Source organism: Solanum dulcamara, chromosome 9, assembly GCF_947179165.1.
Source record: "Solanum dulcamara chromosome 9, daSolDulc1.2, whole genome shotgun sequence".
NCBI classification, from domain to species: Eukaryota; Viridiplantae; Streptophyta; class Magnoliopsida; order Solanales; family Solanaceae; genus Solanum; species Solanum dulcamara.
In genome coordinates this window covers 6,042,118-6,114,206 of record NC_077245.1, presented here as the reverse complement: position 1 = coordinate 6,114,206, position 72,089 = coordinate 6,042,118, and the positions used below count along the sequence as shown (strand labels likewise).

The window sequence follows — 72,089 nt, the reverse complement described above, 5'->3', positions numbered from 1 at the left end:
CAGTAACTAAAAATGCATTTTTACCTCAAACGAAGCTTCTCCTCGCATTTCTGAGATTACGACAAGATGTTTTACGAAATTCTCTTGAATTTAGACCCTTGAATCACCAAAATCGGATTTATATAGGTCAAGAAACAATTACTCAAACTTCTTCAAAAACTCAATCCGAAAATAAACACAGCTGCAATTAAAATCGCGATTTTTACCTGAATCAAATGCTCCAAATCAGTTTTCAATCTCTCTAATGCGTTCTCCACGAAAAACTCAGAATTTTGCCTTTTGAATCACCCAATTTGGAGCCCTAATGCTCAAGTTATGGGATTTTAAAGTTGAAGAAAAATCCAAAAAATGAGACTGCTGCTTGCTGTCATTTTCAGATTTTGGATTTTTCAAAATCTCCGATGGGGTGCTCGGAATTCGTTCGGAATCCGATAAAGATAAACCAAATATGCTACCCCACTAAATTTGATGTTCCAGACTCAAGGGCGCATTCAGAATTCTCATACGAGATCATTTTAATAAAAAGTGTATCTCACACCCAAGAGCCATTTTAAGCCATATTCCACAACGGGCCTCGATATTAGTCCGGAAGCCTTGAAAAGCGAACGAAGAGTCGTTCTAGACCAAAATCAACATCCCAAAACTAACCGCGCTGTCAGAATTTTCATTCGTGCTCATTTTCCAAGAATGTTGACCAAAGTCAACCATAGACTAAGTTTCAAAGTTAAAAGCGTCAAATGGTCCCAAACTCGTATCGATTGCCTCGATAGTCATTCCAACAATGCTACTAGCCTAATTTGGTCATTCCGGAGCTGATGGAACCATCATAATTTAATTTCGAAATTTCGTTGATCCAAAACTCAAAAAGTCGCAACTAAATCAATTTAGGCCTTCAAAATACCAAAACGGACTCGGGACCTCTAAAAATTCAACCAACACTTCTTCTAGACCAAAAACCATCTCCCGAATCCAACAGAGTCATCGGAATTCCATTACGAGTATCGAAACTCCAAAAGTTGACCAAAGTCAAATCTTGACTTAAAGTTCCTCAAATTCTCAACTCAAGACCTCAAATCTTCGTTACAACTCCAAAACTGATTCCGTAAAGTCTCCTAAGACAGTTTCGATGTTTCGGAGCTGTTGGAATTGACAAAATTCCGTTCCAAGACCTGTAGCTTTGATTGACCCCAAATACCACTTTTTAATACTTAAAGCTTATGAAAACTTAAAATTTTCAAAGACTTAACTTTTCATAGGATTTTCTAAAAATCAACACTCGGTAACCATCAGAAACGACTCGGGACATCTAAAAGGAGGGGCAAAATGGTCATTTTACAAAAATTCCAAAAATGACCTTGAGGGTCATTACAATTAGATTCTCCTAAAGATAAACAATTCATGTTAATTACTATTTAAATTATTTTCTACCTTTACTTAGTCATTTGATAAACTTTTACTTTTTTTTTTTATATATATGTATATTATTTTCAATGTTTAAGTTTGATCATTTTTAAAAAAAAAATTGAAGTCTTTATTTCCTTTTAAATTAATATTTTCAAAAGTTAGTCAAATAATTTTTCAAATCTTCGGATAAACGCGCGTTAGCGGCCACTTTGAATGCTCGCACCTTCTCAAAGTGGAAATAAGAACCTCTTACCCATTTTCTCTAATTTTAAGACTTAAATCTGTTAGAGTCTTTAAAATTAAGGTTTTTTGATTTTCGTTAAAAATTAAGTAGCGTCTCTCTTTTATAAAATTGAATTTTTTTCCTCTAAAAAGTTTAAATTAATTTTAAACCGTCTTTTTCCGACATGATATTATCTTTTTTCATACTTTCATATCACCGCTTTCACATAAATAAATGAAAACATCTATAATATGAAGATAAAAAGATCATATTATAATTACAAAATGTATACTTGCCATATAAAAATATATAATATGAAGAAAAATCGATCATAGCAAGAATGTTCTTCAATTTAATTGCAGGTTAATAAATACATTAAAGATATTTAGTAGATTATTTATTATGTAAAAAATGAAGCAAAAAATTGAGAAAACATTATTTATGCCTATCATAATACTAACACGTGGCAAGCAAGTGGTCTCAGGAGACAAGAGGAAGAAAGTAGACCCACAAATGATTTTACATTATGGGCGGTTTGATTCTAATTGTGAAGTTTAAAAGAGTATGATTAATATTGAACGGATTGATGTTGGAGAAATGATGGGTAGATTTTTGTTTTGATTTGGGGGAATTTGTTGGAGATAAGGTTTCAGATGTGCCTCCGGATTTTAAGGCCCAACCCGACCAATCTTAGTGCATTTTTGTGCGCCTTGTTTGCTTTTCTCCCAACCTTTCTTTAAAGACAAGTTTTGCAGAACAGTGATTGGACTATTTGGTTATCAATGGCTTCCAGAAAAGTAAAGTTAACTTAAAGAGGTATTTGAGTGTCTTAATGCAATTTCAGTTTATCGAAGACACACAATTTAGGTTAGGATGTTAGTTAGATAGTTAACTGTTGTCTCGCTTATTCTTCTATATTGCTTAGTCATGGTACCTTTGTAGTTTCTCGTCCTTTGAGTTTGGCGATTATCTATAATTTCTTTTAGAGAAAAGATATAGAGCCCGTTTGGATTGGCTTAAAAAAGTAACTAGAACTTTGAAGTGCTTTTAGAACTTTGAAGTGCTGAAAGTTATTTTTATAAATAAGCAGTTGAGTGTTTTGATAAAAGTGCTTATGATGTGAATTTTAGGGTTAAAAGAATAAAAAAAGGTAGTTTGAGAATTTAGTTAAAATATAAGGGATATAAAAGTAATTTCCATGGTCAAAGAAAATGACTTTAAGCACTTTGGAAAAAAAAGTTAGGAATCCTAACTTTTCATTTTTAACTGACTTTAAGAACTTTATAGCTTAAAGTCAGCATTAGGCAAACACGTCCAAAAACTAAAAAGGGGCTTTAAGTTGGTTTTGACCAACTTAAAGCCAATCCAAACGGGCTCATAGAGTGAAGTTGTTCCGTTTTTTCAAAAACACGTGTTAATTTTGCGGGCGTTCTATTACCCTATAAAATAATTTAATAACTTTATAAATATATCATTTTGACCCATTTTCTCATCTATGAACACATCTGTGATGCTCACTCTCTTTAATTGATTAATTTAATTTAAAACATGGACTAACCCAGCTCGATCGTTTTTCAAAAATAAAAATTCTTGGTAATGTTTAAAATACAAACACACACAAAATTCTCCTTCAAAATTTCAATCATGAATCAACAACCCACAAAATTCTAACTTCAAATTCATCAACCCAAAAGTTCTAACTCAAATTAATCAATCCACTTCACAATTTTACTCGTTAGATCGATTAAATTGATCAGAAATCTCCAACTACTGCTCCTGTGATAAACAACAATGGCGACTCTTTCCCTTTCTATCTCCGTGCAAACAACTTTTCATTGTCTTCATTGTTACCCAACTGGTTTTTCTTCTCCCATTACTGCTTCTCCAACTTAAAAAAAATTACAAGATGAGGAATTAATTTCTTCGAATTTCTCAAATTAAAAGAAATTAAATCTTGAACGACTTCAAATTAACTTTTTGGATTGAAATTAAATCGAATTCTTATCTTTTGGGGTTAATTTCATAAGAGAGAGTGATGAATTTTTTTTAAAACCTTCTACCAAAGAGTCGGTAGACTTTTTCCTTAAACAAAACAAAAAAAGAGAGCTCAACTTCTCCTTAAAACCGTAGGAAATATCTCCTTTGTTCCTTCTAAATGACTTTTTCTGGAAAGGAAAGGTCGGAGCAATAAAATTATTTGTGTAATCTATAGATTAATAATACTGTTAAATGTAGCCCCCAATGAAGCGGATTACCTTAATTAAAGGTTAATACTTTTTAGAATAAGATATGGAGATCATCATGTTTGTTACATTAATCTATCTAATGTTCTATATAGTACTCTAGTTAGACGCGTTGAAAAAGATATATAAATATTCACAAATCGCTCATTAAATATTGCAAGTCAAAATTTTGGTTCAAATATTTTGAATTCTGAATAAATTGTGATCAAAATTAACCAAAATTGACTTTTGAAAAAAAGTAAAATAACAAGTATTTTAGGGATACAATGAGTACAATATACTCTTTCAAAGTATTTGTAGGCAACAAAAGTTTGAAGTTGCATTATAATTTATACCATACGTAAGCAAAAAGAAGTGTTCCAAGTAGAATTTAAGGGCTTGTAAACACGTTGACAAGTTGAGATTCTTTTAATTAACTTTATAATTATCTCATCTGATTTTCAACAAGTTATAATATGCTTTCACTGGGGAAATAAAGATCCTTTTCAACTTGCATCGTATTTAGAATCTCATGAGATAAAAAATAAAATTATGTGGAATGAAAAGAATAACAAGAATAGACAAGTGTCGTCCCCATTTAGTTTCAAAATTGGTATCAGCAGGTGAGGCATTTATGCCCTTTGAAAAAATGAATTAAGAAAAGTTTGGTGGTGTTATTCTCCATATATAATAATGGACATGTTGAATATGTCAACGCCTAAAAAACAATAAAAAGGGATGGGAATAAATTCCCTTTGGACAAAGAAAAAGGTCTACTAATATATTGTCTCTCATCAACATGAATCTGATATTTACATACTCAAATTCTTTCATTTAATTATTTGTAATAAGAGCATCTATTAGCAGCTCACAAAAAGCAAAACATTGTTAATAATTAATAGCCCACTTGGATTTTCTTTCTCTATTTTCCCCGTTGTTGAGCCAACTTAATAATTATATGATGTCTAATTATATGCCAATTTTAAGGTAGTAGTTACACTAAGGGACCGTTTGGTTGGTTGTAGCAGAAGTAATACCCATATAAAAATCAACATATGTTTATAGGAAGAATATCTAGAGGATCCCTCTAAATTTAGTGCGTTTTGTTTAGATTCCTCTGGGGTAATTAGGATCGGGTATGGAAGTCTAATAAAACAACGTTAAATTTAGCGGGTCTTTAAATATTCTACCTAAATTTATAAGTATTATGTTTGGTTGGGATTTAAAGAAATTGAATTTCCATATGGAAAGCAACATTAATTAATGCAATGATTGTTTGTTCTTTTTTGTTTTTGATCCCACTTAAAGTAGTTGTTAAAATCAGTTATGTCGTATGGGATAGAGTGTTGACCGGTTAAAACTCACATGTTTATAAGATCAAAATAGCAAAAATGAGTATATATGTTGAGATGGATGTGTGGCACAATAAATGGAGAGATAGGATTAGCTATGTATGAAGATATTCAGAATAAGGTGGAAGTGACCTCCGTGTTGAACAAGATGGGAAAAACTAGTCTGATATGATTCGAATATGTGAAGAGGAGATGCGCAAATGTCCCAATGAGAATGTGTGAGAGGTTAACTACGGAGGGTCTGAGAAGAGGTAGAAATGGGCCGAAAAAGTATTGAAGAGAAGTGATTAAACATGACAGCTGCGAGGACATAAATGACCCTAGCTATATGGAAGTTAAAAATTAGGATAGAAGGTTAGTATCTAGATAGTCGAGTCTAAGTTTACTGAGTTTGGAGCCAAAAGGATCACTTTTTTCCTTCAAAATGCATAAAGGGACACTTAATTTTGGAGTTAACCAAAACAGACACATCGCTCAGTGTTGAGCAATATATATTTTGTTTTAACTGTCATTTAATGGCGCCTATTCTTTTATATCTCGCTCACTGCTGAGCAATTTCGGTGAAAATTCTTTTTTAATTGTAGCTCGACTTAGCTATCTTTTCTTCTTCTTTTTTTTACTAAGTTTCTCGCTCGGCTGAGCGATTTTGCTTATGTTATTTAATGTTTAGAATCCTACACAGAATGTGCACCATGTTCTTTATTGCAGGGCAAAAACATTCGCAATGTATTTTTCTTATGTTAGTTAATGGGTTTATTTATTTTTACTGTTTGAAAGAATTTAATAATTATAGAAGTGGACAAGAAAGAAAGTATATATATGTATTTATTTTTTTCATTTCTCGCTCTACGTTGAGCGATTTCTTTTTCTTTTTTTCCCTTTTTTCGTTTCTTGCTCAACATTGAGCAATCCTCCTCTTTATTTTTTATTTTTTGTTTCTCGTTCAACATCTCTTTACTATCAATACAAATCAGTTAATCAATTTATCATTAAAAAAAAAATATTGACATAGCAAAATAATTTATTTTTTTTATAATGAACCCCACAAATAAATAAAATTAAAAAAATCTCATTAAAAAAATAACGAACAAACTTAATTAGTGAAATAAATACTTTATAACATTATTGTATATTATATATCTTGATTTAATAAATAAAAAAAGGGCAGCCCGGTGCACTAAAGCTCCCGCTATGTGCGGGGTCCGGGGAAGGGCCTGACCACAAGGGTCTATTGTACGCAGCCTTGCCTTGCATTTCTGCCAGAGGCTGTTTCCAAGGCTTATTTTTGCCCTATTTTTACTCTTTTTTTTTGCCCAGCAATAAAGAACATGGTGCATATCCATTAAATAACACAAGAAAAATCGCTCAGCCAAGAGCGAGAAACCTTAAAAAAAAAAATTAAAAAAAGAAAGAAAGAAAGAAAGAAATCGCTCAGCCAAGAGCGACAATTAAAAAAAAAATCACTGAAATCGCTTAGTAGTGAGTGAGATGTAAAAGAGTAGACGTCGTTAACGACAGTTGAAAAATATATATTGCTCAACACTGAGCGATGTGTCTTTTTTGTTAACTCCAAAAATAAGTGTCCCTTTGTGCATTTTGCAGGAAAAAAGTGACCATTTTAGCTCCGGACTCTAGGTTTCCTTATAAGTTGCATTATTCTTACTCTCTCACTATCCAATTCTTAAATTTTATTAATTACATATTATTTTCTTTGATTCAATTATCATATTATTTATTTTTGCTACTGTTCTTTTCTCCATTTTATATTATGTTTTCATAGTTGATTTGATATGTTTTACTTGAGTCGAGGGTCTCTCTATCTTCACAAGATAGAGGATAATGTTGTGTACGCATAACCCTCCTCAAAATCTACTTATAAGATTATACTGAATATGATGTTATCAATATATAATACTTCAAACTAAATATTCAACCAAAAATAATTTCAGCATTATATAATCTCAAGATAACTAATCTCTACTTATAATTTATCTCCAAATCAAAAGACCCCCAACTTTATCACCTTTAAAAATGAAAAAAAAAAAAGATAAAAGGTAATTGAAAGTATATGTAGGGATTTTAAGAAGACGAAATCCACATGCAAGGGGCCTAGCTAGGTAGCTCCATAACTAGGAAGAGTGGGAAGAAACATCGACCTCATATGGGCTGTTGGTGACACAGCTAGCTAGCATGGCTCTTTAATTTCTTTGACTAAAAATTAATGAATGAAAGAGATTTTAAAGAATTAATTAAAAGCAACTTTAGTTGTCACCACATGCTTTTAAGTATGGCTCTTCAAATTCATGTCCCCTTACACCATACCATATATATGCATGAACAAAAAAAAGGTGGAATTAATTATTCAAAATTGTGAAAATAATGCTTACTTAAATTAAGAAGAAGAAATAATGGATACATGTGTATCATACTTTGTTGTTCTTGACCATTCGTGTATTAATTTAAACTAATAATAAATGACTCCTCCTATAATTAATTTGATTTAACTTTTTTTCTTCGTAAGATAAATTAGTACTAATGAATATTATTTTTTGAGGAATCACTCATCATTTTCTAGACGGAATGACCTTTTCTTACGATAATAATAATTAAGTGGACTTCCTAGTCACCAATTTCTTTTCATTTTGTTAATTTTAGAATCACAACTTATATATATATATATATATATATGCTTTTATGCGTGGAAGTCAACGTGTTTACGGTATAAATGCATGCACCTTTCCAATCATGCAGCATAAGATAAGAGACAATACCACGAATTTCCCGGGGTAAAGAATATTTGGTTAATTAACTTATATATAATGATAATGTGAAAATAAATAAATAATATATTATCATTGTATTGGTTAAAGCTGGCCGACAAAAGAGAATTACCTAGCTTAATTATGATTTAAGTAGGCTCATAATAGGAAATTAAATTTCCTAATCCTCAGAGAGGGAAGGGGCAATCTTTCATTTGGGTCGAACGTTCAACGTTATTCGTTGATACAAATGTTTTGATATGTTTCAATTCATAATCGCCTATGCATATTATATCCCGTAGGCTTTAGCAAACGTTCCTTAATAGTCTTTCCAAATCAATCTAACCGGTTATATTTGGAAAAGCACTAAAAGGGGAAAATTAAATTTAATGTAGCAATTTATCTATTTTATTTTCAGATTCCTAATCTCATTTGCTGTGGACAATTTTCTGTTATTATCTTATAAATGATTTGACAAAGTAGAAGTTTCTCTACGGAAGTTAAATTTAGAAAATGTTTCATCTATTTAGAAATGAAGTCATTTTGAGTTTCATATATTAGATATCAGATAATAACACACCCACTAATGTCTAGGAACGAAAATAATTAGGTGTTATGCGGAGCTAGCAACGTAAGTCTCGAAAGATCATAAATAAGAAGATAAAAACGAGAAATATATTAAAAGAGACACAAACATTTAATGTGGTTCGGTCAACCGACCTACATCCACAAGAGGAGATAACCAATCCACTATAAATATGAGAGTACAAATAATCGAGATAAATAACCTCACACAATTCACTCGGAATAAAAAGAGGTTCACACAAGTGCTAACGTAACATTTGTGTCTTACCGTTTCTTCCCCCCCCCTCCCTACACAAAACTCTCAAAGCCCTTAGGACTACATTGTTGAATGCTATCAAGTTAGAAGGAATAAGCCTCTATTTATAAAGTCATAAATATTTTCCTACAAGAAAAAAGTCTAGCAAAATATGGAGACATTGTGTTTTCCTTTTAGGAAAAGAAAAACCTAATTATATGCAAACACCCGACACTAATCACTATTACTGTAGACAAAAGTATCTACACGTAAAGTATAAAAGATAAACATTGATGCGACTCAATTTAAATGATGTGATCACTTTGTTGAACAATGGCAAACAGCTAATTAAAGATTAAAGAATATTGTTTCCTTCAAAAAAAATAAAAATACGGCATATATAGTCGATTGGTTTCAGACCAATCTCATAAAATCTAATAAAGTATTTTTAATTCAAATAAAGTGGGATATTTTGAGATTATATTTAGAATTAAATTTATATTTTATTTGATTAAAAATATAATTTATTTTAAAGTAAATTTACACCTCAAATTTGATGTTACTTAATCCCACTTAAAAAGGTGAAATAATTTAGTTTTTAAAACTGTAGTCTAAGAATAATGATTATTGAATAACTTTATTGAGGTAACAAACGATAGATGCCAAGAATATTCATATTTATATGAGCATATATACATCATGAAAAACCAATTTGACGGCTTTAAAACGTAACTACTTATCTTTCCTTCTGGAAGGGAGAATCAATTGATCTTGGCTATAAGTTGAAGAATACAATGAATTATTTACATATATATATTCTTTGGTACATAGTATTATTAGTATCATTAGATTCTTATTAGAAGACCAAATAATTGTGATGTAATAATATTCTTTGGTACATAGTATTATTAGTAAGTCTTGTGAATCTCTTAGCTAAATTGCTTTACCAATGTTCTTATTCGGTTCACATCTGGCCATATTAGTACATCATACTTATGCTCAGTGGCGGAATCAGGAGTTTTAATAAGAGAATTCAAAATCTAAAAAAATAGACATCCGAACTAGCCGAAGGGGGTTCGACATCTACTATTTATACATAAAAAAATATTTTAACCATGTATAAATAGTATAATTTTTCGCCGAAGGGGGTTCGAATGAACCCCTAGACACATGCTGGGTCCGCCACTGCTTATGTCCATTTATTGCAGAAAAAAATAATAAAAACGTGCAATTTTCCTATGTTGGATTGCGTAGAATGGAGGGAAATTAGAAATGAAATAAATAATTAATAAGAATTTTCAAGGCAAAAGCTAATATAATGGTCATTTTAGAAACTGAGCATGGTTGAAATTTTTACTAGCGGTAAATATTGAAAAAAAATTATTGCATTATTTTGAGAGGTGATCTATACAAAATATTATTTTTGGTACATCGAAAAATACTACATAGTAGAAAATTTTAAAATCAATCATAAGCTACATGACTTAAATCTGTCACGAGAAGAAACTTCATATTCTTGTTTGCATCTTCTCAGATTAACAAATCTTTTTTTATGTTTGTGCCGTTCGTTCCCCAGAAAGTCAATATATTGGTTTGTCTCTCCTCATATATGTTTAATGATGGTCTTGCGAGATCCCAAAAAGTATCTGCAATCTTCAATAATACTCCTCGGAGAGTGACATTGTATGTCCTCTTCATTAATAATCTCAGACGGCAAAGCAGTCTGTTTGCACTTCTAAATCTTTGTATCCCATTTCCTAATTAATTTCACTTTCCTTAATAATTTCAAAAAAGTCCTTCAATCATCATTGCTAATTTGAGTTGGAGTTAGCCCAAATGGCTTAGGCCCATTTACAATTGAGGCCCGGTTTAGCTAACATACCAGAGGCCCATTCTCCTCGCTTATTTTAGGAATTATTCTCCTCGCTTATTTTTAGGAATTTTAACTTTTTTCGTGTGAACATAAATAGAAACTAAGAAGCCTACAACTTCAAGTTCACCACTTAATTGATTCCTAAACAATACAATCCATGATCTTTCACATATATATATATATATATATATATATATATATATATATATATATATATATATATATATATATATATATATATATATATATATATATATATATATATATATATATATTTGTAACGACCCGAAATTCTCAATTCAAGACTAATATATATTATACTTATTGAATTCAAATTACAAATGAGAATTGAAAGAACAAGGTAATAAAAAGGACAGTCCAGTGCACTAAAGCTCCCGCTATGTGCGGGGTCCGGAAAAAGGCTTGACCATAAGGGTAATAGTAAACAATATTGTTGGGGAATTCTTAGAATTACTTGTGAAGAATGTAATTAGAAGGGGATGAGATACTATAAGGTACAAGGGAGATGAGGAGACAACAGACTGAGCCAAAGCTTCGACATGAACCTATTGCTCTCACAATACGCGACATATATCAACTTGGATCCCAAACAAATATCTTGTTGGGGCTATCCCAATAACTGTCCGTTTGCGGTTTAGCACTGGCCCATAAACATTATTTGAGTTATCTCTGTTCACAACATTTTTTGTACTCCAACAAACAAGTGATCCAGAGCACTACATATTTTATGTGAATAGTTTGCAGCTAGAATAACAATTTCATCATCTTACACAGATCTCACAAATAAAGATGCTTTGTATTTCATATATAATAAACCATCTGTAACGGTAGCAATAAAGAAAGTACTTTTCTATTTCAATTTAAATGTCTTACTTTCTTTTTGATTTGTTCCAAAAAGAGTATCTCTTTGTGCTAGATTTAGTAAGTTTTTTAATTCCTAAATTTTACAGTTCTTTAATTTAAAACCACAATATTCACAAGTTTTATTTATTTTTGAAACTTCTTGTTCAGTTAATTAACTAGGGCATTTAAATTAGGACTGAAAAAAATATATACGTACTTTACAACTTAAGTTACCTAAGGAATTATAATTAAGTTGTCCTATTATAGGGACATTTTTCTTGTTCATCAACCAAAGAATGACCAACCAAAAATAGGAGAAGGCATCTGGGGGACTTGTTCTAATGAATGTTGTTGAATCTACTCAAACACATAGTTTGTAGGATCATTGAATTTGTTTCACTAGTCTAACGGTGTAATCATATGTTTATGAAAAATGAACTACACCAAAAATAGTCACAATCTATAATCGCGTAGCTGTTACAAAAGTCTGTTCCTTTTTGGAGAAGAAGTCTACACAAGAATCTTCAGTAAAACTTTTAAGAATAGGAGAAGGAAGAAGGAAGAAGGAAGAAGGAAGAAGGAAGAAAACAAAAAAATAATTCCTTCTTAAGACTGTCCTTTTATAGATGTAAAGAGATGCAACTTTTCAGAAATATTTTGAATAGTTGTGTTACTTTTCTTTCAAGGGATATAACTTTTCAGAACCATTCTGAATAGTTGTGTCTCCTCCTTTTTATTTATTAAATAAAAAATAAATATATAACAAATATATATTATTTATTATTTAAATGAATACGGATTGACCCACATGGGTGTCCGAATCTAATTCCTTCATCTCCCACTCACACATAGTGAGTCAATTCTCATTCCTATTCTATAACTTTCATATTTGACGACTAGACCATGTGACCAGTGCATACTTCGAGAGCTTCGTTGTTATACATCTGTTAGGAATATATAACATCACGATCAATGAAACTTAAAGTAGATTATAGTATGCAGTACCCTAGACCATTTATCACATTTATATTTCTCATTATCTCTTTTTCTTAAATTTGAGTTCATCATTATGTTCTTGTCTCACAAACAAACATACAGGACCAGTCAATGAACACAAGCAATGTGATAATACTTAATGATCTTCCTTATCACCTGAATCTCTTAATCTCAATGTGATTTGCTTTTTTAGAAATGTCCTGCCAGATCAAATCAAGCATGATCTTTTGGCAACATACTAAGATAGCAAACACCAAATTGAATTTCAAGAAACTGATTTAAGTCATGAGGGTACATTATGGAAATTACTTATAATTTTTAGGGCTTCACACGATAGCAAGTAGAGACTAAATTTGTATCTCCCTTATTGGTCACTATATGCATACAAGGTATAAAACATGTATCATAGTACTGACTCCTTCCCCATGGAGCGTATATCTTTCATTAATAAATACTGTGTAAATGATAGTTCAGACAACTCATGTCTAACTTTGAGTTCACAAATCTATTTAACATTTTATTCTTTAGAACTCACATTTGGCATTCAAAACAGACTAACTCACTTTTAATCACATATGATTAATCGCAAACTAACAAACGACATTTTAATTATAAACTTTCAGCTCTCTATTATCACCACTTCTGACAATAATTATTTTATAATTATCTCATCTCTATTTGTCACTTAAACAATAGAGGCGATTGCCTATGTGAATAAGCTAATCTTTTGTCTGTTCGACATACTTTTTATTCTCAAAAAAATTCATGTAGACAACATAAAGCGATATATGTATATGAACCAACAAGAATGAAAATTAGGCATAAATCAACATTAACTTTAATAATGTGAATTTACATGAATATGTATGGGAGAAAAAGTAAATTCATTAGTATCTACGTAAACCCAATGAATTTACATGTCTCTCATAAGCATCACATGCTATGGGTTTCGTTAAGGAATCTGATATCATTTGATGCGTAGATATGTATTTCACGTTCACTTCTTTTTGTACCATCATGTCTCTTACAAAATTATATTTTATGTCAATATGTTTCATCTTTCCAAGGTACTTTGGATCTTTTGTGTAGGCTATTGCAGCCTGACTATCACAACTGATTGTGACAGGCTCAATAACATTGTTATACACACCCAAGTGATTCAGAAAACGCTTAAGCCAAGTAGCTTGTTGCACAGCAGATGAAAGCGCTATGAATTCAGCTTTCATACTAGACAAGGCTATGCATGACTGTTTCTTGATACTCCATGATATGGTTACATTGTTTAGAAAGAATTTATATCCAGAAGTGGATATCCATTAGTCTAAATCTCCTCCCCAATCAGTATCGGTGAAGACTTTGAGTTGCATGTCATGTTTTTGATAACATAAGGAATAATTAACTGTTCTTTTGAGATACCTCAGTATCCTTTTAATTACTTTCCTATGTTGCGGTCCTGGGTCAGATTGATATCTAGTAACTAACCCAACAAAATAACAAATATCTGATCTAGTACACATCATCGCATACATAAGACATCCGACTACATTGACATAAGGATTTTTTTCTCATTTGTTCCTTTTCATGTGGAATCTGAGGGCACATTATTCGGTTTAAAGCTTCACTTTTAGAAACTGGAGTATTTATAGGTTTGCAATCTTGCATATTAAAGCGTTCAAGAACCTTTTTAATGTAAGGTTCTTATGATAGAGATAACAATCTCTTCTAACAATCTCTTCAAATCTTAACTCCAAGAATATATGTTGCTTCACCCTTATTTTTCATCTCAAAAGTAAATGATAACCACTCTTTTATTTCTTATATAAAATCAATGTCACTTGCAGCAATTAGCATGTCGTCTACATACAATGATAAGACCACAAACTTATCTTTGAATCTTTTGATATACACACAATGGTCTTCATGAATAATAACCAATTCATACAATATGATCGAATTATGAAAACATAAGTACCATTTTATAGAAGATTGCTTAAGGCCATAAATCGACCTTTGAAGTCGACATACTTTATTTTCTTCGCTTTTTTTCACGAAACCTACATGCTGTTTCATATAGATTTCTTGTTCTAGTTCTCCATTGAGAAATGCAGTTTTCACATCCATTTGATGCAATTCAAGATCCAACTTAGCCATTATAGACAAAATTAATCTTATTGAAGTAAAGCGTACAACAGGTGAAAAAGTTTCTTTCTTATCAATTCCTTCCTATTGTGTGTACCCCTTTTCTACTAGGCAAGTTTTGAATCTTTCGATACTACCATTTGCCAGTGTCCCTTGTTCTCACAATTGTAGCACTAAGCTTAGCCATGTTCACCTTTTTCTTTTACTTTGGAGCAAAAACATTTTTCTCTCTTTGTTGATCAGTCTTAGGCTTGTTTAAGACTTTTTCTTTCCCTTTCTTCTGAGAATATTCACCATATTTGAGTTTTTTGCCACGTTCATATTTTGAATCAGAACTAGCCATATACGCATTTGTGGCAGCATTGTCAACCCCGAGGCGTTCTTCCTTGATTTTCAAAAGGCGCTTAGCATCTTCCATAGTTTTAATCCTAATATTATGGGTCAAGTGCATTTTTGTATTTTTCCAGTTGAGGTAAGGAACGTATCACAATTTGGAGTTGTTGCTCTTCGGTCAACACATGACCAACATCTTTTAGTTCATTCACCATATTTGACATATGAAGAAGATGCTTATGCATAGTATGATCAGGGCGCTTCTTATAAGCATCAAACTTAATAGTAAGGGCCCTTAACTTGGCAATTGAAGTATGACCAAACTTTTCTTTTAATGCAGACTACATGTCTTTAACATCGTCATACTGTCGGAATTCTCTCATAATATCATTATTCATGTTGCTCAACAACGTTATGCGAGCAAGATAATTCTTCTTTTTTTAAGCTTGATATGCCTCAAGATCTCTTCACGTTGTGGACTATCATCAGTTTCAGGAAGTGTCATAGACACATTAAGAGCTTCAAGAGCCTCTTGCTCTTTCAGGACATATTGATTTTTCATGCTCCATATTTTATAATTATCACCATTAAGCTTATTACCTTTGTTAAGCTCAACAACAGTATTTTTTGCAGTAGTTGACATACTGTTATAACAAGTATAAAGTTACATGAGACAACTACGTACATAATTGTAGCCTAAATTCTTTTACATAATAATTCTTAAAATAATTAACTATGTCAATATTTATTTCACATTGGGTTCAAAATCGAAAATTCACTAAGTTTTCAATCATCATCTGAATTCCAATATGTTATAAAATTAACATAAATAATTATCCAAGAAACACTTATCTTAAACCATGCACTTTCAAGATTAAATAAGCACAAATTCTATAACAAATATAAAAATACTCAATAACAAATAATATGAATAATTAAATAAGAATTATATAACATATATATATATATTATTTAAATGAATCTGGATTGACCCACAGGGGTGTCCGAATCTAATTCCTTCAAATGTTTATAACCGAAACTTTTAAATTAAGGAGACGAAACTAGTTCACAATTTCAAATATGATTATTTTGTTATAACTTCACTTGTGATAGTTTGCAAAGCAGATGGAACGTTATAACATTGATTTGAACTCAATATTTTTTATACATAATATAAATTTATAAATAAATTTATTTTAAAATTTAACTATTAAGAAATTTGAATCCTTAAAAGTTATAGTATAAAAAGTTCAATAGTGAAACATAAGGTTGAATCTATAAAATTTAAATTTAGATATGTCTACAATGTTTTGGACCGTATATCACATGCCATCTGAATATAATATCAGTAAATTGGATAGAAGCAGTTAATATTAGTATTTTATATAATATAAACCTAGTAGGTGTTTGCCGGTCTTTACAAGAAGCTGGAATATATATAATTAATTGTAATATTCGTCGTCAAACTTTTGGACTCCCATATAACGCCGTTTGCAGACTGGACATTTCTTTGCAATCATCACCATCTAGAAATCTTCATTTCTCCATTATTCTTTGTTAGTAGTATTTTTATTTGCAAAATTGTCAATGGAAATGGAATCAACTACCCTCTCCACTAATAGACTTTACTTTTTTTTTTTAGTACTACTCGCAGAATTTAATTTTTATGAATTTATTCACAATTTATTTGATTTATGAAATTCAAAATTTATTTTTATACTCATTTTACTGAATTATTTATCATATATATAAAAGTTTTTTACTAAATTTAAGTTTGAGCGGACCGATAATTAATGTACTAGGTCCACCCTCAAATTAAATGTCACTTACTAAATAACCACCTCAAATTAAATGTCACTTGTTCTTTAAAGTCAAAACAATTTGTCTCGCTGATATTTTTTTAAGAATTTTGAGATTAAAAAGGATGACTTTGTGGAACTTTTAATTACTATGAACTACATAGCTTTTATCAAACAAACAAATTCATATTTGGAGAGAAAAAAAAAAAGAAAAAGAGGAACACTGCTCAAATGAATTGAACACGCATAAGCTATTATTTCCAAAATTTCTTTGAGAATTCTTTTGAATTTTTTTCTTTTTAACTAAATACCTATGTTTTGGAAGCTTCCAAAAGAAAAGGAAAAATAAATTAGCGAAAAAGGGGGAGAAAGAGTTTTGTTTGCACTAGAATAAAAATAATTTGATTATTTTGAAACTTAAAAAAAAATTCACAGTCATTATTTTTTGAGTGAATAATAAGTCAATCTTCTCATAGGTAATAGTTCACAAATCATACAAAAAAAATAGAAACTACATCAAATTTTGCTTGACTATAAAAATATCGATAGAAAAATCAATTTCTAACCTTGCTAATATCAACTTATTATATAAGGTAATTATAGCATTTTTCAATTCCATGAAGATGACGCCGTTAAAAAGTTAGTCAACCCACTAAATTCGTACATTGAACATATCTACAAACTTATACATTCAACACGCTTTCCGCTTCCTATATAACAACATCCAATCCTTCTTTCCCTTTCATAAATCCCCAACCACACATTAATTCTTACAAAAACATTCGAATTTCGAAGAAAAAAAACAATCATGTGTTATGAGGTTAAGTGTTCGAGCTGTGGAAAGACCAGTTGGGGTGGTTGCGGACGACATGTTCCCTCCGTCTACAACCGAATTCCCGAAGGCCAACATTGTCAGTGCAAAAATTGGCCCGGTATCAAAACCGACGGAGACGTCTCCGGCTCCGGCGATGTCTCCGGCGACGGCGGCAGTGGAGAATCTAAACCGGCTTCTTATTGTACTATCCTCTAGAAATCGAGATCTGGAATAATTTGTCTTTCGTTTACATTGTATTCCAATTAATCAGCGTTGGTTGGAATTGTCAGTTATGTTTGTTGTTCAGTACTCGACTAATTAATATAATTAATGTAATAAAATGCTATAGTTGTGAAATTTATCTCTCTTTTTTTAATCTATTTATATTTCTGCTTTGGGTTTAATGAAAAAAAAATACTTTACTGGATTTAAATGTGGAAATAATCATTATTCGGGGTGGTCAATCAGGGGCGGGATACACGTATTGAGACGAATTCAATAATTTTAATATCTATTTGTTTTTGCAAAATTTTTTGCGTCCTTTTCAAATTTAGAACTTAATTACTAACCCTTTTATATATTTGGAGGTTAATGAGCATTTCTTAAAATTCCATCTCTTTATTTTTCTTGCTTGACAAAGTTGAAAGACTTATTGAGCAGTAATTTGTATTCAACTTTTGTTGCTTATGTAAAGTCCCGAGGTAAAGGTTCCACTTCAATTTAGGTTCGATTAATTTGAATTTATATTAAAAAGTCTCACCTTAAACGTAAAACGCTTCCTATCAATAGCAACTTTATTTTCAAAATTTATCATTCCACCTCAATTTCTGAATGTATCTGAATCTTATAACTTAAAATTAAACTGATCATTTATCCATTCTTATAATTCATATGTTAGGAATCTTTTATTTGATGGCTACGTTCTACTATAATTCTATAGCCTAAAACGCAGTAGAGATAAATAAATAAATAAAAAATTATCGAGGACTAAAACTTTGAATTATTTTCAGAATCATAAAAATAGGGAAGTCCAACTGAAAACAAATGGAAAAAGCAAAGCCTTCTCAAGGAGCTGTACAAGATATTTCAAATACCCATGGGCCATGTACCATGGACCAACCTAGCAGTTTCTCCAGAAGCCCATACCTTTATAGTTTAAGTTGGCCCAATCTTCATCATAAGGGCTGACTGTGAGTTTATGGGCCGAATCAAATAGGGTCCCTATTCTGGGCGTCGTTTGAGATAGAGCCAATTCCACCATGATAAACTGATAAAAATGGCATAAGCTAATATACTAACCATGGTTAAACCCGATTTTAGTTATTTAAAATCGAGACTATATTAGTAAATATGTATTAGGCACAAGATTTGGAGACGAGACAAAGAAGATTTATGACTTAAAGACAAGCAGAGGGGTCCGAGAATCATGCTCGATTGGTCGTGCCATCGTACAAGCGCGTTTCCAGATACAACTATCCAAGCTTTGTTTCGTACATACACAACACCGTCATAGAACGGAGGGTCGTCACGAATCGTGGCGGAATAAGAATTTTTATTAAGGGTTCAAAATCTGAAGAGTACGCATACAAATCAATCGAAGAGGGTTCGACATTTACTATATATATATATATAATATATATATAATGTTATTTTAACTAATATTTTATCCCTGTCGTTCTCGTTATTTGCTTTCTCATATATGTATTATCTAACCTCTTTTATGCTTTTATTGAGCCGAGAGTCTTTCGAAAACAGGCGTCCTACCTTAGTAAGAGTCAGGTCTGCGTACACTTTACCCTTCCCAGACCCCACATTGTGGAATTTCACTGGGTTGTTGTTGTAAAGTTATTTTAACTATGTATAAATAGTATAATTTTCCGTCGAAGAAGATTCGGCTGAACTCCTGAACTCATGGTGTCTCCGCTACTGATCACGTACACTCTTCAAAACATTCGGGCAATGTGTAGGGTTATGAAAGTTGATTAGTGAGATCAAACCTATATTTATCTCATGATACTCGAATTGTACGTCCCTCTAATTTTTAGCCCGAATACAAAAGAACTCTCTATTTATTCAGTGCAAACATTCGTTAAGCATTCAAGCAATTTACAATACTATTTCAGAAGATCGATTAAGTTGATTAATTTCGTTGCTAAAGACTCCTTTCAAATAAATTTAACCGATTTTCTTAACAAACGAATTGTAGGTTAAACAAACATTATACTAAAATGGGATACTAGTACTTAGGGTGTACATGGATCGGGTTGGTTCGGATTTTTTACAAATCAAACCAGACCATTTGTGTTGGGTTATTAAATCTATAAACCAAACCAAACCAATAAAAGTCGGTTTTTTCAATATCAATTTTTCTCGGGTTTTTCGGGTTTCTCGGGTTTTTTCGGGTTTTTCGGATTTTTTATAGTATCTAATAAAAAGCTCAGAGCAGTGCTTCTTAAAAAGAGTTCTAGTACAAAATATCAACATATAAGATGGACGCTAAACACTGTTTGAAGTTTTAACTTTATAATATAATTTTATAATTTGGGTTTTTTTTGTATATTATTTAGATGAGTTTCTCAAGTCCAAATATAAATGTAAGAAAGAAAACAAAATTATGAAAAAATTTTAAAAAATATTTATAAATTATATTTTAAAAATTATTTAGATGGGCTTCTCAAGTCCAAATATAAATGTAAGAAAGAAAACAAAAATTATGAAAAAATTTTAAAAAATATTTATAAATTACATTTTAATAAATATTTTTTTGTATAACATAATTTAAAAATAGTATATCTATAATCGGGTCGGTTTGGGTTCGGTTTGACTTTTTTTAGTTAAAACCAAACCAACCCTATAATGATCGTTTTTTTTTCAAACACCAAACCAAGTCAAACCAAACCACTAGTCGGATTTTTTTTCCGGTTTGGTTCGATTTGTCGGTTTGATCGATTTATCGATTTGCCCTGTACAGCCCTACTAGTACTTATTATCAATTCAAGCAATTTTTTTTTAAAAAAAGAAGACAATAGAAGATGAAAAGGAGTCGAATCCTAATCCTCCCTTCTTCTTTTTTGAGTCAGATATATGGATCCTCATTTGTGTGTAGTATTTTTTCTGTTGTTTAAATATATAAAAGTAGTAAACACATTTTAACTTAGCCTTACTGTCTCATAGATATCTGATATTAACATGATAAATGCTTCTTTTTTTTCAAATAAATTTGAGCACGTGAAATCTTATTTTTATCCATATTTTTCATTTTATTTGGAAAAAAACTTGAAAATTTTGGTTATCTCATCCAACGAATTATCCCAGCAGAAAATTTACGTTAGAAAACTATGCAAAATTTTAAACATGCGACAATCTTTTGAAAATATAAATAAAAAATTTACCTTCTAATTTAATTTATGTAGTTGGCATGAACTCTAATTTTTTCCACTAATAGCTACAACTTTACATTGTAAATACGGTTTAACCAACCCAAAAAAAAACCCATCATAAACACGTGACATTTTATATTAAATTAAATTAAATTAAATTTTTTGATCTAAACTCTAAAGTCGTCTTTTTTTTTCAAATATGTCATCAAACTTTGAAAAAAAATCTATATATATCATTCATTTAAAATTTAGCTCATTTATGTAATTGTCGTTTGAGAAAAGACTCATGCAGCTATTATTTTTCAACTCAGGTTTTGTTTTATTTTTTTGTCTAAAGTTGGTAAGTTTGAGAATCGATTCAAACCATCTCAGGTCGTCTTCGGTACAAAAGGTCAATTCAATATTTTAATTAGTTATATTATTAAGCCTTTCTTTTAAGAAGTATAAATTTCATTTACGTTGTTATTTTTTTAATAATAAAAAGCATACAACAATAACAAGAGACCCTCGGTTCAAAAGAAGTATAAAAAAAGGTCAGATAAGTCTAAGAAGTTCAAAACGATATGTTTTTTTTATTTCATGATATATGTTATCACATTATTGTTAGGATCGAAATAATTGAGTGACATGCGGAAGCTAGCAAACAAATCTCAAAAGATCATGAGTAAGAAGATAAACGAGAAATATACAAAAAGAGACACAAATATTTAACGTGATTCGGTCAATGGAACTACGTCCACAAGAGGGGATAAGAATTTCACTATAAATATAAGAGTATAAAATATCGAGAGAAATAACCTCACACAAAACTCTCAAAGCTCCTAGGACTACATTGTGAATGTTATCAAATTAGAATGAATGAACCATTATTTATAAAGCCATACACTTTTTCCTATAAAAAAAAACTAGTCAAATACATGAATACTTTGTATTTTGCTTTTAGAAAAAGCAAAACCCAATTATGTTAGAAAAATTAAGACTAACACTTAACAATTATTTTGTTGTTATTACCAAATTGCATTATTCATCGTTGTTAGCGCTTTTATTTTCATATTCCCTTTTTTCCCACTCCTTTAAAATGTTTTACGTGATTTGAAAGCCTATTAAAAATAACTCTTATATCTTTACCACAATAAGAAAAAGAGTAAAATTGATGTACACTCTATACTCACCTATTATTTCGAGTAATACAAATAGTGACGTATGAGAACCTTTTCATTGTGGTTTAATTTGTCCTTATACCTTCGAACAAAAATGTAGATTAGGAGTTAAAACTACATTTAGTGACGAATATTTTATTGAGTCAAATATTCAGAAGGAAGACAAAATAATTACTCTTATTAACTTTGAACAGACGGCCTCTCAATTTTGACGAAACTAGATCATCCAGGATTCCCAAGATAATGTCAAACTTTTGCCAAGACAATAAAACTCACACCTTTTTGGACTTTTTATTTATAAAAAATGCATGGTCAACAACTTAAAATAATTGCAATGGTTGTAATTTAGTTTTTTTAGGCGATTTAATTTATAAAATAATCAGTAAATATAAAATTTTTGAATTATATATTTAAATATAATATATATATATATATATATATATATAATAACATAATTAATGAATAAATTTTATATATTTCTATTATATTAATAAATAAATTTGATCGAATTATACATATAATTTTCCCAAAATAATTACTGCATTATAATATATAAATTTGTTAGTCAAACTATTGGGGACATAAAAGTTGAGAAATTGTTATAGTAAATCCATTTCAAGATCGGTATGAGTATGACCTTTTTTTCTCTTTAACTCACGTTTTCTTATTATGTTGAATTCAAGGATAAATAAATAATACGTAATAGATTTAAGAAGTAAAACAAGGAACCAGTTTCTCGTGTTTCAATCTAAACATCTGCTTTGCATCATCGTGATTAATCTTATCTTCACCTAATTAGTTCCATCAATATAATCTTCAAAAATTAAGAGTCAAATGAAACTTTAAATATTACACTTTCTATATAAACATGTTGTACATATATGTATATCACCTAGGTCTTTTAACTTTTTAAAATATGCGTGTATATATGATCAAAGTCAAAATAGTGAGTATAGTCATAACAAACTATCGTAGCGGAGTTAACTTCATGTAAGGTTACTGAATTTTACAAATAATAAGTAAGCTTACTAAATTATTTCTTTTGGAAAATTAAACTAACTATATTTCACTCATGATAGTAAAGTAGTAAACTACTTTTTGTCATATTAAAGTAATTTAATTTTACCTACTATAACAATTAAATCAAAACTTTATATGATTATATTTTTATAGAGAATTTAATTGAGTCAAGGGTCGATCGAAAATATTTCACTCATGATAGTAAAGTAGTAAACTACTTTTGTCATATTAAAGTAATTTAATTTTACCTATTATAACAATTAAATCTAAACTTTATATGATTATATTTTTATAGAGGATTTAATTGAGTCAGGGTCGATCGAAAATAACATCTCTACTTTCACAAGGTAGGAGTATTTGAGTATACCCTATTGATATTTTCAGACTTCGCTTATGAGATTACATCAGATATATATTGTTGTTATTGTTGTATTATTACATAGCGAATAAAATTTAATTATTGTACTATAGTGATAAAATTCAGCTACTTTAATATGATAAAAAATAATTTTATAAGTTTATCATTATATTATTATATTGAATAAATTTATCAAACACATTATTAAATAAGTTGGCCTGGTCAAAGTAAATAAGATAGCAGAGTTGTTGGATTCACTGACATGCTGCTTAGATCCATCATGCATTCTCTTAAAGTATATTTTTTATAATAATATAATATGCAATTATTTACAAAAAAAAATTCAGTAGTACTCACTTTCGTGGAAAATGAGGTAAAAGGGATCTTTGAGAGTGGAATGAAGGATAAGAGATTTTTATTTTTTTTTCCTTTTCTTTTGTTATAAATATTTAATTAGAGGTTAATTATAAAAAGATGGGGTTGAATTAGATTATTTAAAAGTTTAGGGTAAAAATTAAAAGATCAAAAACTTTTAATAAAACCCTAAATTCCATTCATTTACTCCATTTTTTAAAACTTTTGTTCTGCATTTCCCTCTTCTCTTCTCTTCTCTTTTCTCCATTTTTTTAAACGTTGTTCTTCCTTTTTCCTTTAAACTTCTGTTTTCCATTTCCCTCTTCTCTTCTCTTTTCTCCATTTTTTAAACGTTGTTCTTCCTTTTTCCTTTCATCTTCTTCTTTCTTAACTTCTTTACCTTTTTTCTTCTCCATTTTCCCCTTTCTTTTCAATTTTTTTGTGTTTTCATCTTCTTCTTCTTCGGATGTTGTCATTTTCATTTGTTTCTTCACTTCGATTTGATTGTGAAAATTATAAAAAAAATGATGAAAAAAGAAGAGAAGAGAAGAGAGGATATGTTGTTTATATAAACATGAGTTGTTCAAGCAACCAAGAGATGTTGTTTAAACAATCCTAAGTTGTTTAGTTCAAACAACAGAAGTTGTTTAAACAACCAAAAGTTGTTTAGTTCAAACAACCAGAAGATATTTAAACAACTCTAAGTTGTTTAGGTATTTTTTATGATTCTTTAGTTAAAATAATGAGAATATTTTAAATATCAGCTAGTTATTTGGAGAAATATAAAAATATTTGTTAATTATTTTGGAGATCGAGATATGTAAACATTTGTTAGTTGTTTAGATAAATGTTTAAACATCTGCTAGTTGTTTGGAGGTGATGATGATGTGGAGGAGGGGAGGTTAGGGGAGGATGGGGCTGAGGAGTGGATGAGGAGCAGGGAAAAAAAAGAGGGAGTATTTTGTAAATTAAAAAAACTTGTGGGTTCTTAAAATATGTGTCATTATTACTAATTAATGAAGAGTCCCTTTTTACCTAATTTTTAAAATTTGTGTCCTAAATCCTCAAATAGATAACTCAAAAGTCTCTTTTAATTCCAAGCCCCCACTTTCGTAATCGTAGATCACCCCATGCGTTTTGTTGTAAGGTGAGGAGTTGAATAAAAAATAAAGTCTAATTTCTTCAATTGATTAATTTTTTGTGGTTAAAAACAGATTTATCACATTAATATTTAATATGTATCATTACAACAGAGTAACAATGCTAACTTGCTATTAGTGTTTGGGGGAGGGGTACGTTACTACTAAATGGGTATATAAGATCAAGTATAAGGCAAATGGGGATGTTGAAAGATTCAAGGCAAGGTTAGTGACAAAAGGGTATAGTTAAAAGACAGGTCTTGATTATCATGAAACATTTTCTCTAGTAGCTAAAATGATCACTGTGAGATCAGTGATTGCACTAGTAGCATCAAAATGGTGAAAACTTCATCAAATGGATGTATACAATGCATTCTTACAAGAAGATCTTTATAAAAAAGTATATATGGAGTTACCATAAGGGTTTAAGAGACAGGGGGAGACTAAGGTGTACAGGTTATTAAAATCTTTTAATGGCTTGAAGTAGGCATCGAAACAGTGGAATATAAAGTTGACTGATGCACTGATAACTGCAGGGTTCACACAAAGTCTTCATGATTATTCACTTTTTACAAAGAGATCAGGTGACAACATTGTTATAATCCTTTTATATGTAGATGATCTACTTATCACTGGAGATAGCAGTAGTCTCATAAAGAAAGCCAAGCAGATTCTGCATCATGACTTCAGAGTAAAAGACTTGGGGGAACTCAAATATTTTCTTGGTATAGAGGTTTTGAGATCACAACATGGTATTATCCTTAATCAAAGGAAATACATATTGGAGCTTATATCAGAAATGGGCTTAGAGGGCAGCCAGCTGCCACACCACTAGAAGTTGGGAACAAACTGACTACTGTGGAGTATGACTGTTACATTCCGTATTTTTGCATCTTGGATTATTCGTAAGTTAACGGTTATAAATTCAAGAACTTTTAATTTTGAATTTTAAAAGGACATGATTTGTTGTAGATGCCAAGTTATATGAATAATTTATGTGTAGTAAAATACATCTCAAGAAGGACCCTTAAGCCAAATCAAAATAGAAGCCATCAAATATGTTTTTCTTAAAGTCACGTTTCGGGTAAGCTGACTTCGGGAGGCCATAACCTCTTTATAATTTGAGAATTTGGGAAAACTCTCAACATGAAAGTTGTAGATAATTGAAATATATTTCCAACCATAGGTCGTGAGACGAAATGTGATATCGGAGTAATAAGATATAGACGTTTTAAGTCTGACAGGCCAAACTAAATAGTGAATTCGGCCCAACCCAATTCTAATTCGGGTCAGGCCCAATGCCCACGAAATTAAATCTGATTTTTGTAACTATTCCTTCATACTTTAGACCAACATAATTCTGGAAATTTCCAGAGAGAGAGAGAAAGGGAGTTCTTGAGAGAAATCCCAAATCCGACCAAAATTCAAGTCCCGAAATCCGAAGCTCATGAAGAAAAAATTGTTGTACGTCGCGTTGGCTTCAATTTGAGCTAGAAATCAGCCAATAAAGAGAAGATTTTATGTGGTGCTACAAATTTAAGGTAATATTAAAGTCTCCTTTTCATTGTTAACAAGTTTAGTTAGAGTTTTAACGGATTAGAACGGAGAAAATAGTGTTATAAACTAGTTTGGTGATTTATTGAGAGTTATGGGTTAAAGGGTTGTTTTAGGTAGATTAAATAGATGGAATTATCTTAGTGATGATGTATAATAATGGTTGATATTGTTTTGATGTTGTTGATGAGTTGTTGTTCTTGAATTTGGAGGAAAAAGGTGTATGAAGATTGTGAATGTTCAAACCCGTTTTTGGAATTGAGTAGCTGGTAGTAATTCTGGAATATCTCATTGTGTAGACCTTCGATTTTAGATATTAAACATGTTTTGGAAAGCTAATACACGTACCTAAAACTCTTATGTTTATGTCTTAGTCTATATCTGCTGTTATTATGTCGAAAACTGAGCATGAATCATAAGACAAATTCTGTCCAGATTCTGGATTGAAAATTCCTTCATGTATAGCTGTTCATATTTTGATGATATCTCTTTGTAGAAAATGAATTTTGAGTTGATTTCTTTTGCATTGGAAACTTAAGACATAGATCTAAATGTTTCATGAAGGTTATAAAGTCCAGTTTTGCCGTTTTCATTTTCAAAATTTAGATACAACGTGAGGTACTTGACTTTCCGAATTTACTGCTTTGGTAACATGAATAATAAATCTTATTTTGTGTCAATATTTTGGATTGTTGATGTTGGTTGATGATTATATGGCTGGTTTGAAAGTGGAAAAAGTGAGCGGTATAGGGGAGGTGCTGTCCAATTTTTTTTTTTGAAATAACCTACTAACGATAGACTACGTTTTATTCTTGTCCATAGCTTAATCATAGTGCTTAACGTTTTAATATAGGTTGAGACAATATTGGACAACATATACGTATAAACGCTAAAGGTATGTAAAGTTAACATTTTCTTCTTTTGGCATGATCCATATGAAACGAACGAATGACGTATGCTTAAATTCCAAAGAAACTCTTATTCGTAGATATACTCGGATGGCTACCGTTCTTGATTTTTAAAATTTATATTGTTATGTCTTGACTCATGTGTATGATTCCAGCCATCCTAGTTGGTATAACTCATGTTGTGGTATAATTCATATTTTAGTATAATCCATAATTGGTGTGATTCATAATGACTATTGTCTTGGTTTTCAAATGATAGACTGTTTTGCTTATTCTATTAAGTTTCCGATAATGATCAAATTTCACAAGGTTGCTAATGATACCTTATTCGTGCATATTGTTATGGTATTATTCACCGAGTCCTACGATAGGCCGGGTATGTTATCATGTATGGATTCCACTACATTATTCACCGAGTCCCTTACTAGAGGACTGGGTACGTGATATGATAATATGATATTATGATGATATGACGATATGATTATGGCACTGAGTCCCATAATGGGCCGGGTACGGTATCAGTGTACACTACTCTATTCACCGAGTCCCTTGCTAGAGGGTCGGGTATGGTATATATATACATATGACGATATATTGATATAATTATGACACCGAGTCCCATAACGGGCCAGGTACGATATATGATGATGATATGCATGTCTTCATTTTATAAGACACAGGTACAGTGATTTATTGATTATGATACTTGACTCCTGAATTTTTATTTCAGATGTGATCTCCTTTACGATATTTTATGCTTTATATACTCAGTACATAGTTCGTACTGACCCCCTTTTGTTCGGGGGGCTGCATTTCATGCCTGCAGGTACAAATACTTATTTTGGAGAGCCGCCAACTTAGGATTCTACTCAACGGGTTTGAAGTGCTCCATTGTCTCGGAGCCCGAACTTTGGGTACTAATCCTTATAATGTATATATTTGTGTATTTAGGGGTACGACGGGGCCCTGTCCCGTCATATGATATTGTTAATCCTCTTAGAGGTCTGTAGACACATGAGTGGGTTGTATGTAGATGTTGTCTGGTGTACTAGTATGGCTTATGTTTTTGGACATTTACATTCGGAGTGAAAGCCTTGTCGGCTTACGTATTATGTTATCTTATTTTTGACAATTAAGACTCCCCAAGAAATAGCTGATTTTGGTATATATATAAGTGACCGTTTGAGACAACGTGCTACCTGTATAAATTCTATATCGTGTTTAATTGTCGATTGATAATAGATAATATGTGTGTATACGAGTGTCCAATTCGGACACTAGTCACGGCCTACGGGGCTAGGTCGTGACAATGACAGAGTTGTTGGAGTTAAGAGTGATGAAGTCCTAGAGGAGGCCTCATGGTATCAAAGACTAATAGGAAAGCTTCTGTATGTCACCATTACTAGATCAGATATTAGCTTTGCAGCGCAAACACTAAGCCAATTTAGGCAAGATCCTAAAGTTTTTCATTGGGAGGTAGCTGTTAGAATAGTCAAGTACTTAAAGAATGCACCAGGTCAGGGTCTTATTTTTAGATCACAGCATGTATAAGAGCTAACATGCTGGTATGATTCAGACTGGGCAGCATGCCCAAACATAAGAAGATCAATCATAGGTTATGCAATGAAGTTTGGAGAGTCATTAATCTCATGGAAGTCAAAAAAGCAGCAAACAGTATCCAAGAGCTCAACTAAAGCTGAGTATAGGAGCATGACAGCTGTTGTAGCAGAAATCACTTGGTTGCTAGGCTTATTCAAGGAGCTTGGAGTGGAAATCCATCAACCAATAACAGTTTGGAATGATAGTAAGACAGCAATCCAACTGGCAGCAAATCCAGTATATCATAAGAGAACAAATCACATTGAAATTAATTGTCACTTTATAAGGGACAAGATAAAGGAAAGAACAATAAAGACTGAATTTGTAGGAACAGATAATCAACAAGCAGACTTGATGACAAAGGGATTGAGCAGGCAACAACATATGTATTTGATGAACAAGTTTGGAGTGTTGGATGTTATGCACCCTCCAATTTGAGGGGGAGTATTGAAAGTAGCCATGTGTTGTGCAGATGTGGTGTAATTAGTTAGAGAGTTAGTTATTAGTAGGTCCACACTAATTAAGTCATTAGAGAGTTATTAGAGTTTTTTAAGTTTGTTAGCCAAGTATAAATAAGTGTACAACTGTTTCTTCTTTTCAGTTGAATGAGAATAAACAAAAATTCCCAGTTTCTCTCTCAATCATCCTTTAGCTTTAGCTCAATACCTTCATTCTAATAGAATCTTAATTATTTGTATCAATTAAATGCATAGGTCTGAATAACTAATATCTATAACAAGTCTTAGAGCATATTTGGATTGACTTTTGGCTTATAACTTTTGGTTTATGACTTATAAGCCAAAAATCATAAGTTAGAATTTCTAACTTATAGCTTTTGGTTTATTTTTGTTGTTATGTTTTAAAAATAAGTTCTCAATTTTTAACTTTACCCAAAATTTCAAAACTGTTTAAAAGTTATTTTGGCTTAAAAGCACCTAAAATAAGCAATCCAAACGGGTACTTAATATCATTAAGATATCTGAAGATGACAGTTCATTAATTCCATCCATTCACCACTACCGCCCACCCTCCATCATGTTATTAATTATTATCATCATTGTTTATCATTATCAACTATTATAATTCACCACACGCAATCACATCATCAACTACAATCATCACCGTTGATAATCACTACAATCAACTACATCATCATTCACCACCACCATTAGCTATCACTATCATCTAACTATCAATCGTCACCATCAACTTCACCACAATTAGCCAACGTCATCCTCAACCGATACCTACAACCACCAATTCCTATGTATTTTCTTAAAAATATTTTGTTGAAATAGTACTATTACATTAATTTCACATTTTATTAAAATTTATATGTATTAATATTTAATCAAAGACAAATTCTACGCATTTAGATGTTGACAAAAAATCTTAATTATGTAATATTCATATCTTAATTCCATTTTAATATATTTAAATATGTATTCAGATCAGACATCTAAATCTAATTCAGATTCAAATGTTCTAATCGTAATAAAAATAAATTATGAATTATATAATATGTCTGAAGAGCATCAAATATCTTGGGTATTATTTTAATTCACCAAAATCCATTTTATGATTCTCTTTTACTAAGTTTTGATAATTAATTTCTAATGCGCAGCACTTCATGTCCGGTTAGAAAATGGGCAAATAGGTCATCTTTGATCTCCCTTTCAATTTACTATTTTTAGAAGATCAGAATATTAGACAGCTACATTTCATATCTTGTGCTAATTTTTTATTAATAAAACTGGCAATACAAAATCAAGTTTGATTATAGAATCAATATTACTTCGGCACAAGGAGTGCATGGTTTCTATTTATTTATTTTTACCAAAATATGTTTAAAAAATTGAGTATATTTGATACGTGAAAATGATTGAATTCTCTATACAACTAGATATAGAGAATTCTCTATACATACAACTAGATATATGCCTATGGGGTCCGGTCGTACGTGCAAGCAACGCCACTATATTTATAATGTTATTTTATATTAGTATTATACATCCTTTTGCTAGGTTCTTGATTGCTTCATTATGAATAATTAATTAACAGGATGTCTCTTTATTTTAGATTCGTATATTAGGGAAAGAGAAAAGGGTAAAAAATTATCTGTACGTGACATTTTGCACAAAATCAAACAATGAAAGAACAAGGTTTGTTGAATTAATGTTGATAATTTCTTAATGTATATGCACTCCGTTTATTTAATATTAACTGAATTTGTCGGGCAATGCACACATATTAAGAAAAATATTCAAGGACATAATTTAAATCATCATTTTCACTTTTGCTCTTTGTGAAATCATAAATATAACTTTGTAAATAGTGTAATCTATCTCCTAGAAAATATAAAACTTCAATAAATGAAAGGGAAAATATGGAAAAAATTTCAAACATCCATCTTAAATTTTGAACAATTCAATTATTTTGAACAATGAAAAAACCCTCAAAAATTCAGTTAATATGGAATAGAGAGAGTATTATCTAGTCACGTGGTATTCTCTCAGAATCAGAAAATAGGGAGGAGATTACAACGTGAAGAATTGAACCCTTACCAACATAATTAAAGTTAGATAGTCAATCAAATGAGCTTTTACGATTCTCCATATTCTCTTTATCAGTTCATTCATGCACAGAAGCTTTTCGATTGTAAGTTCATCAAATTCAATAGTTCTGATTAAAATTTTGTATTTTTATTTAAAAAATTATTTAATATCTACCAATTAATTGTCTAGAATCTAGTAACTATAAAATGTTAAAATCTCAAATGTATAAATTTAAAAACCTAGCTCCACTTCTCTACCTTTGATAACTAGCAGTGTATAATTAACTTTATCTACATATATATTTTCTTCTTGATCCTCTCCTTCAGTATATATTTTGCAGCATCTCAAATATGGATGATATAAAAAGGAATATCAGAAAAGAAAAAAAGAAGAAGAAAGATTAGCTTTTATTCATCTTCCAGATGCCCTTAGAAAGGCTATGAAACTGTGAAACAAGACGTTATAGAGCTATATAACAAACTCTAGGGATGTCAAAAGCCTACCAAAAGTCCAAAAGTTTTACTGCCTACTTTGATGATTTCACAAAATAACTAGACACAAATAAAGTGACACTAACAAAATATTTTTTTTTCCTATTATTCTTCTATGAATTCACCACATAAAAGAATTTTTATTTTTATTTTTGTCGGATAAACATATAATAAAAGAATAATTTTTAAGAGTTACGACAAGATATTCCTTTTCTTTACAACAAAATTCAAATTATCCACATTCGATTTTCCAAACTTGATGTGTTCACATTCGTTTCATCAAATCAAACATATACTCTAATATGTATTTTTTTTATATAACTTCAACTCTACTTAATCCTGATTAATTAATGTAATTTTTTATTATAAAAATAGTATTTTTTAAATTTGTGTGGAACTTGACTATTAATTAATTTTTTACCTCTTACCAACACATATACTGATATTCTTATAATTTAATGTATTACTTAATCATAATTTGATGTAAAATCTAGATGAATATTTTAATTACAATATCTCTCCTCTAATTTTAAATAAAAAAGAGTTTTAAAAGACATTTATTATATATTCAAACATTTAATGTTGATTTTTTGGGTCAACTTTTAAAGTTCCTACTATAGTCTCTCTTTTTTCGATATGTGAAAAAATAGGGAGGATTTGGAGGCGTGGTAGGATTGGGACAGCCAGATTTCTTCTGCTCCAATCTGGATTTCTCTTATATAATCGATCTCTCTTATTTTTTTTTGGTCCTTTTAATAGATAATTTTTAAATTCAGACTTCAGACATATTAAAATTACAAGATTTAAAATTAAAATCAGACAAACAAATTAAAAATGGATTGAATAGAGGAATACTATTTTGTTTTTTAAGAATTACATTGACTAATCTTTAAAGTTAATTAAATTGAATCAGATTAATTCAATATTATCAAAATTAAATTTTAAAAATTAAATTACAATCCTTTTCATATCAATATATTTTAAAATACTGAACAAATTCACTGAATTTAAATAGGGGAGTTATGGCGTGTGACATAATGTCTATTAGCCTTTTCTTCTCTCCAATCTTCTATATAAACCCACATTTCTCTTTTATCAAAAGCACAACAATCTAACAAACTTCCTCAAAACTTGCATTCCCATTCTTTTGTTACTTTAGATACGCAGAATTTTTCTCTCTGCCTCCCCTAATTTCTTCCTCCAAACATCTAACACTAGGGTTTAATTAATTCCTTCCTGCAAACATGATTCGAGGGGCTGCATCTTTTCGCAAATTATTTCAATCTTCAGCTCTTTCTTCAAAGGTTTGTCATCATCGTTGGATCCCCAAAACATTTTTCACAAGAAATTTTATCGATCGATTCAAAATTTACATTTAATTGGTTTTGTATTCAGATTCTTATCACGGAACCCATTGCATTTTCGAAATCAGGGGTTTATATATATATATATGAGTGAAAATAATTTCAAGGTTTTTTTTTTTTTGGCATTTGCAGGTTGCAGCAAGGTATTATACGGCTCAGGCTGCTGTACAGCCTGCTATTTACAGGTAAATTACAGTTCACATAATTGCGTCAACAACTCAATATCTTTGAATATACGACCTAAAAAATTAATTCGGCACTTTGGAAAAAATAACTAATTAGAACTATTGTTTGATGTGATCGCAGTAGCGATGAGGAGTCTGCTGATATTGACTGGGACAATCTTGGATTCAATTTAATGCAAACTGATTATATGTACATGACTAAATGCTCTGATGATGGAATATTTAAACAAGGCCAACTTAATCGTTATGGCAATATCCAATTGAGTCCATCTGCTGGTGTCCTGAACTATGGACAGGTAAAAAAGAAAAAAAAGGTCAAAATCTAACATATACTAAAAATCACTTGAAAACTATTTAAAGATTTTTGGTTAAAACAGGGGTTGTTTGAAGGTACAAAAGCGTATAGAAGAGAAGATGGACGAATATTTCTGTTTCGTCCTCAACAAAATGCCATTAGAATGCAAATTGGTGCGGAGAGAATGTGCATGCCATCTCCTTCAACTGATCAATTTGTCGATGCTGTTAAGCAAACTGCTCTCGCTAACAAGCGTTGGGTAATTATTTTTGGTTAATGTTATAATTAATCTTCTCAATCTCAAACAAGTACGTACTATTATCTCATATGATGGTGCTTGTTATTAAATGTGCAGATTCCTCCTTCTGGAAAAGGGTCACTTTACATTAGGCCTCTTTTAATTGGCACTGGTCCCATTTTGGGCTTGGCTCCAGCACCTGAGTACACTTTCCTTGTCTATGCTTGCCCTGTTGGTAATTATTTCAAGGTTAGCAACTCATTTAAAATCAATAAATATACTTGACGACTCTTAAATCACCTAAAAGATATCAATAGATAACTCTCCTCGAAAAGTAAGATATGTTAAATAACATGATAATGTAAAAATTCATCGTATTTATTAATTAATTAATGTATTTGGAATTGCAGCAAGGAACAGCGCCATTAAACTTGTACGTAGAAGAAGATGTTCATCGTGCCTCACGTGGAGGAGCTGGTGGAGTCAAAAGCATTACTAACTATGCTCCGGTAAATGAATATTCCTATATGAATTGTACTTGCTAATTATAGTATATAATGTTATAATTAATATTCTCGATGCAAATAATTAAGTACTGAAAATTTTCTGGATTTTTTAATGTAGGTTTTAAAAGCTATGAAGGATGCAAAGGCAAATGGATATTCAGATATACTGTATCTTGATGCAGTAAATAAGAAATATATTGAAGAAGTCTCTTCTTGCAATATTTTCCTTGTCAAAGGAAACGTAGTTTCAACTCCAATAGCCAAAGGAACTATTCTTGAAGGAATAACAAGAAAAAGCATAATGGACATTGCAATTGATCTTGGATATACGGTAAACAAAAAATCACTGCTTTTCTTTTATTGAAATACATAACTGCTTATTTATAAAATTATCAGCTCCAACACTTAAATAAAACGACTTGATTTGATTAAGCATTTTAAATTAGAATATATATTTTTTTCCAACTTGATACAGGTCGAAGAACGTTTAATTGAAGCAGATGAATTAATTAGTGCTGATGAAGTATTCTGTACGGGAACTGCAGTTGGTGTTGCTCCTGTTGGAAGTATCACATACAAAGGCCAAAGGTATAATTAAAATATTAAAAAACTAACATGCATTTTAATATACAAATTTAATTAGTCAATGCTGAAGATTTTTTGGAATATTTTAATTAAATATAAAAATATATTTAATGTTACTTAAGGGCCACTACTTTTCCATTCCTTCTCAATAACTGATTTTGTTAAGTATTTAATGTTTGTATTAATTTATTTATTTTTGGTGCAGGATTGAATATAAAATAAGCTCAGATCTATCGTGCAAGCAATTTTATTCAAGATTAGTAGGGATTCAAAGAGGTGTTATCAAGGATGAAAGGGATTGGATCGTGGAGATTGAATGATTTTAAAGTTTCTTAACAAATGTTTTTGCAATTATATTAATGCGTGAGCTAGTTTTGCATGGTAATATACAATATACTTTTTACTAGTAATCATTGATGATATATGAAATTTTACGAGCTCTTGTTACAATAATATATGAAAATTGTTGGTTGATTATATGTAGTTCATCATTGCCCGCGTCAAATTTATTATTTAAGTTTGTCTCAATTCAATATTATAGAAGCTTTATTATTTAAGTTTGTCTCAGTCCAGTATTATGGGAACTATATCATATCTTCTGTTAGTCTTAAATCTTAAATGTCATTCAAATAAAATCAAAATGTCAATAACAAACAGATGATAAGATTGATGCCATAAATTAGTTGCATTGTTAAGAGAAAAATGTTGTAACTCGTGGTACTTAACTCACATTCACAAACCCAAATTGTACCGTTTGTCGATAAAGGACGAGAGCCCAAAATAGTAACACCCAATTGTAAGGTTGAAGTACACATATATCCGTTTTTGTGATCACCATTTAAATCATATAATTTTCTTATATATTTATCTATTCTTTTATCAAAAAGTTGTTTAAAGTTCAGTCATATATAACTTTAGACAACTCTAAAATGGAAAGATACAATTTTTTAAAAAAATATGCCCAAATTAAGTAACGATATTCAAAAAAGATACTCGTAAAATTTTACGAGTGTCATATGTCGTGGTCCTTAACTCACATTTAACAAAACCAAATTGTGTCCTTTCAAGTTAAATAGACCCAATGAGGAGATCCTACTTTGGACCACCAAATTAAATCCAAGGCCACAAATTACTTGCACAGAGCATTTATATCGTGAACAAGCCTGCTTGGCGAAAGTATACCTACTTAGGTAAATTGTTCCTCAGCTTCCGCCTTGAAAGGGCGGTGCTCTGACCGATTGAACTACAATCCCAGGAAAATTAGGTGTACAGCGGGGTGAATTACCTTTATTATCTTACATGATATTGATTTGCTTATGCAGTTGATAAGTTATTGAAAATACTTGGTTTAATGAACTGTCACATGATAGAGCATATTTCAATTTATTCTTTGGACATTGCACCTATTGACACATCAATAATTTACCAAAGTTATACCACCATTAGTTTGTCTTAGCATTGTCTCTCTATGAAGAGACTTCATGTAATTCCCTAAAAAACAACCCAACTGTAAAAAAACATTCACATTTAGAAGGTTGGAAAAAAGTGTCGCGCCTGTAATAAAATCTCCTGTGAGAACACATATCTGCTACATTTGCTATACAATAAAGAACTATTGGACTCATTACTATACACGCCAATAGCCAACAAAATAGACATTTCTTATTGGAACTAATAATATTAAGGTCCAGTACAAAGGAAAAGGACTCTTAAGTTTTTCTTTTTTTGTGTGTGTCTCTGTCACTAACATCGTCATCGTTTATGAAGATGTCCTTTTATTCTTCAGCTTTCTTGTTGAAACTCTTCTCTTCCAATTCGAAACACCTTCGCCATCGTGGACATGATCTTGACAAACTTCAGTGTTAGATCCTTCGGCTTTCCGGTCTTCGGTTCCACTGCTATCTTTCACTTTTTCTTTTCCCCGTATAAGAAATTATAACCCAAACATTAGTGCTAGTGTTTGTGTAATTGATTATTTGAATGTGAAATAATGCATCTACCAAGAAAATGCGTATTACATAGGAAATCAAACTATAGTACTTGACCTTTTTTGCTTTATTTATGCGGTACTTCACTTCCAAATCTTCCTCTTGAACATAAACTTTTGGCACTCTAAAATTTTCCAGCCCCTCCTTCCAATTAAAATTGTTCAATTTTAGCTTGAATATGAATGCCCTGGTGCAAAGGCTCTGAATTTGCGAAGGTACATCAGTGTCACTTGACGAACCTATTGACCAACTTGGAAGCAAAAGTATGAAGTTGCTTTTCTGCCATACCATTAAACATGACTAAAGTAGTCTCTCGAGTGTTGTCTTTGACTCGAACGTGTATCTTGTACCTGTGTTTGTAAAATCCGTTAGTGTTTGTATAAGTATAAGTGTGACTTACATTCTTCATTGCTTTCTTACCTCACCACAAGGAAGTCACATGATTTTGCATAATTATGGTAGGTGTAGACACCGTTTGTAGGTTCACCTTTTTTTCGTTGTTGCACAAGTTGCAGGATATGTAATACCATTCAAAGAAGTTATCTATTTCAGTGATCCGATGTAGTACGTGTAAGCTGGCGTCGAGGAAGTGCTAGTTTGGTTTACACCAAGAATATTCTTTCATGTACCTTTCATGTACAAAAATAGTGCCTTTTTTCCAGCCCAAATACCACTTACTCTAACTATCAACTTTGACTCCACTGTTACCACTGCCTTAATCGCCTTGGTTCACATAAGCAAGCAATTTAGATCTATTAAAATCATGTTATTTAAATAATATTTTTAAGTTGTTAGAGAAAGCTCACATTTAATTATATTATGTCTCAATACCACCCATTCACAAGTGGCCTGATCCTTTTTCAAAGGCCAAAACTTTTTCATGGGGCGGCAAACACGTGCACGAATTTTGTGACTATCTCAACTAAAATGTGACAGTTTAATACGGGGCATGTGAAGTGTCTGCTCTATGGTTTGAAAGACAGACTGATAGAAGAATTTTTAATGGGGATTTACACAAGAGGCAGGACTAAGTGTTTGTTTGGCTTAACTTATTATACGCTACTTTAAATAAGCTAAGTCAAACAGATCTAATTATCCTTTTGGGGCTTATTATAAGCTCAAAATGACTTTAAGTTGGTCAGTTAAATACTCAAAAAAGCTGAAAACAGCTTATAAGCAACTTATATGCCAATCCAACCGGCTCTAAACATCTCAATGTCATTACTGATATCTGCATTTTCAGCTTAAGCAACACATTCTGCCTATTGTTTTCACAGCCTTCTGGTGCTGAATACATCCTTCAACTTAGAAAGTTTTTAGTACCGAATAACGTGCGTTAGGAAGATGGAGACTAGGATAGTTTTTTGCATGATGAAGAATGTGAAGAACCTTTCGGGACTACCTCTATGCAATGAGAATCAGAGAAAATAAAACAGGACAAATGTACCTGAATTCGGCTTAGCAAATAAACTGTTTAATAAGGAGAACTAATGCGAAGGGGAAAATATCTTGTTAATGGTATTGCGGGAGTGGCAAAGTTGAACATGTATGGGGAGTGGGGGAGAGTGCAGCAGTTAGAGGGTTATTTTAAAGGTTCAGAAGGAAAATTTATTGTATGAGAAAGAGCTTAACATATCAGGAAAAGAAAAGTGTGTTATGCCAAAGTAGTGAGGCGACGTTTATATAAAAATCATGGAGGGCGAGTCAATAGGAAGATGGTAGATTCCAGGGTAAAGGGTAATATGAGACTTTCATGGGACAGTAGTAAAGCGAAGTGTGTTTCAGCAGAAATGCAGGTTAACTAGATGATCCTTAACAAGTGGGGCTGGCTCAGTGGAGGAAGCAGAAGCTTGCGTGGTAATTTGTGTTTTTATGTGAGTCTGCATCGCCATCTCCATATGTATTGACTATCGTACATATGGCCGTCACCTAATTTCAATGTGTTTATTAAAATGTTGATTAGAAAAATAATTCAAATGGCGAGTTCTTTTTGAAGTATATTTTTCAAAGGCAGTGGCTGATACATTTTTTTTGTTTTTAATAAACGATTACCATATTTTGTGGCCCGACCTCTATACTTGTTTCTGAAATAAGCTGCTAGGCTCCATCTCAATCTCCATAACCATGTGCATTAACCATAGGACATACGAGCATCAAATAATTTCAGTAGTGACCCAGCTTCTATAGTTGTATCTGAAATGCGCGGGTAAGAAAAGTTGTTAGGAAGAAATAGGTGAGATTAGGGAGGAGATTTGAATATCTAGTAGGAATTTTAACATGCGTTTGGAATCGTTCCATAGAGAGGGGGCGAGGAGTGAAAAACAATATATTAAATTGGTAAATCGAAATACCTAGACTGGTTAGAGAAATTTCAAGGGGAATGTTGAAGCTTCAATTGCAGGACATGAGGATTTAGGGCGTATGAATTCAGAATGGCGTGATGCACAGCTTCAATGATAGGGCATGAGGATTGTATAAGCCGTAGGAATTTCCAGCGGTGTTGTGAGTAACTTCAAAGATTGGGCGATGAGGCATTCAAAAGGAATGGATAAAGCAGAAGGTGACGTACGTTGAGATTGGAGAGTTCAAGACGTTGTTTCTACTTTGAGAGGCGGATGCGGATGGGTTGCCTGAATTTAGATTTGGTTAAATTCCTCTGCTAAACAAAAAGGTCTTTGATTACTGATGTTTGAGAGATGTTTTTTATAGAATGTGAAAAAAGGAAGGAGAAAAGAACCAAGACAATTACATGATTGGTTTGAGAATTGATCTAATGGGAAGATATTGTTGCTGGAATATATTTTTCTGGAAAAACTAATGCTATTTAAAGTTGTATCGAATAGGTGTACGCAAAAGTTGTAACTGTTCGGGTGAAGAATACTTAGAGTCCGTTTGGATAAGCTCTTTCTAACTTTTGGACGTATTTGCCTAATACTAATTTTAAGTCATAAAGTTCTTAAAGTCACTTAGAAATAAAAAGTTAGGATTTCTAACTTTTTTTTTCTAAGTGCTTAAAGCCATTTTGTTTGACTATGGAAATTATTTTTATATCCCTTATATTTTAACTAAATTCTCAAACTACCATTTTTATTCTTTTAATCCTAAAATTCAAACATTTATTTTCAACATAAGCATTTTTATTCAAACACTCAACTGCTTATTTATAAAAATAACTTTCATCACTTCAAAATTTTAAAAACATTTCATACATAAAAGTTACTTTTTTTAAGCCCATTCAAACAGGCTCTTAATCAAGGAAGCTGTTGTTTGAACGGGGGAAAGGACAAAAATCAAGAGAGGAGAAAAGAAGTGACACTTGGTAATTTTAAAGTTATGCTGAATTCTATCTTAGATGGGTTGCCTTTAGGGGTGTTCATGGTTCGGTTTGGGTCGGTTATTAATTAAAATCATAACCAAACTAATTTAATCGGTTATTAAATGTCTAAAACCATAACCAAACCAAGTAAAATAATAACCACGGGTTTGGTTATTGTCGGTTTGATTCGGTTTGATTCGGTTATTCGGTTTATGACTAGCCGAGATAATTCAAATATTCTCTCTCTACATTCTTCAAATTCTTATGAAGCTCTTTTTTCCTCACGACCCACAGAGGTTCAAAACAGAAAATGAAACAACTTAAACATTCGGAAAAAAAAAGAAAACAACTTAAAATCAATTTAAAATTTGAAAAACTCCTTACAAACCTTCTCAAAATTTGACAATCTTATACTTGGGGTTGAGGAGTTGAGGTTGTTCTTGAGCCTTCACTGTTAGTCTATGACTGTGAGTCTGTGACTTTGTGAAAAACCAACGTGAGAGGAACAAAAATGTAAAAGGAAAACAGATACTAGGGTTTTAAAGTTTTAACTTTTACTTTATGTTGCTGTCTGCTGCTCAAGTGCTTAGTGCTTATTAGAAATTTAGGATTTAAAATTTAGGATTTAGAATTGGGCTTGAGAGTTGGGCTAATGGGCTTGGATTGTTGGACTTGGACCGCTGTTTAGTGTTTATTAGAATTTATAATTGCGCTTGAGAGTTGAGTTTGGATTGTTGGGCCTTAAAAATAAGTATATTAATATTAAATTAATAATTAAAACGTATAAAATATCTTTAATTATTTATGAAAAACTAATATTATAAATATAAATAATTATAAATTTTAAGTATATAATTATCGGTTTGGTTCGGTTATTTATTCGGTTATTTTTTTCTATAACCATAACCAAACCAAATATTATCGGTTATTCAAATTTAAAACCAAACCAAACCAAACTGAATGTCGGTTTTTTTATTCGGTTTGGTTAAATTTTCGGTTTGGTTTTGGTTTTAACCAAAACTGTGAACAGCCCTAGTTGCCTTTTTTTAATAGTTTAAAAAGTAGAAAAAGGCAAAAATGGAAAAATAGATTTGTTGCTAGTAGAGAGCGCTACGTCACCAAGTTTAGAATTTTCTTTTATATATATAAGATTAGATAAGAAGATTAGTTCACATTAATAGCATCCGATACTTAAAATATTTTTTAATGACTTCTATAATATTAAAGTTAAAGTACTACTCTCTCCATCCCATATTACACTTCACATTTTCCTTTTATACACATATTAAATAATCACAAACAATACAGTTTTTTTTACTTATTTACCCTTTTAACTCTTTTTAATAAATACACTGTACTTCTCTTGTATTTATATACATTATTCATCAATATCAAATACTATGTCTCAAAATAATAAGCTCACATTAATGAAGTATCTAGATCAGTTAAGCAAAAGTTACTTCTATTAATGCATATGTAGTTTCCTCTTTTGACTACGTGTACGGGAATAAGGTTAACAATAACTTTTTTAAACTATTCAAATTTACAATATTCATGCATTGTGATTAACAGAATTAGAGCTAGTATAGAGTTAGCTGATTTGCTTGATCTCAATAGTTTTAGTGCAAATTTTATATTCATCATAAATTTTTTATTAAGTATATATATAAATTTTATAGTTTAGAAACCATAATAACTTATAGAATAAAATTTTAGAACTCAGAAGTTTTAAATTATGTCCGCCTTTGGTGATTAATATTGTTTACCACTTTTGGTGATTAATATTGTTTACGTTCAAAAATAATTAATTTTAAAAGGTAAAACAATATATTTTTTTAATAATTTTATTTTAATTTTGTAATTTAACAAGTATTTTAGAACGAATATTTTAAGTCATATTAAGAAGTAATATAGGAGGGAGAGAGTATTAAGGTAATGACATTTGCACGTTTTATCATCATCAGTCCATGCACGTTTATTTTTTAATCCATTTTATTACAACCACTCCTTTTTATCACAGACTTGAAGAAAAGAGTAATGTTTACTCTAACAATCTCATTGGGAATATATTTAATTCTAACTTAGATGCTCTTTCATTTTTCATAATCAATTTGATTTTAAGATACAAAAGTGAGCTGTCTTTGTTCTTTCTCTAGAATAACTTGTGAATTTTTTTTTAAAAAGAATTAAAAGCGCATAGTTGAGAAATCACGTGGTAAACTTTTAATATAATACTAAGGAAAAATATATGAATTGCTTCTAGACTTGTTCGGAAAAAATGTCTCAAAATAATATATTATCATTTTAAAAATTTAAAATTAAAGTTGGTAATAGTTTCCAACCTCAATATTAAAGAAAAAATTCTTTTTAATACTGTTCAATTCTAAAAAGAAATTCTTATAAATATGAACAATTTAGTAAAGTATATATCTTGTATTTCTTTTTTTACGTGAAAAAAGTTAAAATGATAATTGAAATGAGATGACGGGAATAGCTCCAAGAATTAATATTGTTCTTTGTTTTTTTACTTCCTCTTTAAGAATTTCCAACTTTTTTGCTCTTGAGCCCACAACCTCAACTCCTCAAGATTGGATTGGAGGCGGAGGGTGTGTAACAATTTCCATTCTCGTCGTGATGAAAATTTAATTCGATAATCAAGGATAAAGATTGAGGAGTTGGAATCAAGGTATCTCAAGTTTAAGTATTATTAAATCTTAAATATAATAATTCTAACATGAATCCATGCCTAATTAGAATTATAATATCAAAATCACTTAAATACCATTTGATACTCAACAGTGAAAAGGGTTAATTTTGCTTCTTTAATTAACTAATAGAAATAAGACAATTATACTCTCCCTTTGATTTTGATCTTAATAAAGTCATTATTCTAGTAGCTCACTTATACTCTCAAAATTAATGGATTTCCGTGCGTAATAAAAAAAAAGGATGAAAGGCCAAATTTGTCATTAGACAAATTTAGTCTATATATTGCCCTTTTTGATTACTCGTGAATTAAAAGTCCATTGATTTTGAAAGGTATAGATGAATTATTCTCGATGAATTACTTAAGTAACGGCCGTGGCTTTTCGGGACCAAAATTAAACGGATGAGCATAGTTATCCTATTTTCCACAGTTAAAAGGCCAAATTAAAATTTTCATTTTTCCCTTAAAGTATTTTAACACTAATTATATGATCGATTGATCAGTTTTTTTTAATGGTAACTAGGAAATTATATTACGACAGAGAAGGATACGATCATTCAAAAGTATTTTAGCACTACCTATATGTTCTATCATTTTTTTAATGGTAACTAGAAGAATCAAGTTGATTAAACATAATAAAGGAGGAAGTCCGTTCTTTTTCCACAATTAACTTTAGTATAGAATATATGAAGCAGCTTATATAAATGTGCATGAAACTCATATAAATTCCTTTCACAATATCATATAAGTCTTCTATCTTTAATTTTCTAGTCTTTTTTTCTGCCTTCTACACTCTACAATTAATGGCTTATTCCCAATCTGCTCTCTCTCCCCTTTCCTTTACACCACCAGCAACTTCTTTACAAACAGCTCCTACTACTAGGTGAGTTTCATTTGAAACAAAAAAAGAGAGTATATTTTCGTGTATATCTTCCTTGTATACTTACTGTATACCGTGTATATCCATATAATATGTCACACAGAGGCGGTGTGAGCATTTTTAATTGGAAAAACTACATACCTAATTAAATATAACCAGTATATCTACTCATACTAGCAAGGTATTATACGGCTCAGGCTGCTGTACAACCTGCTATTTATAGGTAAATTATTGTTCACAAAATTGCATCAACAACTCAATATCTTTGAATATACGACTTACGAAAATAGTTCTGCACTTAAGAAAAAATAATCAATTATTCAATCAACTCAATTATTGTTTGTTGTGATCGCAGTAGCGATGAAGAGTCTGCTGATATTGACTGGGACAATCTTGGATTCCATATAATGCAAACTGATTATATGTACATGGCTAAATGCTCTGATGATGGAATATTTAGACAAGGACAACTTAATCGTTATGGCAATATCCAATTGAGTCCATCTGCTGGAGTCTTGAACTATGGACAGGTTAAAAAAATGAAAACTGGGCCAAAATCTAACATATACTGAAAATCATTCAAAAAATATTTAACGATTTTTGGTTAAAACAGGGGTTGTTTGAAGGTACAAAAGCATATAGAAGAGAGGATGGAAGAGTATTTCTATTTCGCCCTCAACAGAACGCAATTAGAATGCAAATAGGCGCGGAGAGAATGTGCATGCCATCTCCTTCGACTGATCAATTTGTCGAGGCGGTTAAGCAAACGGCTCTCGCTAACAAGCGTTGGGTAAGTAATTATTTTTCGTTAAATAAATAAATTGATCGCCTCAGTTCTAAACAAGTCGGTAACTATACTATTAAATGTGCAGATTCCTCCTTTTGGAAAAGGATCACTTTACATTAGGCCTCTTTTAATAGGCACTGGTCCCATTTTGGGTTTTGCCCCTGCACCTGAATACACTTTTCTTGTCTATGCCTGCCCTGTGGGGAATTATTTCAAGGTTAGTAGCTCTCCTAAAAAATATCATATAGATAATTCTCCTCGAAAAGTCAAACATTGCGAAATTGCAGCAAGGAACAGCGCCATTGAATTTGTACGTAGAAGAAGACGTTCATCGTGCCTCACGTGGTGGAGCCGGCGGAGTCAAAAGCATTACCAATTATGCTCCGGTAAATAAATACTCCTAGATGAATTATAATTAATAGTTATAGTATTTAATGTTATAAAAATTGTTGATGCAAATATATAATTAGGTACTGCAAATTTTCTGATTTTTTTTTTAATGTAGGTTTTAAAAGCGATGAAGAATGCAAAGGCGAATGGATATTCAGATGTACTGTATCTTGATGCAGTAAATAAGAAATATATTGAAGAAGTCTCTTCTTGCAATATTTTCCTTGTCAAAGGAAACGTAGTTTCAACTCCAATAGCCAAAGGAACTATTCTTGAAGGAATAACAAGAAAAAGCATAATGGACATTGCAATTGATCTTGGATATACGGTAAACAAAAAATCACTTCTTTTCTTTTATCGAAATACATAACTGTTTATTTATAAAATTATCAGCTCCAACACTTAAATAAAACGACTTGATTTTATTAAGCATTTTAAATTAGAATATATATTTTTTTCCAACTTGATACAGGTCGAAGAACGTTTAGTTGAAGCAGATGAATTAATTAGTGCTGATGAAGTATTCTGTACGGGAACTGCAGTTGGTGTTGCTCCTGTTGGAAGTATCACATACAAAGGCCAAAGGTATAATTAAAATATTAAAAAAAAAAAAAACTAACATGCATTTTAATATACAAATTTAATTAGTAAATGCTGAAGATATTCGGAATATTTTAACCAAATATAAAAATATATTTAGAGAAAGTTTGGATTGACTTTTGGCTTATGACTTGAGTATAAGCCAAAAGCAAGTTAGAAATTTCTTATAAGCACTATTTTATTTTACTCAAACACAATAAAATTACTTTAAAAGCTATTTTGACTTAAACCCAACTAAAATAAGCCAATCCAAACAGGAAGGGGCGGATGCAGTAAGAGGCCAGGGTGTTCACCCGAACAGTACCCTAGACAAAAAATTACAATGTAATTTAGGTTAATTTTTTTCTTTTCATGTATATATATATTAATTTTTGAACACTCTTAACATATATTACGGTGTATATTTAGGTCCACTTATTTTTCCGAATCCCTTGATTAAAAATCCTTGATCCGCCATGTCGGTTCCATTCCTTCTCAAAAACTGGTTTTGGTAAGTATTTAATGGTTGTATTTATTTTTTGTGGTACAGGATTGAGTATAAAATAAGCTCAGGCTTATCGTGCAAGCAATATTATTCAAGATTAATAGGTATTCAAAGAGGTCTTATCAAGGATGAAAGGGATTGGATCGTGGAGATTAAATGATTTTAACGTTTTTAGCAAATCATCTTGTGATTATAATGATGTGTGAGCAAGCTAAATATGATAATATACAATAAATATTTTTCTTACTAGTAATCATTGATGATATGTGAAATTTTACAAGGTCTTGTTACAATAATATATTTAAATTATTGGTTGATTATAAAATTCATTATTGTCTGCATCAAATTTATTATTTAAATTTGTCTCGGTCCAATATTATAGCTATTTTTATTTTCTAAAACTCAATCATATCTTTTGTTGATCTTAAATCTTAAATGTCATTCAAAAAAAGAAGCATAATATCAATAAGATGATAAGATTGATGTCATAAATTAATAAATTAGTTGCATGAATTTGTAAAAGAAAAGAGTTTTAATTCGTGGTACTCAAACTCACATTTCACAAGCCCAAATCGTGTTTGTTGACAATGGATGGGAGCCCAAAATATTGACACCAAGTTATCAAGTTTAAATACATTGATTTCGATTTCTGTGATCATCATTTAAATTTTTATTCATAGCGCATAATTTTTTTATATATAGTTAATCCATATTGAAACATTTTCATACATATGATGTCAGAAGTATGTCTGAACTTCTTTTATATATAACTTCAGACATCGCAAGTCTAAAGTAACTCTAAAATGGAGATCTGCAAACTCTTTTTTAAACTATGTACAAATTAAATAACATATCCCAAAAGATAATTGCACAAAATAGACCCAATTATAAAGTTATTTATTCAAATTGGATCCAATCCAAATTATTTATCCTTAATAGATTCATGGCTCAAACTATTTACCCTCTTACCTCACTTTCTCCTTTTAATTTCGCGCATGACATCATGTTGACGTCAATATCATTACTATGAAATAATCATCTGTGATACTCCATCGGTATATTGATATCATATATGTATCATGTAGGATTGAGCTTATTTCTCTCTGTTAGTATGTTGATACTCTATCGGTATCATATATGATTGAGCTCTTTTTAAAAGAAATAAAAATTAAACAATTAGGAGACGCTGACGTCACATGTCATCATCGTGCGAATTTTAAAATAAATTTATGTCATTTTAAAATAAAAAGAGGCACGAAAATGGTGTGGCATTTAAAAATAAATATTTTTCTTCTTTGGAGTATAAATGTTATTTTTCCAAAAGATAACCCTTGAATTTTTTACAAGTGTCGTATGTTGAGGTCCTCAACTCACATTAATAAGCCCAAATTGTGTTCTTCCAAGTTAAAGGGAAACTTACGTAGATATACTATATTAAGAAAATATTTATCATTTATAGTAATAATGTTTTTATTTTCAGTAAACACTTGTAATATATTTATAATACAGTTTTAATACATATTACAGAGAACAATTTATAAAACACCTATAATATAAATTTTATTAATGAATAATATATTTATCACACACTTTAATACACTTATAATACATTATGTCAATTTCTTACAAAGCAAGCATAATATATTTTAAAAACACTTATAATACATTTATATCACATGCATAATTCACTTTTAATACATAGAACAGATTTATCATAATATTGTTATATATTGCTATAAATGGTAATAAATAAAAAATATCGTCAAAATTATTAACTATTTATTAAAAAATACTCATTTGAATAATTTTTGCCAAGTTAAATAGACCCAATGAGGAGATCCTAATTTGGACCACCAAATTGGATCCAGGCCCACAAATTACTTGCACCGAGACCATTTAATCATGGTATTTTACTTAAATCTCATAGTGAAAAAACTCAATTATAATTTATTCTGATTTTTTTAGTAATTACTCGAATTTTCTCTTTTTCAGATTTCTGATACATACGAATGACGCTGATACATCGCGATGTGATACATAAGTCTTTCTCATGATACATCGCTAGTTGATACAAACTAAACATTGTAATATTAATAAAACTTATGAATCAGCTTATAATATCTAATATATTATGAACACAACAAAAATAGCAGTAAAACTTATGTTTTACTGATACATTTTGTGTTTGGTTTGTATCAACTAACGATGTATCATGAAAAGAACTTATGTATCAAATTGCGATGTATCAGCATCATTCCTATGTATCAGAAGAGGAATTTTTGAATTTTTTACAAATGATAGAGAATAATTGAAAATATAGGAATATAAGGTGTGTAATTTGATAATTTTTCCTTTAATCATTTATATAGTGAAAAAGTCTCGGTGAAAGTATACCTAATAAGAAGATTAATTCACATTAATAGCATCCTATACTTGAAATATTTATAATGACTTTGATAACTTCAAAGTTAAATTACTACATCTTCCGTCTCATATTATTTATCACGTTTTCATTTTATGCACCCTTTAAAAATTATAGATAAAAAGTATATTTTTACTAATTTATTTTTTAACTTTTTTTCAATAAATCTACACTTTATTTATGTACCTTATCATCAATATCAAGTACTTCATCCATTTTATATTCTCCTTATATAAAATATAGGTGTTTTATTTTACTTATCCAGTTTTAAAATTTTTATTATATTTTTTAAATTTTATTCTTAATATTACATAACTACATAAAATATATAGTTGTCAAATTCAGAATTGCAAAGTATAATTAATAAGATTAGTTTAGTAAAATACACACATAATAAAAGTTTTCTTAAGAGACGTTCATGTCAATATATGCCAAATAATATAAAATGACGGAGGATGTAACAACTTATTCCGTCGTTACTAAAAATATATGCGGTAAGAGTATACGAACTTCATTCGTCATAGGGTTAGGATCAATTTCTTGCTATGTGAATGCATTAGTTATGAATTAAGGTCGTACCATGCCCTTATCACAAAGTTTAGTTGAAAGTGCCTTACCGATTTAATTTCGGGCTTAAGTTTAAGCTAAGGTCAACATTAAATAACCATATATCTCAACCTATAATGAATTAGGTGGCCAATATCAAATTAAAGTTCTATAAGTTTTCTTTCAAGTGCGACCAAGTTTTTGCATCGTTTGAAGTTTTGAGTAAAAAGTTATTACCATGTTACTACAAACTATCCGAGCTGAGACCAGTATAGCAGAAATTAGGCCGCTGTAGCGGGGCCGCCACAACGGACTACTCATAGTTAAATGCATTTTCAGACCTAAAATGTTATTTTACTCCCAAAATTCATCCAAGGTCAGGGTAGGGCAAGGGAAGAGCGATTTCTTCAATTTTCTATTGATTTCTTCCTTCAAAGTAAGTCCTGATCTATCAATCTAACACCCGTTTGATTTTTTAATTCTTATAATAACATTAGATTGATCATGGCAGGGGGATAAATTTAACCTAGATAGAACTTTTTGGTATAAGGAAATTAATAGGTTGAAAATCTATTGAATTTGAGTTAGTGTTGATAGATTATGTCCTTAGGGCTAGAAATTGATTTAACCATTTCAAAATATAAAGTTTTTGAGTTGATTGGAAGGTAGAATTAGTGGGTTTAAATCTCAAAGTATTAATTACTTTTATAATTATTATTATTAGATGATTTAGCCTCTAGAAACGTGAAAAAGAAGGAAGATCATCAGTGGCACAACTTACTTGTTACAGCAGTTTGGTGCTCAGGTTGGCTAGGTTTCTTAACCGAGTAATGACAGACATGTTCTCATTGCATAATATATTGTAGATTGACGAAAGATTTTATGTCTAGGTCGTTGGGCACGAAGTCTAGATAGCTAAATGATTGTTATTTTTGTTTAGGACAAGAAGGTACATATGAATTATGATTATTCCGTGACTAGCGGTAATAGTCTAGTTTTTGATTGTTAATTTTAATACTTCTTATTGAGATGATTGATGGTTCTTATAATATTTATGTGTGAGGAAATTGTTGGATTTCAATTGGATCGGGTATCACGCTGATATATTTGAATTGAGTGCCACGCCGACATAGTTAGATCGGATACCACTCTGATACATTTGGAATGGGTACCACGCCAGCACAATTGAATCAGGTACCATGCTGGTACACTAACTATATTTGGGAATTGAGTACCATGCTGATACATTAACAATTTGTGTGTGTATTCCATGAGAGGACCGTTAATTGGCTATTGTATTGTGATTAATCATGCTCGCTATGTAAACTAATTCAAGTTAAGGATTTGTAGTCCGAGTGATGTTATATTCATGATGTGATTGTGTATCATTTATTTTACTGTGTTGTGGTTATATGTTTGCACTTCATATAATCAGGTATGAGGTTATGTGTGATCAAGTGGACAATGTTAATGTGTTGTTAAGTTGGGATTTGCTAACTTAGAGTCTGATTATGTTGTGGTTCTATTATTGCTTGTGATAATGAGGTATGAGGGGTAATTTCTGAGTTTTTGACTCAGTGCAAGGCGTTGTGACGAGGTAAATCTCTATCAAGTAAAGCGAGAGTTTCTCTTTAATTTTGTTCTTTTAACCACTAAATATAGGGGGGAGAAATTCACGAGTGATCACTTTTTAACCTTTTTAATTAAAAATTCATAAACACCAAAGTTACAGGAAAAACTATCTAATTTTACATACATTTCTACCATAAATATTAGTTCACTCTATAGTTTGAAATAATTACATATTATCTCATTATTTAATAATTTCATTCTAGATTTCAAGTCAGATACATATATTAGAGATACTAGATACATGTATCTTTGATACATGATACACTCTGAAAATACACATACAAAGTAAAAAAAAGCAAGCGAGAGAGGAGAGAAGTGAGCGAGAGAGTCAGCATATCTCAAATATATGGGAATCACATACACACACACACACTATATATATATATATATATATATGGAATACCAGATACATCCAGATATACATTTTGAAATACAGATACATAGTGAGAGAGATGAGCGAGAGAGGAGAGAGACGAGTGAGAGAGTAGAGAGGTGAGAGAGAGAGAGAGAGTTAGTGTATCTCACATACATTCGAATCACTCTTGGATACAACATATCTAGAACAAATTGCACTTATTTTGACCGACATGTATGTGAGATACATGTATTTGACTACACAAATACATGTATTTGACAAAGTAAATATTGTATGCAAGGTAATTTTAAAGACTAAAATACAGACACGTAATTAGATCTTAAATTAGTGGAATTTCTGTTGTTTGCTAAAACTTATATGGAAGCCAAGAGGACCAAAATAAAGTTGGGCTTTATGTCACTGATTGTTCCCTACTAAATTGGGCCCCTTAGGTGTGGCTAACTGCAGCCTGCATTTGACAACTTAAAAGATTCTAAATAAAGTTGATACTGGGCCAAAAATATATTAGACACATGTATTTATATAAATTTGATGCGATTTACATGTATCTGAGATATCAAAGATATAGGAGAGTAATGAGCGAGATGGAGGGAGGCGAGGGAGATGAGAAAGATTTGTCTATGTATTCCGATATATGCAAATTCAATTGGATACAGTATATCTAGAATAAACTACACATAATTTTAACCCCATATATCCCTAGATACATATATCTAGAAACACCAAAATCTGATAAGATTTGTAATATTGTAAAATAAAGTGTATCTAAGTAATTAACTCATAAACTAGTGGGATTTGTGTAAGTTTTTCAAATTAAAAATCACCCTGATATAGGGATAATTCGTGCAAGAACTTGAATTTTGATAGGCTAAAATGAATTGAGCTAATAAATAAAAGGATACTTATTATTTAAATGAATTGGACAAATTATATTTTGATGAGGTAATTTTGACAAATCTACCATAATGTATGTATCCACATCAACGTAGGATTCCAATCACATCATTAATTAATTTTCCTGTTTGCATTAATCATTATTTGTGCTACTGCAACTAAATTAATAAAAAAAATTGATGACATATTGACAATATTCATCTATCTTACCTAAGATTTCGATCATGAATAGGTCATTCAATTTCATCTTTTTTTAATTCGTGGCAACTTAATTCTCATAACTTGACCACTTACTAAGACATTTCCTTTCCCTAGCTAACTATATAAAATAATGTTGTACGATTGTGTGAATATAATTTCCCAGTTGAATCATTATCCATCATAATTTGGATCCCGATAGTTCTTATTAATTTTGTTTATTGTTTATACAGTCTACTTTTTTTATTATATATGTTTTATATTAAATATACATAAAGTTGTTATCATGTGATTAAGAGGTTACGGGTTCAAGCCTTGGAAACAGCATCTAGCAGAAATACAAGGTAAGACTGCGTACAATAGATCCTTGTGGTCAGACCCTTCTCCGGACCACGCTCATAGCGGAAGCCTTAGTGCAGCGGACCGCCCTTTATACATAAAAATCACATAAAGTCTAACCATTTCAAATTGAACCAGGCATGATTAAGTTTTATGATGCAATTAGTTATCCTCAGAGGGAGTGATCAAAGACATGGAAATTATGGAATCAACGAGAAGGAAGATATATATATATATATATATATATATATATATTTTATTTTATTTTTGTTTTGGGTTCCAATTTTTTGAATTAAACTCGTTTTTTATTTTTGGTATTTGTATCATTCAATTTCTTCAACTTCAATTAGGATTAACCAAAAAGAACTCCTAAAATTGATATTGCAATGGTATTTGTATTTCTCAATTATTGCATTTTTTTTACTGTATTTATATTCAATCACAAGTATCAATATATATTTGTATTCATATGATTTTCTATTGAAAGGCAAGTACCAAATACACACCAATGGTTATAAAGCCCATAAATAGTTAGACATTTGTATTTGCCCCAAAATATGTATTTTTATATTCTTATGTTTTTGTATTGAAAGATAAATACAAAATACATTTCTAACATTTATAAAGACTTTCAACAGTGAGAACTCATTTTTTTTGGGTACCAATACGTATTTGTATTCATATGCTTTTGAATTAAATGGTTAGTAGCAAACACATTTCACAATGCATGCCTTTCAACGATTAGAACTTTGGGAAAAAGCATAAATTCCTGCCTAAAGTTATATCGAAAAGTCAGTTACACACTTAAACTATCATGTCGACCTATTACACATCTAAACTACTTAAATGTGAAACTATTACACACCTGAACGCATAAGACCACTCTCATAGTATGTGGTGTATTACACGTCATCGCCACGTCACAAATTATAATTTTTTATAATTTTTTCTTTTCTTTTCTTTATTAACTACATTTTAAACTAATTAACTCCTAATTAATTATTAACTATCCATCCGATTTTTTATATTTTTTTCTTTTCTTTTTTTTATTAATTAATTTTCTTTTATGAACTATATTTTATACTAATTAGCTCCTAATTAATTATTAACCACCCATCCAATTTTTTATATTTTTTTCTTTATTAATTAACTTTTCTTTTATTAACTATTTTTATACTAATTAAATCCTAATTAATTATTAACTACCCATCAATTACTAACCACCCATCCGATTTTTTATATTTTTTCTTTTCTTTTCTTTATTAATTAGCTTTTTTTTATTAACTATATTTTATACTAATTAAATCCTAATTAATTATTAACTACTTATTCGATTTTTTATAATTTTTTTCTTTTCTTTTATTAACTATATTTTATAATAATTAACTCCTAATTAATTATTAACCACCCATCCGATCCTCCCCCCCAAACCCCAATCGTCTTCTCCATCAAAATGGGTAGAAAAATTCTTCTTGTTAATGGGTTTTGAAAGGAAAAAAATCAAGATTCAAAATGGGAAGTAAATAGAGGTGGATGTAAAGAAGAAGAGGGTAGGTGGGTGTGAAGAAAAAATGATGTGGGGGGTGGGGTGATTTTGTTTTATAATTTTTTTTACTTTAATGAGTTTTGAAAGAAAAAAAAATCAAAATTCAAAATGAGAGTAAATGGACGTGGGTGTGAAGAAGAAGAGGATAGTGGGTGTGAAGAAGAATAGAGTAGGTAGTGTGAAGAAGAAAGAATGTGGGGTGGAGTGATTTTGTTTTTTAAATTTTTTTTAACTGACTTGTATTTGACTGATGCATTGCTCCTTTTTTTTTGCCACGTCAATTATAGGGGGAATGATTTCACTTTTAAGTAGTTTAGGTGTGTAATAGGCCGCCATAATAGTTTAAGTTTGTAACTGATTTTTCGGTACAACTTTAAGGGGAAATTTATGTCTTTTCCCTTAGAACTATTGTATTCACTTGTATTTAGATTCAACTATTAGATAATTGTATTAATATGCATCTTATTGACTGCGGGTTGAAGAATAACATAGCAAAACTTGTTCGATTTTGTGTTTTGATTTAAATTTGTTTGGATCTTCAAATAATGTTTTTTGAAATTTTCAAACGAACGATGATGTGCAGACATTTGAGAGTCTAATTTGAAACGTACGAGAAGATTTTTAGAGAGAGATGTTTGTTGCTTTACCATATTAGAAAAGATCTCTTTCGTGTTTTAGACAAATTAGTTAAGTTGTATTTTTATTTTTTTTAATCATACACACCAAAAAATGCAATGGATACACCAGATTGCAAATCCAAAATGTAGCTGTGGATCATAAATATTAGAACTGTAGGTAAAGAACCCTAATTAATGCCTAATGTTAGTTGTTTCTGAAAATTTCCCTTAACTTGACTTTTCATACATATAATATGTTTAAAGTAATGACTAATAACATACATATTTAAGATTATAAATTTCAAAAAATTTACCATCATTTCTTAAACTTGTAAACTATTGTCACATACTGAGGTGGACCTTTAGTAGGGGTGTGACTTGCCTCCAGTAACCTCGAATATGCTGTAATTATATTTAAATTTTGAGTTCGCCTCTCTGCACATGCACATGAAAACAAGAGAGTACTAATCACATAATTATAGTAGATACTACAGAAAACCAAGAGCAAAAGGAGAAGTTTCGTGGAGACAGAGTTGTCTTGACCTGTACTCAATTTCATCGACCAAGTCAAATCAATAGACATATACTCAATCCAAGTGGGTACCAGCAGGACTTGATAATTACTTGTGATAGAAAAGTAATCCCAATGGTATTCTTGTCTTATCTATAATTTATTTATGTCTCATTTAATTTAATTCTTGTGCTTCTGTTTCTGTTGAAAACGTTTGTTGAATGTTACAACTAACTTTCATGTATATCTTTTTCTTCTTTTCTAATGTGTATATTTTGATTTCTCATCTATTACTGTTTGGTATCCATATTAGCGTATTCTAACAAAGGCCATTTTATATTCAAAATTTAAAATTAAAATTTTTAATTAAAAGTGAATGAGTACTTACGTACCATTCCATCATAATTCTTATTGGTCTTTCTATACTTCTCTTCTCATTGACCTTTTTTTCCCTATGTATATGTGCAAATTTCGTCCAAAATATTTTAGCAGAATGTTTTATTAGTCACTTTATACTTATAAACAAAAAGCATCCCTTGTTTCACAATCCAAAGAAATGATCGCAGATAGCACTTTCATCCGAAGGTCAAAGTGATTTACGATGTATATATCCATCTGTAGATGATTAAATAATCTATGCAATTTCATTTTATTTGTGTTATTAAATTAAATGGACATCTGCTCACTTCGAAGTAACTTCAGACATACAAGCAAAAATAACTATATTCAATCATATATGTACATAAATTTCAGGTGAAAATAGCTGAAGTCAAAGTAAAAATGACTAAATTCAGGCACATATGTGTTGATGTTCATGCAAATATATCTGAACTTCAACATATAAAATTTCAAACACCGCATATCTAAAATCATTTTTGAGTAGGTAGACGACTTATAAATTTGTACACCATGCAAATATGTCTTAGATGGTAGTCCCAAAATCAGATATATGTGCACTTGGATCAGTCATTGCACAATCCTATCCAAAGTTAACGTGGATAAAAATGGGTTGAGTCAAGGAAAGGACAATGAATCATAAGCAAATATAACAATCAACCAACTCGACCCATCATATTTACAATTTCAAACTTATATTTCATGACTCCATTAATATAAGAGACTTATAAAATAAATAAAATGTTGATTTGAATGCTGCTTTCCTAATTGTTAGACATCAAGAGACCAAATGGGCAGTATAATATCAAACTATATTTTCATGAATTAAAATTAAATATTTGTATACGTCAAGGTTAACATCACCATGAGTTTATTTGACCTGCTGTTTTTTCTGGGTACGTATTAAATTCAAATCAAATTAGCACTCTTGTCCATATTTATTGTCTGGAGTCTGGACTAATTTTATGGGTTTGAGTCAATTTTAGCGCCCATATAATATTAATGAGGGGTACAATTTAATTGAGTAGAATTAGAAAAAAAAATGTAGCCGCCAGCAACGGAATTAAGGCAACAGATCTGTCGCGCATTAGCCTTCAAGAGAGAGAATTATTGAGATAGTTACTCTGTGTCACTGTATTAATTTTTTTTTAAATTTTTATTTTAGAAAAACATATTTTGTTTTTAATATTAATTATTTATTTTTCATCAACATTAATTATAATAAAATATTTATCAATTATTATTTATTAACAACGTGCAAAGTTCAACATATACAAGTATAAGTAAATCGGCGAATTAAGTGGTAGTGTAACACATGGAAAGCTACACTAACCCAAGGAAAAAAGTGAGAGATTTGTTAAATGAGAAGAGTAATAAGGTCAAGTATGCAAGTCCAATGATGTGACAGTAAGGATTATCTTCCAACGGCCAAGTTCTCTGCACCTTTGCAATGTATCCATCTTTGGTGGGGACTCATTTTACGACCACCCCCGTCCCCACTCTCCTGTTTTTCATATTATGTTATTTGTTCCATGGAAGATTCTCGAATCTCTCCAATTAGGGACATGACAATGATCTTATTGATAGTTTTTCTAATGAAATTAAATGGCTAAAATTAGTTCATCAAGTCTAATTGTCCAAAATCGCAGATCAAAAGGACAAAAGTTTCGTATTGATGGTTAATGAGATGAATGAACTCCTTATAATTCTTCTCCTTTTGAGCTAGCTTTTGAGGTGTGAGTTAGGTCTAAGACCTAATTTAACATAAGACATATGGAGGGAGATGGGGGCCTAACATCGAGGAAACTGAAATGCGCAAATACGACTTTGATACCATGATAAAAAATAAATCTTGAGTGTAATTCAATTTAAAAGTTAGATCATAACTAATCATAAAATGAGAATTGCTCACGACCATATAAGAAAACCAACATACACTTCCTATCCGACGTGGGGAACTCATTAATTTACCGATAAAGAAAATATCCAATTGAATACTCTGAATTAATATAATTTTCATGTAATTCGGTCCCTTGATCATTTAATTGTCCTTTGGAGATCGAAATTAACTTCTACATTTGCTTATTTTATCCTTAATTTCTAATTATTGTTCTGGCACAATGTAGAGAGACCTCTCCTTTATTGGCCAAATTTGGCACCTTAAAACATTTAATTACTTTGTCAATACATACTCTAAGCTTTAGCTGTTAAATTTGTGAGAGAAGTAATCAAAAGTGTACACTAAATTAAATTGAATCCACTGTGTAAGTTTGTTCATCTTTCTAATTTTGTTGGTCATTTGGTCACCTACCCAAACGGAAAATTTTCCTTGTGTTTGTGTAAGAATTTATTTTGCCATCTTTGAGTATGCCTTGACATACTTTGCTTCTAGAACTTTTTGATGGTTTTAGTGTTTCATAATCCAACATCAATTTGACTTTTATAGCCCTAGCACCTAGCTAGCTAGTGGCTACATAGGTTTTTTTATGTACTTCCTAGGAAGTTGTAATTTCATGATTACTTAATTAATGGCTGCGTCCTAATTACTTTTAACATTGTTTACTGTTTGGTTGAAATTTAAGAAACAAAAAGGAAAAAGGAAAACTTCAAATTAATCAAGTGTAGACTAGTATTCTCTATACAAGATTTGGATTTGTTGTGTGACTCGTTCTGTAGGTTATTAAACAATAGTGGAGTTGGAGGTGATACAATATCAAAATGGGAAAGAAAAACATTACTGAACCACGTATTACATATAGTAAAACCCACACGTGAGCGATCATGTTGAAAATATGATTAAATATTAAAAATGTGTTTTTTTAAATAGCTTAAACTTTTAGATGGTATTACCACTTTTATATAGTATCATCAGAGTAAACATAGATTCTGAATTTGAGTCTCATTATCTCTATTAACAAAAAGAATTTTTATGTTTTGCCATGCAATGAAAATGAATCAATCCAATATACATGCTAAAATTTGAAGGTTGGCAAAGGTATACCTTTTTTTTCTTGGAAAGGGAAAATGGGGAGGAGAATTACGAAAAATCGAACCTTCACCAACAAGGTGAAAGCTTAGTAGTAAGCCAATTAACTGAGCTACTAATATTTTCCGGCAAAGATATATTCTTATGTATTAGCTCGCGTATTATTTACCTTGGCGAAGACTTTGTAACAATATATATGTCATTGATTTTCAAAGGGACGGTACTTATAGTCTTATAAATAAGATTTTAAATTTATTGGACATACAGTCCCAATTTTTTTTTTTTAGGTACAAGACATAAACTTCCAAGTTTTTTGTTAAAAAAAGTCTAGTGTATATTTAATGATTCGGCTTAGACAAAGACAAGAAGAAAAAACCCTTGTTTTCTCTTCTGGCATTAATCCTCTTCTATCTAGCCATATTCTCTACTTTTCTGACTGCTCCTTAAAACATGTTTATCTTCTCACTTTTATAATTATATTAATCTCTACTATTATTCTCTTTCCCCTCTCTCTTTCTCTCTCTCTCTCGACACAAATTAAAGTAAACTACACTCAACAAAGGGATAGAAGAAGAAGAAGAGGGATATAATTAATTAGCTTAATTAAAACCAAGTTGTTCGTGAAATTAAGGTGAAAATCTCAAGAAATGGGGAGAGCTCCTTGTTGTGACAAAAACAATGTCAAGAGAGGGCCATGGTCACCTGAAGAAGATGCTAAGTTGAAGTCATATATTGAGCAAAATGGGACTGGTGGAAACTGGATTGCTTTGCCTAAAAAAATTGGTATGAAAAAAATTCAAATTAATTTCGTTTTTTTTTCTTGATGAAAATCATAGTACTGAACTAGGTAAGTTCGTGAACTCCAAGGACGTTAGTTGTCTAGACCAAGCGTCATAATTAGTTGTTGTTTTTGGTTGTTTCTTCTTATGCTACCATGATTAATAGTGTACTCATGCATGTTGTTGTTTTTTTGTGAAAATTTTAGGCCTTAAGAGATGTGGAAAGAGTTGTAGGCTTAGATGGTTAAATTATTTGCGTCCAAACATCAAGCATGGAGGATTCTCAGAAGAAGAAGATAGGATTATATGCAGCCTCTACATAAGTATTGGAAGCAGGTAATTAATTATAAACCCTTAATTAGTTAATTTCTTCAAATCATGTTCTCTCTCTCCACATTTATGTTTTTGGTTAATTCTATCACTAATAACTTCTATCTCTTAATTACTAGAAACACTAGCTAGTTGTTAATTTCATAATTAAAGTAGTGTCAGAGCCAGAAATTTTCATAAGAGATGTGCGGCTGACATTTGAACTAGTGACCTAAAATAATTTTTGAACTATTTTTTGCGTTACAGTAAAAGCTTTCCTTATTATAACAAGGAGATTCAATTTTCTTGTAAATATAAGCAAACACATTTGTTTATACCCTATTTTTCGCACTATAAGAGAATTCAATTAAACCTTGTTTGTTACATGTAGCTCTGTTACTAAATTGTATGAGGAATATTATATCAGATGGTCAATAATTGCAGCACAACTCCCTGGAAGAACTGATAATGACATAAAGAATTATTGGAACACTAAGCTAAAGAAGAAGCTATTTGGAAAACAACGTCAAAAGCAAGGATCAAGAAAAGGCAAAGAAATCAACTCGATGCCATCTATTTCCAATAACATTACTAACATGAACCAAAACCCTTGTTGGCCTGAGATAATTCCCATCATGCAACAGCCAATCCAATTTTCAAATAATGACCATACATCTATCAGAAAGCTATTAATCAAGCTTGGAGGTAAATTTTCAGAAAATGACCAATTGACAAATGTTGTGTTACCAAATTCCCAATATCACATCGATAATTCATCGATGCAGCTAATGTATCAAAATCATATCAATTTGATCTCTTCAGCTCCAATAGACAATGTCTTCAGCAATATGGCTGCACCAAATACTGATCTATACAACATGGATGGGGAAGCTAGCAATTTTACAGCTGCATTTGAGCATATGATAAACGATAATCAACCAAAATTGGATGGTCTTGAATTTTTATACGAGGATGTACTTATCGATAAGTCTGCATCTACTTCTAGAGGAAATTTAGACTGGGAATCGATGAATCCTTATGTGCTTCCTCTTCCTCCTATTGTTGCTTCTAATGATGGAGGTAATTTTCATCAAGATGTTATGCTTCAAGAAGGTGCACTTGATGAGCTGAGATACTCCATGGCACAATAATATTATTATTAATTGTACATTTTATTCCACAATATATTGTAAATTTTTTTGTGAAGGGAGAGGCTGGATGATTTATGTAGGTTGGAGAACCCTAATTATAAACTGGTTTATTACAATAAAATTTGATGAGTTTGAATGCACTAATATTAATTAATGTTAACTTCTAGAGTATTTATTCTGTAGATTAATTTAAATGATATACATTAATGGTATAAAGAAATTCTTACACCATCAGTATTAATTTAACATGTTAAAATATGTTAGTTACGTTACAATTTATGCTAGGTTATCAATCAATGTTTATTACAATAGAAATATATACATTTACCTTTTAATTGGCCATTCTGTGTGTATTTTTTTTATAGAGTCCACGCACAAAACGTAAAACACTTTTACCATTAATTCAGTGCTTGCTTTCTTGAATTTCTTGTTTCTTTGGACTGATTTTTCACAGTCATACTCATAGATATGCACTTTGTATATTTCACCTTATTTCTGAATGCTCAGAGGAGATCTCAGTCGCAACTCACATATTTCGAAATAATAAAATATTCCTGTTGCAACACTTTCTGGTCTCTTTGGACATAACTTGCTGGTTTTTAGCGTGCAAAGGAACTATGTGCATGTTGCAATATTTTCTTGTGCCACTAGCTAAAATAAAATGCATGTTACAGTATTCATCATCGAAGATTTAGGAAAAGAAAAAGGAGCTTTTATATTCAACTGATCATGAAATTAAAGTAAGCGATCATCTCATTATTATCAACTCCTAAGATGCTATTTCCCTTAATTCTTGTCTCCTAAGCTCTTGCAACTTGATCTTCGTCACGCTTGTAAAGTCTCCAAGTGAATTAACCAAAAAATTTCATGTGTCCTTTTTCCACTTCAATTACATGCAAAAAATTGTTAAAAGACATGTTCGATCTTGATGTAAAGATAATGGCGTGTCTTGTTAAAGTGTATCATCGCCTTAGGTAAAAACTTAATTTTAAGATATTAGAAAGAAAACACACACTACAATGAATAGAGAATTTAGCGGCAATAATAATATAATTGTCCATATATTATGTATAGCAATAATAATAAATAAGCGTCTTTTTTATAATCAACACTTTATATAAATATCGTTAAAGGCTAAAGCGACTTTGAATGCAATAACGTTGACTAAATTATATTATTGCTAAATATTTTTGCGGCAATAAATATTACCACTAAAAAAAATTTTATAGCCACTAAATATCTATTTTATTAAATGTCTATTTTATTGTAGTGACACCCGCTTCTTGTTAATTAATTAATTAATCATATCATGTCTCAAAATCATCAGGAAGACCTATAACAAAAGTAGCCACAATATTGTCAACATTGCTAACTAATTAGCTACAACTTAAGACATATGATGTACGTCGATAAACAATAGGTAGACCCATAATTTTATAAATACAATTACTTCACTGCAAAAAACCTTAAAAATTAAACCAAATAACTTAAACTCGGAATCCATCTGTATATAATGAAGAGTAATTTTATCAATTCACGAAAACGTCGCACTAAAGACTTCAGAAATTCTAAGAACCACGAGAAAATGAAAGAACTCAATTATTATACTAACATATATCCTTTCCGACTGACAATTAAAACACAAAAGAAAGTTGATTACAGTTGTTATACTTTTGACTTTGATATATAATCATTTAGCTCTTGACTTTTGTTCCTCATGAATACTTTTGTTTGGTAAGCTAAGGTCGTGGTTTGTTATAACTCCGTTGACATAATTAATAAAATCTAAACGGAATTGGGTCTTCTTTTAAGCCGCAAGCTTATAGAAACTTTTCGATTTTTTCACCCACTTTTACTTGTGCACTATATTCAAAATAATTTTTCACTTTGATTTGTCCACAAGAAAGACAAATTCTTTTTCCTGTTTTGCCTTACACCTTGTTTGGATGGTTGTTACCCGTTGTATTGTATTATATTGTTAGTTTAAATACAATGTTTATTTTGATTGTTACTTAAATTCTATTGTATCATATCGTTTAAATCCATCGTTAGATAATGACAAAAAGACCCATTTTATGTAACTATCGATTTGGTGTGATTGCATCGTTACCTTAATATTTTCTTCTCATTTTGTCTTTATGTTTTATTTAATAATTATATTTCATCTTTTACCCTACCTTTTCATAAAAACTCTACTCCATATCCTACTTTTCTTGTAAGTTTATCATTCAAATCATGAATGTGTGACATTATGTAACGACGGAGAATGATATAATCTATCCAAACACTGTATTCATTAAAACAATACAATACAGTACGATACAATACAACACAATACAATATAATACGATACATAATGAAACAATACGTAACAACTATCCAAACAAAGTGTTAGTGTTAACTACTCATAATTCCAAATTTCAACCTATTATAACAGTAAAATATACACTTCATTTATGGATAAATAAAAGTGATCGGGGGAGTAATTACTAGTACTTGGCCAAACAAACACACCAAAACTATGTAACTATAATTTCACCCTAATAAAATTTAAATGTGAATTTCCAAATAGGCTCTTAGCTGTCCTCTCTCCTCCACTTGAAAAGAAGAAGAAAAGGAAGAATCAGAAGAAATCAAATATTATCCATTCTTTTAATTATTTTTCATCATAGCTAAGGCAAATCCCTTTTATAATTAGAACAAACAAAATTACCTCCACAAGAATTTGAGAAAAAAGAAAGAGAGAGAGAGAGGATGCTCCTTGTAAATTGGTTGGTAAATACTAAACAAATTAAGCTAATATGGAGCCAAGAAAGACAAATAAATAAAGAGAAAAAATTCCACATTTTAAAATGCACAACGTACAATTGCATTAGTTTTTTTTTTTTAAAGATTAAAAATGCTTATAAGCGCCTAAGTTTCTGTAAAGTCAGTAAAGAATATCCTTAGCAAGAAAGAACTATACAGAAAAAGCCTCAAACAAACAACCAAATTTTCCCCCAGTTAATTAAGGAAAAAAAATTAAAATATATATATATATATTTAAAAAATAATCATACTGAAATCACAATCTGTCAACAGTACTTGATGACGATAATAATTACCAAAGATATCCGTAATTAAGGTCTTTAATTTCCTTGGCAATGACAACAGCCAAACGACGACTACCTTATTACTTTTTACTAAAATATATATTAAACTTACATTAACATATCTATTGACGCTGATTATTTAAACAAAAGATGGTGACACTCACTAACATAAAAAAAAATTCCTTTAGATTTGTTCTATCAAATGACTTGAAAAGAAGGCTGTTTTTAATTTTAATAATTTGTTGAAAAAGTATCCGTTTTTGTAATTGTACCTATATGTATATAAATAATTGTTGGTATTATTGTCTTAAACTGTTAGAACAAATATATTTTTAAATTCACTTAATTATGTTTTCGATACATCTCCTCATCTGCTCACTTCTTGTTTGTTTTTTTCATTTCATTTTAGCAAACACGTAAAAATAAAATTGATAAACATATAGGTGGACTATATAACTTGAATCCAAAAGATCTATTTGTTCTAATACCAAAATGAATTTTGTGTAATCAATCCAAGAGAGGAAACAAGTTACATACTTCCTCTGTTTCAACCAACCCCTTCGTTCATATGTATATCATCCGAATTTCTTTATCTCATTTTAATTTGATATAGAGTTTAAAAAAGTAAATAGATATTTGAATATCGTGATTTTAATTAAATTAAAAATATATCAAATATATCAAAATATATTTTAATTTTATGATCTTACATATTGTCATGTAGAAAATTGGAATTAAAGAATTGTTATATTCTTATTGAAATGGATTAATAAGAAAAATAAGACAAACAAAATTGATTAATTTTTTTTCGGACTGTTTACCCATCCTTCGTTCTAATACCGAAATAAACTTTCACTTTCAAATCTCATCTTCTGTATCTTATTCATACTCGATTAGTTTACTTTCCTCATTATGGTCCGGGTTAGATTTGAAAGGCCGTGCACTGTCAATGTGGGCTTGTGGCAGCAAATGGGTAAAATTCCTTTTTTCCAATCTCCTCTTTACTCAATCGAAATCCAAAGTTTGTAACCTTTAATTTCAACGACAAATTGGACTCTGACATACAGATATTCGAGAACTCTTTTTTTTTTCACTCGGTATTCGATACCCACATTGGAGCCCGACTATATTTGGGATAAGGCTCAAATCCGAGACCTCTGATTATGGGGGGAACAGTCTCATCCATTGCATCACATTCTTTGGTGGTGAGAATTCTTTTGCTATTAGGAACTGATAGCTTATATGCGTCTACCACAAGTCAAAGGGCCAAGTCCCTTGAATCAACAAGAACAGTAAGGAAAGTAAAAGACTTAAAGTAAATAACACAAAGAGTTTACGTGGAAACCCCCTTGCTCAAGGTAGGAGAAAATGACATGTCTCACAGGATTTCAACCCAACTCCATTATCATCAAAGGAGCAAAGATTCAGATTACAAACTCATACAACCTTGGAATTAAACTCTTAATCCTTTCCCCCTTATTGTAACATCTCTGTTACTCAAAATCAAAACAATAACTCTATTGTCCACTAAACCAACTAGCACTAGTGGATCTAGAATTTAAGAACTCAACATAGCTAGCTCTAGCTCTAATTCAGAAAACTCAAGAATGATCTAGTTCCTTTATAACTTAGGAATAGATAAATATAAACCTAAAAGCAACTAAGACCGAAGATAACTCTATCAAATCCCATGCTATTCTTTGAGGGAATATTTCTTGAGAGAATGACTTTTGTTGTATAATTCTTCTAGAATGCAAAACCTAGGTTGCGTCATTGGAGAAGAGACTTATATAAGTTGGACACAAAACCCTTTGAGCAATGCCACTAGCTGAGAGTCTGCTGCTCTACAAACAGACACGCACCAACCACTTCAGTAGAGTACGGAGCTCTCAATCTTTCCTGGGATTAGGTTCCTCATTAGATTCCAAGGTTTGTTAAATCATCAAAACTTCAAAGTCAGCTCAAAATAACAGACACAAGTAATGCAACTTCCCTTGACTCATTATTCTGTCCCAATCTTGTTGAGATGACCATGTGTCCACGGTGTCCGCTAACATGGGCAATTGTGAATGACCAACGAAGATTCTGTCTATTGTAATTGGAAAATGAAATTACGTATGATACGATCGAGTTTCCTCTTTTATGCTGGGAACTTCTAACGGAAGGCATAGTTAGACAATTGTACATAATTCATGGGCTATATAATTTGGAAATTTTTGCTTACTAGCATTTTCATTTCTTTGTAAGATACAAATGTAAATCAGTTGTATATCTCACAGCAAATGCAAAAGCAAGTCAAGTTGAATAGATGCTTATTATTATGAACCATTTTCTAAATACTCAAAGGCACGCTTAATTCCTAAAGTGATGCGCAAAACAAGTTGAGCTTTGCACCTCGCTTAGCGGGCACTTCAATGTCGTCATCTAGGCTCTAAGACATATTTTTTCTTGTGAATGAGTGTAATCCTGAAAAGCCGATGCTAAACAATTGATATTTCACTTTATTGTAAAAAAAAAAGAAACAATTTCTCTATCCGTATATTTGTTACTCATGCGTATTAACGACCGACTAATTCACAGTACTCTACCGAGGATTTAACATTGTGATTGTTACTTCATTGTTTGAACTTCCTGTCTGCATTCCTGAGTTATCTGAATCATGTACTGTTCTTTCCATGAAAAATCCTGGTTCTTTTGCTTCAGGCAGTAAACTCTCATTACCTAACATCTGAACCACAAAAGACATGTTTGGTCTATCTTCAGGACATTGTTGCACACATAATAGTCCCACTTCAATTGACCTTAAAGCTTGAGAAATATGGCAAGAATCAGTTAGCTCCTCATCTATTAGTTCCAAGGATCTATCTTCTTTGTAAAGCTTCCATGCCTGTTTTGAGTTTAGATGATATGGATCATGACAAATCCCATGTGTTGTCAAAAAAAAGAAAAAAGAGTTATATATTTACTAATATAGACAATGTATACAGTGCTTACGTGACCGAGAAGGTTTAGGTTGTGATCTTGATGGAAAAATCCTCTATTTTTCTTGCAACTCACAATCTCTAACACCAATACGCCAAAGCTAAACACATCTGATTTTACCGAGAAGATCCCATCTATTGCATATTCCGGGGACATGTAGCCACTGTGTTCAAAAAAAACACTACACCATGAGAATTAAAGAAGGGGATTTCATATGAGAGTACTTTGTATGATTGATTCTTACTGTGTCCCAACCACATGGCATGTTTTTGCTCCCATTTCATTTCCTGCAACACTTCGAGCCATGCCAAAGTCTGATATCTTTGGGTTCATTTCTGTATCTAACAAAATATTGCTTGCTTTAAGGTCTCTATGGATAATCCGTAGTCTAGAATCTTGATGGAGATACAATAAGCCTCGAGCAATTCCATTTATGATATCGAAACGCTTTGACCAATCAAGTAACTTTTTCTTTGTTTGATCTACAAAACAAAAAAAGCTTTCTTGTTAGCAACTTTTGAAAACATGGTTCAGTACTCATTTTAGCTTGTATAATAGGTTAGAAATCCAAACCAAATATGTATGAGTCCAGGCTTTTATTAGGCATGTATTCATAGATCAACATCTTTTCTTCCCCTTGAATGCAGCAACCCAGAAGTCTCACAAGATTTCTATGCTGAAGCTTGGCAATATAGGTAACTTCATTCTTGAATTCATCAATTCCTTGCATGGAAGTCCTTGACAATCTCTTCACAGCTATTTCTTGTCCCTCCTCCAGCACTCCCTTGAAATGGAAAAGGTATATCAGGAGGAAACAGATTTTACAAAGACGCGATTATTGCAGAATGAAAATCATCTGTAACAGACTAATCTCGAGCATAAACTGGTCACTATTCCAATAAAGTTGTAGTTTATACCTTATAAACAAGTCCAAATCCACCCTCTCCAATCTGGTTGTTGAACGAAAAGTTATCTGTGGCTCTTGTTATTATCGAAAATTGAAACTGTGGCAGCTCAAAATCTTCTTTGAATTTTAGTTTCCTCTTTTTTCGTATGTACAAGAACAGACCTAGCAGAATCATTGCCACTAACAATGAGAAACTCACCGCGAGTATCCCTGCCTTCTTTCTGTTTGAACCTGCCTCAGATACTACCATCATTTTTTAAATTAGCCACTTCAAATCGATATAGACCACTAATTTTGCACAATATGGTCTACATATGTTCAAAAATTTATGTTTAGAAACACCATTATAAATTACTTTAACATAAGTTCTTACCTAGCTCTGAAGAATCCATTCTGATGTAAATATCTTGTCCTCTTCCAGAGAGCTTTCTGATATCAATCAACTCCCCAGACCAAAACAAGCAACCTTTATCTCCATTGCTTATATCTAGGCTCGAATAAGCTGTGCAAGAACAGTTCGTCGAGCATACTTGCCTACATCCTTCGAGTGTCATGGTCCTATCGTACTGAGAGTAGTTAGTATCTGGCAACTTGATTCCAGAATATTTTAGAAATCCATGTTCCTTTTTGCAATCAATAGGTGTCTTCCGAACACACCCTTCTGACCAGTCTCCCTTTTCCCATTGTTGTGGATACTTAGGTACAAACTTGTCCAAACATCCACAAACAGGAGAACTATCTATGACACAGCTCCCATAGGCACCACATAAGCTATATGTATCACAAGTATCCAGAGGAATATTGAGGTAAAGATGCCAACTCTTTGTCCTATCCACCCACGTCAAACGTTGTATATATCCATTGTTAGTAATGACTAGCCTTGTTAACACTGAGTTGTTAATGAGAGAAAAACTATAGTAAACCTCGTCTTTATTGAAAACAAATTGAAATGTATATATGCTGTTTTGTGTTTGTAGTGGTGCAGGTGCTCCACTCCACCGTAAACCATTCCATGGTCCTGCTCGAGCTGATACCCTTGCACCACGTCTGATGATGCCCTGTGGATATCCGGTAGGATCAATGTGGAGACTGTATTCTCCTGGAGTTGGATCGTTATCGTTCTTCCATGCTAAAAGGTAGACTTCAAGACCAGTCTTGAAATTCTTTCCAAGTTTCATATCAGGCAAGTGAGTATCAGTTGGAAAATTGAAACTCTGCCATAGGAAATTTTCTGGATTTCTATCATTTGCATCTTTCACAACAAGATTACCAGAATCCAAAAGCATTGCAACTGGATTTTGGACTGATCGCGAGGTGTTCGTAGACCATATAGTTTCATTCTTGTCATTGAGAAGAGCAAGTATTCCCGGCTTGTTGACCTTCAAAACGACTGAAGATGTATTGGTGAGTGGTTTCTCTCTGTTTGCAACCCATACAACTGTTTGCACATAAGGAAGAATTTGCTTGTACCATATCCCAATATATCGCGTTGTGGAACCGTTGGGGCTGAAAAATCCCATCTCAAAGGTTCCGCCAGATGAAACAATAGTTTCACCATCTGTGATGAACTGATTAGTAGTGATTACATTTGTTGTAGTAGAAACAATCTTGGGTATAAAAGAGCAGAAAGACAGTAGGAAAAATATGAAGTATTTAGATTCCATCAATGCGTTTGATGCCTAAGCCTTTTAATTTGGTCGCCTATATATTTGCCTTTGATATTTTACTTTTGGCTAGTCCTTATTTCATATAAGGATTTGAATGTTCTTGTTGCCTCTTCTTGATGTTAAGAAGGTGATGGAAAGAAGATGGAAATTGCATGATCATGATGTGACATGAGTATATAGCATCTTTGCCTAAATTTGGAAGTACTCCTCACAAGGCTGCTAGTGCTTGGGCCAAGCCACCAAGACCTGACTTTTGGTCACAAAGTTTTGTTGCATTATGCAACTAGTCATTGACTGTCTAGAAAAAGAGCTAATCGCGGCCCATATGTACTCTCTAGTCCACTGTAGAACGTGTGACGCTGCTTTGTTTCGTACTCTTTACGCAGCAAATTTTTTTATAAAAAGAACAAGAGAATTGTGCAACTCGCTAGGCTGTATAACTTATAGGACCTTCTTTAGGTAATAAAAAATAAGTTATTTATGTATAAAATTAATATGTCATTTGGTTGACAATTTAGAAATCCGTTTAACTAATACATGTATAAGAGATTCTATGTATTATATTATGCAGAATAGAAGATGGAATAACTAATACATGAATAATTAATCTCTATATAACTAATACATGCATAAAATAATACATAGATTAACTTATAACTAATTCATGCATTACTAATATCTGCATAATTCTAACTAGGCCAGCTACCAAACGACAATGCCTTGGACTAATCAATGGTAATTGCATAGTCTAATCCCCTTTGTAGTTACCCCTCCCCGTCTCAGTTCAATGTGATGTAATTTGATTTGATAGAGAGTTTAAGAAAAACTTTTAAAACTTGGCATGACTATAAGTAAGTCATACATGTTTGTGTGACTATATATAAATCATTACATTAAAGGTAAAATGAACATTGAAAAGTTAAATTGTTACGTAATATAGAAATGTGTTATTCTTTTTTTCGAATAAACTAAAAATAAAAATGAGTCATATAAATTAAGACAAAGTGTCAATGTATTGATATATATGGACCCGTCTTTAATTTTTAAAGTGAAATGTGTTTTTTAACTCACTAATTTTTACTTTTTTTCAAATTAACTTTATGTTCAAACACAAATTCAACTTTCAAATACTTTTTTAAAAACTTTCTTTTCAAATATCATATTTTTTTGCATGTCCAGATGCCTTCATATAGTGTGCTAAAATTTTGCCATAATACAACGTCCTGCTCAATTTCATACAATAAAGAGTTTAAGTAATATGGTGTGGAGACAACTTTATATACTGTCATGTTATTTTACTTGTAGTATATAATATATTTTAGATTCAAATTTCACATTTTAGGAAGAATTAACGGTAGATATCCTGAATCTGAATGACCTAATAGGACGATATCTACAAAGGAAAATATGAAAAAAATGATTTTTATGATATGAACCTATGACCTTCCATGAAATTTACTCAGAAATACATATACTACTGCCCGTCAAGTAGACGTTAGCTAGGTACCCTATTGAAGAATAAACAATGTTGGTCCCCATTAACATTTGGAATTTAAAGCATCTTCTAAATCATATATAGTAAGAATATGGATATTCATTTGAGAATAACTATATATGGTCAAAGCCAACAATTTTGACGAGGTGTTCATGAGCATGCACTTTCATACTGATCCCTTCATCCAATTTTATATGATTGTGAATTAAGATGATCAAATTATCTAATTCTCGATGTGAATTTGAACATAGATCTTTTGGTTCTTAAAAATAAAATTTTTATATTTAAAAATTACATTAAAAAAAGAAAAAGAATTATAAATAACAACAAATAACAATTCCATTTTTTTAGAAAGCAAATGAAAAATGTGCGGTAAAAAAAAAACTAACGTAACTCTCCAAATTAAGACGAGGGAGTACTTGATATATTTATATTGCCTTCTTTTGTTCTATTGATAAACAACGTGTAATATTTGGGTTGGTAAAGAAAATTAAAGCATATTTAAAATTAAAGCATATTTCACTTGCAACCTATTCCAGATAGCACGTCCTTTTCAAGTGATGTTTATTGGAAGACAGCAACGAAAAAAGAATCCTAACACCTTAGAAGTTAGAACATAGTTTGGCACTAATCTATGTTCGGCAATATGAATATAACACGGGATTGAAGGCTTAAAATACGTATGAAACGTTTTTGTAACAATAATATTTTTCCTCTTTCTTGATCAAGGTTTATATAAAATTGTATACAAATAGTTTGGGTGAATATAATAATCATGTGAATTTGTACACTATGCAAATAAT

At 31.0% G+C, this 72,089-nt stretch overlaps 4 protein-coding genes across 4 annotated transcripts; 3 read left to right on the top strand and 1 right to left on the bottom strand.

Moving 5' to 3' along the window:
- The first annotated feature begins 33,226 nt into the window (after positions 1–33,226).
- On the top strand, positions 33,227–35,720 carry LOC129904622 (branched-chain-amino-acid aminotransferase 2, chloroplastic-like). The gene is made up of 9 exons (XM_055980198.1): positions 33,227–33,420; positions 33,613–33,665; positions 33,787–33,961; positions 34,043–34,219; positions 34,316–34,447; positions 34,609–34,707; positions 34,823–35,035; positions 35,180–35,292; positions 35,495–35,720. The coding sequence occupies exons 1-9, from the start codon at positions 33,361–33,363 to the stop codon at positions 35,607–35,609; spliced, it is 1,137 nt and encodes a 378-aa protein (XP_055836173.1). The 5' UTR covers positions 33,227–33,360; the 3' UTR covers positions 35,610–35,720.
- An 8,328-nt stretch (positions 35,721–44,048) lies between these two features.
- LOC129904621 (branched-chain-amino-acid aminotransferase 2, chloroplastic-like) lies at positions 44,049–46,719 on the top strand. The gene is made up of 8 exons (XM_055980197.1): positions 44,049–44,183; positions 44,536–44,710; positions 44,794–44,970; positions 45,053–45,184; positions 45,255–45,353; positions 45,473–45,685; positions 45,830–45,942; positions 46,487–46,719. Exons 1-8 carry the CDS (start codon positions 44,104–44,106, stop codon positions 46,599–46,601), a joined length of 1,104 nt encoding a protein of 367 aa, XP_055836172.1. The 5' UTR covers positions 44,049–44,103; the 3' UTR covers positions 46,602–46,719.
- A 12,572-nt stretch (positions 46,720–59,291) lies between these two features.
- LOC129903083 (transcription factor RAX3-like) lies at positions 59,292–61,283 on the top strand. Its single transcript, XM_055978569.1, has 3 exons — positions 59,292–59,687; positions 59,890–60,019; positions 60,420–61,283. The coding sequence occupies exons 1-3, from the start codon at positions 59,552–59,554 to the stop codon at positions 61,141–61,143; spliced, it is 990 nt and encodes a 329-aa protein (XP_055834544.1). The 5' UTR covers positions 59,292–59,551; the 3' UTR covers positions 61,144–61,283.
- Positions 61,284–65,958: 4,675 nt separating this feature from the next.
- LOC129902773 (G-type lectin S-receptor-like serine/threonine-protein kinase At4g27290) lies at positions 65,959–70,011 on the bottom strand. The gene is made up of 6 exons (XM_055978168.1): positions 68,498–70,011; positions 68,135–68,367; positions 67,791–68,001; positions 67,462–67,699; positions 67,230–67,380; positions 65,959–67,122 (listed from the first exon to the last, which is right to left on the bottom strand). The coding sequence occupies exons 1-6, from the start codon at positions 69,786–69,788 to the stop codon at positions 66,820–66,822; spliced, it is 2,427 nt and encodes an 808-aa protein (XP_055834143.1). The 5' UTR covers positions 69,789–70,011; the 3' UTR covers positions 65,959–66,819.
- Between the last annotated feature and the right edge of the window lie 2,078 nt (positions 70,012–72,089).

Bases quoted from the DNA above. Each gene is read 5' to 3' on its own strand.
- LOC129902773 (XM_055978168.1), bottom strand. From the start codon at position 69,788: ATGGAATCTAAATACTTCATATTTTTCCTACTGTCTTTCTGCTCTTTT. The intron at 68,368-68,497 runs GTAAGAACTTAT...AAATGATGGTAG, and splicing joins AATGGATTCTTCAGAGCTAG to TATCTGAGGCAGGTTCAAAC. The intron at 67,700-67,790 runs GTTTGGATTTCT...TTTGTTTTGTAG, and splicing joins CCTGGACTCATACATATTTG to ATCAAACAAAGAAAAAGTTA.
- LOC129904622 (XM_055980198.1), top strand. From the start codon at position 33,361: ATGATTCGAGGGGCTGCATCTTTTCGCAAATTATTTCAATCTTCAGCT. The intron at 33,666-33,786 runs GTAAATTACAGT...ATGTGATCGCAG, and splicing joins GTACAGCCTGCTATTTACAG to TAGCGATGAGGAGTCTGCTG. The intron at 34,220-34,315 runs GTAATTATTTTT...TTAAATGTGCAG, and splicing joins CTCTCGCTAACAAGCGTTGG to ATTCCTCCTTCTGGAAAAGG.
- LOC129903083 (XM_055978569.1), top strand. From the start codon at position 59,552: ATGGGGAGAGCTCCTTGTTGTGACAAAAACAATGTCAAGAGAGGGCCA. The intron at 59,688-59,889 runs GTATGAAAAAAA...TGAAAATTTTAG, and splicing joins TGCTTTGCCTAAAAAAATTG to GCCTTAAGAGATGTGGAAAG. The intron at 60,020-60,419 runs GTAATTAATTAT...ATATTATATCAG, and splicing joins TACATAAGTATTGGAAGCAG to ATGGTCAATAATTGCAGCAC.
- LOC129904621 (XM_055980197.1), top strand. From the start codon at position 44,104: ATGGCTTATTCCCAATCTGCTCTCTCTCCCCTTTCCTTTACACCACCA. The intron at 44,711-44,793 runs GTTAAAAAAATG...TGGTTAAAACAG, and splicing joins GAGTCTTGAACTATGGACAG to GGGTTGTTTGAAGGTACAAA. The intron at 45,943-46,486 runs GTATAATTAAAA...TTTGTGGTACAG, and splicing joins ATCACATACAAAGGCCAAAG to GATTGAGTATAAAATAAGCT.